At 37.6% G+C, this 72089-nt stretch overlaps 1 protein-coding gene across 2 annotated transcripts; it reads right to left on the bottom strand.

Moving 5' to 3' along the window:
* Positions 1-7725: 7725 nt before the first annotated feature.
* Positions 7726-29437, bottom strand: CXCL12 (C-X-C motif chemokine ligand 12). 2 transcript variants are annotated; one of them, XM_051982349.1, is made up of 4 exons: positions 29232-29437; positions 21258-21375; positions 18305-18391; positions 7726-11471 (listed from the first exon to the last, which is right to left on the bottom strand). In XM_051982349.1, the coding sequence occupies exons 1-4, from the start codon at positions 29290-29292 to the stop codon at positions 11456-11458; spliced, it is 282 nt and encodes a 93-aa protein (XP_051838309.1). In that variant the 5' UTR covers positions 29293-29437; the 3' UTR covers positions 7726-11455. The 2 variants fall into 2 exon arrangements, with proteins under 2 accessions (XP_051838309.1, XP_051838308.1); XM_051982348.1 differs by lacking the exon at positions 7726-11471 and adding an exon at positions 13920-15124 and having other exon boundaries at positions 29232-29407.
* Between the last annotated feature and the right edge of the window lie 42652 nt (positions 29438-72089).

Below are 72089 nucleotides of genomic sequence, written 5' to 3' on the forward strand. Positions count from 1 at the left end.
CATCAATTTGATCCATATGCCACCCATGTCTTCTGCCAAATCATTAAGACTTTCCTTCAAGTTAATATCAATCCTTATACATCATTCAAACTTTTATGAATCTATTTAACTGGAGTCCCATTCAAATCACATTTCCTCATTTTGTCTCTTTCAAAACTCTGTTAAATGTGTTGTTTCAATGCAAAATCATTATGCCCAAGACATTTCCTAGTCTAGAAATTCAGTGATTCCCCTCGCCATTAATACATTTTCTCACAAAATTATATTGTATTTATTTTGTATGTATTCATGTATACTTATTAAGTTTTTTATTTTCCTTTCTGATAGAAGGTATGCTCCATGAGGAAGAGGTTTATTTCATTTTTAATCTTTGTATAACCAGAACAAACACTGGCACATAATAGATGTTTATGAATGCTTTTTGGTTTATTAATTGATTTATTGAAAAAAGGAAAATGAATTTAATCTGACATCATTTATTCTTAGTTAACTGTGGTAGTGCCTAGTGAACAGTACTCTCATAAGTTCTGATAAACCATCCACTTCACAACTAATTGTATAATTTTTATTTTCCTCTCATTCTATTTAATAAGAAAGCATGTATATAACCTCCAAACGCAATAGATTCAGTTTTTCATTTGAGCAAGAAACTAGCTTCAAATAAACTTTTCTTTGTGTTTCCTATTACAACTGCTCTATTACACACCTAATAAAAGGCTAGTGCTGCTGTTACCCAAGAAATTGAATTCCCTGTTGTACAGTAGATCATGGAAAATCTACCTTAATTGTGGCTTGGTTATCTTCCCCACCTTGTTCTGAGGAACTATCTTAAAGATAGTCTCATTATAAATGAAGGATTACACTAATTGACTTTTAAGTAGCTGTAGTATAAAACCAGTTTATATTAACTTATGAGAACAAAGTGTTAAATTTTCAGTGTGAGCATTTATACTTCAGAAATTGAAAAATGCTATAGGTCAGGAATTGATTGGTTATTTTATTATTTTTTCAGACTTAGAGTGGTGGAGAAAATGTTGGTTAATAATGATTAAATTTAAAACTGTTTCAAGTATATTTCTTTTTTTTTTAACCTGGAGAGCTCATTGTTAAACATTTATCAGCACATCCCTGCTGCTAAAGTTGCTTCTAAATGAAGTGAGCCTATGACGGGATAGCTGTGATGAAAAGTCACATGAGCCTAAGGTGAGAATGTTTTTCATGGGTTGGAATTTCTTCTCTTCTGTTGAGTTATGATATTTTCTTTCCAGTGGAAATTGATTGTCACATGTGTGTATAATCCTGAGAAGCTAAAGAATCTCCCAAGAAGTCAGAATACAGGCATCAATCCACCTGGTACTGAATCATCAGTCATAGAGCCCATGAACATATGTTCTATCTGAGAGATGGAATCCCCTTTTACATCCAGCTCCTCTGACCATGAGACAATTGTACTTCTTGCCCTATGCTTCTTTAATTCGCAGGAAAGGGCCATCTCTTTGTTTTCTCTTTTGCAACAGTTATCTAATGGGTTTAGAAGTGAGATTATTTTAGACACCTCATTATATTGAGTGCAATGCAGGTCAGTGGTGATAGGTAAGTCTTTAAGGGGAAAAAATTGGGTGACTAAAAAATCATGTGTAACTGTTAGGCCCTGAAGTGGAAATAAAATAGATGAATGAACCTGTGATTTTTTCTTTAGTGTCCATTTATCTAAATATCCAGGCAAGCATAGTCTGTGTATACATTTATAAATATACACTTTATGTAGCATATATCTTCCAGCCCTAATGGGTCTTAATGGTTATCCATTACTCTTTGTTAGGCAGCAAGAGTAAAATTCAACGTAGATGATTTTAAAATATCTTATAAACATAGTCCATGTGCAAGTGTTTTAAACTAAAGGAATTCATGGTAAACATGATGATTCATTTATTTTCTCCAAAGTGCTGCTCTCTTTTGTAGGGTCCTCCAGATCTCTAACATCTATCATCCTGGATAAAATTAAGCATATAGGGATATTGCATGGTTGATTAGATTACGAGCTCCTTAAAGGCAATGACAGAGTTGACTTTCATTGCAATCACAGTGCTTAGATAGTGCCTGGTACATAGTAGGCTCTTGATAAATACTTACTAACTGATATTTGACCTCATTCAGTCCATTTAAGGCAATAGAAATGGCATGGTACAATAAAAATAGCAAATAATTACACTTCTTTGGTCCTCAATTGCTAGATCTGTAAAGTAAGAGATATCAGAATTGTCTGTCCTTTTAAAATTTACTCTAATATAGTTTTTTTTTTTAACGATTTGGATGAAGACAAAGACATCAATTTATGGAGTAGATGAAAAAAAAAGTGGGGAAATAAAGTGAATGCTTTTGATGGCAATATTCCCTACTTCTCCAGTTGTTCATAACCAGGCTGATTACCCCTTATGTACTTAGTGTTCCCTGATTAGAACATCTTTCCTGTTGAATAGATCTCCCTGCTGCTCCCTGGTCAGAATATCCCATTTCCTGCTCCAGTGCCTTTGAACAAGCATTTCTGATGCTTGGGAAGTTCTTCTTCCCCACTTGAGGTCCTTAGCAACTTTGAAGGCTCAACTGCTATCTTCCTTATTCCAGTTATTAGACATTAGTAGCATCTCTGCCCTGTTAAATGAAGAAGTGCTGGGAAAGTCCACATCCCCTTAGTTTGTTATTCTCAGTACCCTGACTCCACCCCTGTCTCAGTCTCAGAGGGTAGAACCCTCTGCTCTGAGCCACTTTTATATATGTCATTGAGAACTCTGTTTGCTGCATTCTTGGAGACAATAGTCTCATTCAGCCCTAGAACCAAACCATGGATCCAATGGTTCCAGTATATCTCTCCATTTAATAAATTATTAAATACTCTCTAATCTCTATCTTGCTCAGTTTCTCCAGCAATACAAGTTACCCTGCGGTGATGACCGCGTTTGCATCCTGGATAACTTAGAATCAGCCGGAGTCAGGGTAAGCAAAAGTCTTTGATCTTTATTCTTTGTCTTTAGAAGTAGGATTGAATTGGATGGAAGCAGAATCTCCGTGACCTTCCTTCTTCATCTCCTGCCCAGACGTGACTCTGGCTAGTCTTCCTCCACCCCCTAGTCCCTTCTACAATTGTCTGTATACACCAATTATTATGTCAGCACAGAATAGTGAGAAGGGCCATTTTCCAAGCAAATGCTTATAGAATATTGTCCAATCGGTGGTTAGCCTTAAGTGCTTGGTTGTCCAACCTCAGTGTATAAACTCAAGAGTTTCAGCCCTTTACACCCTGCCAAGTAAGGCCTGTAATAAAGTCCAAAAGCCCCTATTCTCATTTTAGGAGTTTAGATATCAACTAGTCACAATCCCCAACATTTTTCAACTCTTCACCCCAATCAGCATAAAACAGCACCAATTCTCCAATCTTGATCTGCACATCAGGTTTAGGATCCTGTTTGCCTTCTTTTCCCCATGACTCCTCCTTCTTGATTCCAGGCAAGTATAGTCTGTGTATACATTTATAAATAAACACTTATATATAGCATATATCTTCCAGCCCTAATGGGTCTTACTAGTTATCCATTACTCTTTGTCAGGCAGGGAGAGTAAAATTAGTTTAGAACTATCTATCTCTCTTTAAAAGATATATGTATATATAACATATAAATATTATTGTGTATGTCTGTTGTTATTGTTCAGTCATTTTCTGTCATATTTGATTGTCTGTTATTACATTTGGGGTTTTCTTGGCAAAGAGACTGAAGTGGTTTGCCATTTCCTTCACTGGCCCATTTTATTTTTAAATACATGTTTATTTATTATTTTTCAAATTTTTATTTAGTTTTAATACATATTGCTTTATGAATCTTGTTGGGAGAGAAAAATCAGAGTAAAAGGGAAAAGCCCTGGGAGAGAAAAAAACAACAGAAAAAGGAAGTGAACATAACATGTGTTGATTTACATTAAATCTCCATAGTTCTTTTTCCAGGTGTCATTTTCTGTTCACATTCTACTGGCATTGCTCTGGATCACTGAACCACTGAAAAGAACCAAGTCTTTCATAGTTGATCATCTCACACACCTGCTGTTATTGTGTACAAGGTATTCCTGGTTCTGCTTGTTTTGCTCAGCACCAGTTCTTATAAATCTTTCCAGGCATTTCCAAAATCATCTTGTTCATAATTTTTTTAATGAAAAAATAATATTCCATTATCTTCATATACCACAAGTTATTCATCCATTCTCCAATTGATGGGCATCTACTCATTTTCCAATTCTTTGTTGCCACAAAAAGAACCAATATGAACATTTTTGCACATTTATTCATACACATATATACACACAAAATTAAATCTACACACATACATAGGGCAGCTAAGTGGTACAATAGACATAGGGCTCATTTTCTTGAGTTCAAATCTGGCCCCAAACCCTTGCTAGCTATGTGATCTGGGGCCAGATTTGAACTCAAGAAGATGAATAAATATGAATACATATGTGAATATGTATATTTTAATGTAATATGTGTATGTTGTATATATGAATAGCCATATAAACATAGATATACATGTATATAAATGGGTGCATAACATTAAATTCCAGTGTGTATACATGTATACACAATTTATACACACAAATTATATATACATATAATAAATTATATATACATAGCCATTGGAATTTACTAGTTTCAATGCCCAGTTCTTTCATATTAGTGGATCTGACTTGTCCCCAAAAGTCCTTTTTATCATGAATATTTCTTCTCATAATACAGGCTTGCTTTACTTTCACTCTGCTGACTTTTTTTGAGCTGTCATTGTTGTACTTCCTAATTCTGCTCTTTGGCATTATGAACCTCACTGGATCTGTATTAAGACATCTTGAATTTGTACTAAAATAATAAAACAAATATACAAAAAACTCAACCCAAAACCTCACAACATTCACCAACCTCACTTTTTAAACCTCACCTAGATGATTTCACCCTTTTTCCTTACTCTTGTCTGCTTCCTACAATTTCTCCTTTGCACAGCCAACATTCCATTTATTCAAACCAAATATTCAAAAATCTCCATTGCCTAGGGGCAGGCATCTTCAATCTATCCTCTCCAGCCTCCTTCTCTTTAGACTTCAAACATTTCAGGGCTCCTTTATTCTGCAAAAATCTAGTCTTTCTCCTGCTAGTTCTTCAAGCCAAACTATTAGAAAGGGTTGTCTACACTTATTGCCTTTACATTTAATCACCACCCACTCACCCCTTTGTAAAAACTATTTTCTGCTCTCAAGTCTTCAGATGAATCAGCTCCCTTCAAAGTCATGAACGACCCATTCATCACTATTTTCAATTGAGCATTTTTGCATCTTCATCTTCTATGGCTTCTCTAGAGCATTTGACCTCTGACCACCCCTTCTTTTGCCTTGGCTTCTGTGGAAATGTTGTCTCATGGTTCTCTTGGCTTTCTCTGATTGCTCCTCTTCTTCATTTTCCTATTTTTGTTATCGCCTTCTGACATATACATTGTATATACACCTTAAAATTCTGTGCTAAGAACTCATCTTCTCTAGCTCTAATCTCTTTCTAGATGCTTTTGCCTGCTTCCAGAGCTCTGTAATTACCATTTTTTGTCCTATACAGATGATTATTTTATATAGATCTAGATTTTAATTGAATGTCCAATTTAATCCAGAATATATTAAATACCTACTATATGCTAGGCATTTTAATAAGTCCTAGTGATAATAAAAATACTGTCCCTTTATTTAAGGATCTTACTATGTAATGAAGAGAAAGAATACATAAAAGGAGACCAGAGGCAGAGGGGAGATCAAGGGGCATCTTTGTTCCATGGAGATGAAACTAGCAGGACAGGAGATATGCCAGTTCCTGTCCCCTGTAAAGGGAGACTTTGGGTGGAGTTTGGTACTCAGTTCTCTAAGCTTCTAATCAGAGGGGAGAGGAAACTGAGGGATGAGGTGTTGATAAAGACTTGAGTTAGCAGCATGGTGATAAGATTAGAGATGATAAGTTTAACTTTCTCAAGGATCATCTTGTTCCATTAGAGTAGAAACCAGGCTGAGTGGATATAGGATACTGAATACACAAACTCCTTAGCGTAATTTTGAGGGCTTCTCCATATTTGAGTGTGGGGATATGGATAATGTTGGATCAGAATAGAGGAAATTAAATCAATTTCTCTAAAAATTGCCATATAGGTTCAAAAGTAGGTCTTTAAAAAAAAAAACCTTTAAAAAGTTTGGGAAGATGTTTCATGTTTCACAAAATATGAGTGATAAAAGAATGAAGAAAAATCAGTAAATTAACAATCCTTACAATCCTTTTGATAAATTGGTTAGCAATTGATTACAAATTAAAAAGGGGAAATATCATGGACATCATATATCTCTAAAGAAACCCCTTTTTGCATCAGATAGAATAGATGTGTCAAACAGCCCATAGATCACATATGGCCTGTAACACTCCCCAAGGCAGATTAAAATGTAACTGCAACTATTTAACAAAATAAATAAAAATATAATGAAACAGATAATATTACATTTTAAAACTAAGTCAATAGTTTGGGACTCACTGGGATTTTTATGTATGAATTAGTGATCCCCCATTGATACCACTGATATAAACTAAAAGGGTTTCAAAGGATGTAGTTTGAGAATTCCTTAGGTGAATTATTGTGGAATTACTGCATTAGAAGGGACCTAGAGGTATTTAGATACTTACTAGCTCTGTGACCCTGGGCATGTTATTTAACCCTGTTTGTCTCAATTTCTCATCTATAAAATGAACTGGAGAAGGAACTGGCAAACCACTCCAGTACTCTTACTAAGAAAACCCAAAATTAGGTCACAGTCAGACATGACTGAAAAATGTCTAAGTAGCACATCCAAATTATAAATCCTTTGTAGGTCATCTCTAATCATCCAGCTTCCACTTGATGATCTAATGATCATTGTTCCCAATATGTCCCTCTAAATGGCCATCTAGATTCACTTGAAGAACTCTAGTGATAGGGACTTCATTACCTCTAAAGGAAAATTACTCCATTGTAAGATAGCAATACTTATTAGAAAATTTCCCACACATTGATCTGTAATCTACTTTCTTTTAACTCTGACCCATTGATTCTAACTGTGTCCTCTGGGACAAACAAAACAAATTTAATCTTTCTTTTATTTGATAATCTTTTGAATATTTAAAGAAGAACATCAGAAAAACTCTAAAGAAACAATCCTACTAATTATACAATCTAACTCCTAACTGAAAAGGCATGTATCCATGATTTCCTCAATGAATGTCTCTACTTATACTCCAGGGAGAAGTCACTTTTCCTTCTAAATCATGTTCCCCTTAGACTGATGTAAATGAAAGAAAACAGCTACATAGTACAGTGCCTGCAACATAGTAGACAATTAATAATATGGTAACTGAGAACTAAAATAATCTTTCAGAATGGACTCAACTCAAACCAAGCCTTCATTTCTGTTGAGAATTTTTCAGTATGTGAAGGTCATAATGCATTAAATATTCTCATATATATGCATATAGGCATATTTATGTTTATAATTAATTAACCAATTTCCACCCCCAAATACTAGCTCTATAATGCTAATATGTGTTGGGTTTGAGTAGGAAAAAGAAAGGAAATCTATAGCATCAAAAGAAATCAAGTTTGAAGAATACCAATTTCAGACCAATGAACATTATGTTTGAATACAGATCTTTATTAGGAAAATGATAAGTGCATATACATCCATCAAAGACATGAATTTGATGAAAAACAGGTTTTTCTTTCTCAAAAGGAGTTTTTTTTTAAGAAGAAGCAAGATGTATACACTACAGCTGCCTTCTAGAGGAATTTTTTTTCACATTATATGGGAGATTTGCTTTTTTTTTAAAAAATAGAAAATACAGTATCTATCACATTTCAACAACAACTACAATAACACAACAATACTGTTATCATTGACTGGGAATTGAGCTTTTATGAAAATTATTTCTAGGGAAAATAGTTCCTTCTGGGCCCTTGAGAGTGCCAATGGATTGGTCATGTCTAGAACCTATAAATTTCTAACCAGAAAAATAAATATAGCTATCATTTTGGGAAGAAGCATTTCTTAGGTCGTGTTTTCCCATTCCAATATGTCTCTGTGAAGGATTTCAAAGGGAGCAAGGGCCAGAGTTCCCAAAAAAGTGAAGATACTGACTCTTGGTTGATTAGAGAAATCAACTTATATTAAGAGGGCTTGAGTAGTGGCAATATAGTGTAAGGGTGTACGCATATACAAAAACCCCAGGAAACCAGTTAGTTCCACCTCCAAGTATAACCTCAGATTCAAATGCCATCATCTCCTACTTAGAGGATCATCACAATTGAAAAAAAAAAAAAAAGAATTCAACATCCTGAATTTGGAATTGAAGCTGTGAAAACATACTGTTGGCCAAGGTCACAACTCCAGATATGATTCACTCTCCTGGCTCACATTCCCTCCGTGCTAGAGAGTGTGTGTGGTTTTTTCTTATTTTTAAATAATAGATAAGGGTGACATTTACTGAAAATATGCTTCTTATTCTGTCTGCATACTTTGGATCCTTCCTTGCTTACAAATGCTTTGATAGCCATGCAGACCCTTACCCAAAATGATTCATTTCCCTAATTCATCTTTGGAGAAGTTTCAGAAGGAAACTCCTTTCTACTCAGTCTTAACATCTGATTGGATATCTCTAATTGATTCACCTGAAGTTGGGATATTCAAACAACAATGGGATATAATTCAAACAACAAAATACAGAAGCCCAGTCATCTTTTTTTTTAAAACACAAATAAACTGGGTTACAACATTATTTTCCTCATTTAACATTTTTGATGCAAAGGATGTGAGTGGGGAGAAAGGACTTCAATGGAAAAGATTCAGTATCAAGACAAATGCCCTTTTATCATTCCATGAAGTTGAATGGCCTCGTGGTCTACAAAACACAGATCTCTAAAATCAAGGAGCACTTAGTGAATATTCATTTGCAAATGGGTTGTTTCAATGAATGCCCATCAACTTGGGGGTGGGGAGATTTGTTTCTTACACAATAGTATTTTTCTTCCTGTCTCTTCTTCCATCCTCTAAGTGACAAAGATGTGAAACATTTCCTAGAAAACTGTAGTCGTTTGAAATTTAAAAAATTAAAAACAAAACCCACTTGTAGCATTCTTCTCACTTTATATGGCTTAGGGGTTTTGGTGTCTATACCATTCAAGATTTCAAATATCTAAGAAATCAGGATGGAAAATCTAAGTCTTTTCCAACCTTAGATCCCCTGTTAAAAAAACAAAAACAAAACCAAAAAAAAAATGTTTCCACCAAAATGTTGTTTTATAAGTGATTCAGAAGCTAAGTAAAGGATATGACAAGTTAAAATGCAAGTCAAGATCCTACTAAGATAAGTTTTGGAATTCACTGTGGGTTGCAGTTTTTTTTTTTTTTTTAAATAAAGTGGGGAGTGATTCTGGATGTTTAAATTAGAATAAGGAAATCATTTCAGCTGACTGATTCAATTTCTTTCACTGATTAGATTCAGTTTAAAGAAATCATGGTGTGGTTCAACAAAGAAATGTTAAAACTTTTAACAAATTCTATTCATAGTCCCTTAGATCATTAAATCAAAAAAATATATATAAATTCCAATTTTCCTTTCACTATGGATACACATAATTTATGTGCTGCCTGTTATTTAACTTGATCTATCAACTGGTCTTCCTCTTTTCTTGTTAGATTGATAGAAATTTTAAAAGGAGGCAAAGGAAATATCAGTGGGCTAGCTTATAGTAGGGATTTTGTCAAATTAATAAATATGACATTTTGTTCACTTACATCAAGAGAAATAAAAGACAGGGAAGGAACAGGCTGAAGCAACATGGAATCAAATTGAAAGTGGATGTGTGCCTGATATATTTCAAGATTAAGCCAAATAAATTCCTTTCCAAAAAAAAAATTATGGGAAAATGATAAAAAAAAGTCCTTTGTAAGGACAGAGAGGGGGGTGTGCTTTTTAGATTAATGTAGGTATGGAACCAAGTCAGATTCTTTTTTAGGAGATATTTTCATTCTACAGTCCTTCAAAAAAAATTTTTTTTAATGTCTGCTAATCACAACATAGGAGGAGAAGTCTTTCCAGAACATTCTGATTTCTAAAGTTTCCTAGTCCTAGTTATAGCAGGTTTTCCCCTCACAATATTCAAAATGTTTGGTCCCCATGACAAGGTACCCAGTCTGCAGTCGAGTGAGTGCCCAGAAAGCTAACATAATAACTGAATCACCCTGTGCTCTTCTGGGGAAAGGGAATATTGTTTATCTCTGGTCACTTAGGCAATTAAAACAATCCCAAAACAAAACATTTTTATAAACACATAGACATTGACAAATTGGCAGTGGAACCAAAAGACAACAAAGGACACATATTCAATTCCACCTTTTGGATTCCAACAGAGAATAACAGTATTTTACATTGGTCATACTGTTTGCTACACAAAAACACAGCATTTGACATTTTGACAATATTCCACACAAGACACATAGGGGACATACTTCATTGGCAGCATACCTTTGAGACATAACATATTTCCATTTATTTTTCAATGTGTGGTTTAAATCAAAAGTTTGGTCTTGAGAAATTTCTTTTTCTGTGCCATGGACAGAGACAGTCTCAGATACATATGATGATGGATGGAGAAAAAAAATGAAAATGAGGAGAAAATGATGGGATGCAGTTGACAACATGGATGGTATAGCCCTGTTCTGCCCTCACTTTTTTGAAAATGGCCAGTAATGGACCAACCTTTTGAGCATCTATAATCCGCCCAGATAACTTCCTCTTGATCTGAAAAGATGATTTTTGTTCTCACATGAAGAGAGGTAATTAACTCAACAGGAACATACTGATTTACAAAAATATAATCAGGGCCAACATTGGTAGCTGTTATTCTGGGTCCATATTCCTACAAATGGTCATATCCTTCATGTCAATAAGTCATACTCTTCAGCTAAAAAAATCTTGGCACATATTGCAACTCATGTCCTGCCATATATTTATACATAAAATCTAATAACTCTTGGTGTGCCCCCAATACTGAGTGCAAGATAAACTAGGGCTCACCCAGAAAAAATGATAACATAAGTAAAAATAAGGAACTTAAGTCTAATGAGTTCATATTTGTCACCAGTGACATTCAATAGAACAAACTTAATAAAAATAAACACCATATATCTTGCTACATAATAATACAGTGAAAGCAAGCCAGGATTTGTGCAAAACAGAGGCTTTAAATGCATTAGCCATCCCTAGAGCTGCCTGGTGACAGCATTCCTTCCCTAATACTTGTTATCTGCTTTCTGGTCCTACAGTAAGAAATCCTTCAGGCTTCAGTCTTACAATGCGTGCCTTTTACATCTTGAACCTCCTGTTAATGAAGAACAGAGTGAAATACCATTAAGGCAAATTCAGACTAGTGACTTAGTCATCATTGGACCCTATTCAAAGACAGGTGGTCATTTCTCAAAGTTCAATCAAGGTTCAAACACCAGTGCCTGCTTGGAATGCCCTTGATGCTGGCATTTCAAGAATTACTTCAAAATCTCATGTGATGTTCTTCCTTTTGGAAAAGACCCTGGAAACAAAGGGTCCCACATCACTATGACTGGAGAGTGAAGGCAGTTCAGAGTTAGTACTATGGTCAGTATTAAAGAAATGAAGAGGAAGGTGGAATACACGGCAAAGACTAAAGACATAGACAAATTGACAAGGAAACAGGACAAGTTTGGGTCAAACAGAAGAAACCAGAAATTGGTCTTTGGCATAACGTCATTTTAAAGAATCAGTGCAGTATGAATGAAGAACAAATGCATTCATTGACCTGAGAACATGAGCAGGATGCACAGGAAATCATACTTACACAAACAGGTTCCCAGAAGGGGTACAATTGGTCAGGTGATGAGAAAGCTGTTCATGGACTTCAGAGCACATGTGGTGATTGACACACATCTTACTCTTTGGGTCTCCAAGGACATGGATTTTTTCTTAACTCTCTTGCATCCAAGATCACCATAACATACCACATGAACAGGCTGTTCTACTGTGCAAAGACCATCACCTTTTATTGCCACCCAACCAGGCTACCTAGAAGTCAGCAATCCTGCATTTAAATGAAGTTCTATTTTGCTAAATATCTAGTTCCCTCTAGCTAGTACATCTATATCATTTTCATCTAACAAGGCAATGAAGATACAGGTGAGACAAGACATGAATAAATAGCTTCAAGAAAGGAGTCTCAGAAGGCATCCTTAATTGATGCTATGATCCTTAACACATGCAATGCCTTTATTCTGTATCTCATTGTCTTAAGTTAGATATAAAGGGAACAAAGCTCTTGAGGAAGAGTTCAGTAGATTGTGCTAAAGATTTAAAATTCTAAAAGGCAGTGAAAATATTTGCTCTTTCCTGGTTGAGCTTGGATCAGTTACTTCTCTGTTGTCTCAAGTAAATCAGGATCAATACTGCTGGTGAATATTTTTACATTTAGCAAGACAAAATGCTGTAGCGATGGGTAGCAATTAGGACCAGGCAAAAGACCATGATAATTAAGATCCAAGCTATTTCATCACCACTTTGACTTTGGCATGTTTCCAAGCATAACTATAGAACCCACTGGCACCTTCTTAGAAAGGCAAAGGGAGAATATTGAAGTCAGAAATCCACAGGAGACTCCACAGTGGCAGAACCAAGGAGCTGTTTTCCCAGTTGCAATATGGAAAGCATAATTTTCCATCATCACACAATAAGCTTGGTTAACATTTTTCACCCCTGACCTGTTGGTTCCAAGAAGCTAAATTGTTTTCCATCAAGCTCTGGGGCCTGAGCCAACCTCATCTTTTATACTCAAGCAGCTAAGCATTGTTCAAGCACTTTGATGGATTAATGAAAACCATTTTATCAGGAGCAAAAGTTTGGTTATGTAGTAGGGGCTTCCAGCATATCATGTGGCCATCTCAACCACCTCTTTTCCTGAACAGAATTCCAATGGTTCTCCAAGAATGTGACCATTCTGCCTGGTATTTCACCACTAGTTGTGTCAGCAAACAGCCAGGTGTCTTTAGAGCTTAAGAGGAGAATAGTGATCATAAACCCAGCTCCTTGCAGTCCTGTCTTCAATAATATAGCTCTTTTCAAGCAAAATATTCCTCCACACCCAAAGGTTTATTAAATTCCTATAATCAGAACTTTCCTCTCATCAATTGTGCAGAAGAAGTCTAACTGTTATTTCAGATCAAATGGTGAGCAACCGAGAAACAAATGTTCTTTTGTGGCATTTTAGCTGGGTTTTCCAGACCCTTTTTTTCAATGAGGAAAATGAACAATTTAAATTTGCTGAAAAATACAACAGAGGCATTCAAAGTGCTGAAAGGAGCTTGACACCACTTTGATCAGCATGAATTTGGCATTCCTTTATGTCAGGGTGTTATTTTGTCTCATCTTTCCTTCCTCTTTTTTTCCTATATCCCCCAACTCTATCCATCTGTCTTTCTGGAATTTATTATGATTATAATCTGAGGGGGAAGGGGAAAAGATGAAGGAAAAGACTGGAGGAAGAGAATCAAGGAGTAATTCCTTCATTCTAAAATCTCCAAGATCAAAGAGGTCTTTTATAAACCAATGGGCACTCCCATGCTTTCCCCTGAGCATTTTATTTCACCTAAATAGAAGGCTTGACTACTTGGGTCATGGATCCCTTGGGTTCTATTTTTAAAATTAGAAGCATCCTCACTCAGTTCTGAAAAAGAATGGAGACTGGGGCAAAGGGCTTATCTACCATGCCAAGGAACCCTCATAAAGGGAATGTGCAAATATCAAATGAAGTTTCTTGACCCAGATTATGGGTCTTTCCCACAGGATGGAAGTGGCTCACAGTGTCCCTCTTTCAGGCAGTATACACAATGGATTCCCCAGAAAAGACATGGTTCCAATAGTCAACTGAATAATAGGTGGAATCACCCCAGTACACTTTGAACACAGATGTTCTTCCAGGGCCCCTGCTTCTTAACAAGGGGCAAGAAACTCTAAATGAAACCATCATCACCTCCACCCCAAGCCCTGAGGTAACAAAGGAAAGGCTGGTAGGCTTGGGCACAGAAGAAGAGCATCAGGCACAATGGTTGAAAAAACAGTTATCAATAGTGTGTTCAGTGCAAATGAAAACGAGGAGCCAGGAGGACAGGGTGCTATTATTGACTGCAAGCAAGATGGAGTGAGTCCTGCCCCAGGCACTGGGGCCAAGTTGCATTTGCTCAGTGCTTGGCATCCTCCCTTAAAAACTTAGCTAAAGAAAACAAGAGAGCACCTTTTCTAGCACCTAGTCTCATTTTGTTGTTTTGTTGTTTATTTATTTGTTTTTGCTTTTGCTTTTCCTCATGGCTGTTGCTCTGATGTTCCAAGCATAGAACCTTTTCATATGGGAGAGCTGGGACTTTGTAGCTCCCCCCTTTCAAGTCAGCAGGCATGCAAAGCAAAGCAAACTTGTATGGGTGCTTGATCAGCCTCCTTAACTGGGCCATTTTGCGAATGGGAGATTGCAGAGCCTATGAAAGTGCTCTGGACAAAAAACTTCAGAGATGCAAGTTTTACATGGAGTCCTCAGTCAATTTTAGGGGGGAAAAGTCTCGGGAAAAGCTGGCTGGGTCTTACAGATCATGACCCCATTTCTGAAAGACAACTACTTTCTTCATAAGTTAACTGGGCCAAGAAAGGCCTCAGACAGAGCACGCATACCATCAGAACTCCAAAAGTTGCTCAGTCACTGGAAGGCAGATACAAGGTCAACAGTAAGTGCCAGTTGGGCTGTTTCTTTCTTTACCAGAGGCAGCCTTGTGTGGGAGGTTAGAGAAAGCTTACAAAAACGCCGAGGATAAATAGCAGAGCATATTGTGGGGGGAAGGGGTCCATTTCTCCAGGGCAGCAATGGGCAACTAGTTTTTCTTTTTTTGAGCGGCCTTTCTTTTCTTCTCTCTCTTCTTTTTTCCTATCTTTTCTTTTTTCCCCACTCTTGTTTGTCTGCGCCCCCTTAGATAAAATCAGTAGAACCATTAATAATGTTGAAATGAACAGTTGTTTGACTTAAATCTGTGCAAATTTAGCATTGCCTTATAAATCAGTTCATTCCCTTTTTCACATTCTCAGGTCTGTAGGTTCCCTCCCCCCAATTTTCTTCTTTTAAAAATGCATCTAAGCATTTACTATATTATGACTTCACATAATAAAGCATATCCTTAAATAAATTTCAAGTGAACTTCTATAAGTTCCCGAAATTGTAATCAATAAGATATAGCCATATTTTGCAATTTGCACAAGTTCATTGACCCTCAGATCCTAAGGGTCTTAGCAAGCCACCTATTGACTACTATTAAAAATCCATGCCAAAATTATGCCCTCCTAAAGAGAAGGCCAAACATAGATTGCTATCCCTTTTTGTTTCTTCCCAAAATCTCCAATTATCTTATTCAAAAGTCACAGAAGGACTTTGCTTATCTAAAGGAAATCTAAACATTGGAGATAGTGATGAATGAACTACAATCTAAAACTAAGATCTCCAATTAGCCAGTGACTCTTCAATATTATCTCAGTGGCATTCCTTCCAATGTTTATAGATTAAAACCCACTTAGACCTATCCATTCTGTTAGACTTTTCCACATGTTCACCTGACAACCCAAGGGAACCAAGCAGACCACATAAGCTGCTCATCCTTCATTGTAGAGATTTAATGACCCAAGTCTTTTTTTAGTTATTCACCATCCTTTTCTAGTTGCTGATTTAAATTTTGTTTATAACTCACAAAGCAAAGTTTTGACCAACACCCAGAAGAGGACAAGGATTCCATTTTTTCCCTCTCTTCCTTACTTGCTGCTTGAATTCTTTTTGGTTATGACTGGGACTGTTCTGGACAACAAGTTAGGGGGTTAGGAAGATTTAGAAGAGTGACTGGTCAAGGAACTATAAAATTAAAATGATATGAGTTTAATGGTATTTAATGATTTATATAGGGAATGACTTCCCTGAATAGTTCAATATTATGTCAATATCAGATCATCGGATATTACATGGGGATGTTATGGATACTAAGGAAGAGAAGTTAAGATAAGCAAAATTAGTGAGCTAGATAAAATCTCATTGGTTTCACTATTAAGAAGAAAAGGGGGGAAATTCCATTAAAAAATCCTGCCCTCTTTCTTGTGATCCAATTAAAAATAGAACTAGTCTGAACTAGTAAGACCATTTGAGGGAAGGCTTTTTAAGGCACTTGAGCAATAAGTTGAAGCAATTTACAAGAGCCCCATCTATATCTATATATGTATATATATATACATATATATATATATAAACTCATGAATTTTATTCCATATAAACAAATTCCCACATACAGGAGGTTTTTGTGTACCATAAAACAATTAGCCATTTTATTGCTAGTGCATATAATGTCACATTTGATACAATTTCAATACAAGTGAAAAAATATAGTATGGCTGATTGAGATTGATAAGCTACATTAACATCATATATATAATATATATATTTTTACAAATTTTGTCAGTAGTTGGATGTGATATAGAAGCTTAAACTACTGACATTTATATGGCTCCAATTCAAATATATGAATTGTTCAATGAACTATAAATATATTCTGAAATACATTTGTTTTCTGAAGAAAAGTGGAAAAAACCCCAAAAAACAAAAAAATATAACCGTGCACAAAAATATATTGAAATCATGTCTTGCCAAAAGCTATAGCCACCGCCTGTACCGTATGCATATAGCGTTCATCCATGGAAATTTCATTGCTCTCAACATTTTTGATTGGAACACAGACCCCACGTTGAGGCTGTTTAATGATCTAGGGTATTAGTAAATGCTCTGGTTTCAGAAATCTCAGAGGTTGTATGGCCCTGTATGGGCAAGCTGGCCTTTGCATAGAGCCAATTTCAGCATCAAATACCTAAAAACTGCTGAACTTAAAAACTCTATTAAATTTGGCCAACATTCTTTTCGGTTTCCAGGAAAATAAGGATATGGATCTGGTAGCTCTGAAGCATGGGCTAACTCCATTGTCCTGAAATGGAGTACATGGAGTGTTTTTAAACATTATAAAACACAATAAGCCTAGGTTGAGCTGAGAACCTGGAAGGGGAGGGTTCCTGGAGAGGATTGGCAGTAGCCAAACGAAGGCGAGTTTATACCTCTCCACTACCACAGCTCTTAGGGTCAGATCTCCAGTACAGAAAAGACAAGTAGAAGCAAAATTAAAGCATGGCTTTTGGACCAGGGATGGGGGAGGGATAGAAGATGCTGGGTACACAGCTGCTGGTGAAGGAATGGCTAGTGCTGAGGGCACAGCAGTTTGTATCACTAAATTGAAGAATAAAGGGAGCATTTCCAATTCTGTTTGTTTCTCTCCAGGGAAACTGGAGATTACTCTTGGTTTTGAAGAGATCTACTATCTGAATTTCACCTCGGACTCATTTTCAGCATCTCAGATTAGTAGGAAAGTCACTCAGAAATCCAAGGTAAGGAAAATATGACAAAATCACTGATTTTGTACAACATTTAACAGGGTGTCCCAATGACCCAATCAGAGCAATACAAACTACCCTGTTTTACACTGATGGGATTCCAAATTGTCCAACAAATTAGAGAATCCCCTTCTCCCCCCTCCTTTTGGGGGTAGAGAATGGAGTTTGGTTCAACTATCAGCTTCCATTTGATAGGTTTTTTTTCTTTTTCTTTTCTTTTTTAAAATATTGATCCTATTTGACCACTATTAAGCTGACTGTGCACCCAGGCTCACAAAAGAAGAAAAGAAAGCTTTAGAGTGAGTTGGATAATAGATTTTGAAGTAATCATGGATTAAAAAAAAGTAAAAATAAAGAAAGCATGGCTGGTAAGAAATGCTATTTTGTAAAGATGATGAATCTAGAAAAACCCCAGTTATAGAGATCTGACTTGCAAGAGCAGAGTCAGATCTGTCTATTATTCTCTGTTACAATAATGTACTGGTATAGTATGGACTGCTTAATTGTGTACATATTTGATAAACTCCCAAGCTTTCCACAGCTTTATGCCTTATCCCATATAAACATTTCAGTCCTTCTAACTGCCCCACCCAAATCGTTACCCTTTACATTGGTAAACTGTGTTTGCACTTCCCAGCTTCGCTTAGCTGAAAGTCCTTTTGTGACTGTCTTGCTTACTTGTTGAAAGCTTTCTCCAGGTATTCTTGAATCCATTTTAATTTGGGATCAATGCATACTTGTCTGCTGCTACTCTTCAGTCTTGCCCTGCCAAAAGATAAAACCCACCAGAGAGAAAATAGATTTTTGTCAATTAAAAACATTTAAAAGGATAAAGATAAAAAAGACAAATGATGACATTGAAGAGAGAGCTATTTCTTCAGAGTAAGCATTTCAGAGTCATTTTAAAAGTACAGACATTAACTTTAAAAGCCATTTTTTTTAATGAACCCAATTCACATATTCTCCTGTCTACTCGGTGATAGCATCCTCCTTCAATGATAAAGAGACATCTCTGGGGCACTGGAGTAGCCAGCACAGTACAGCAGAAAAATCCCTGACACTGGACCAAAAACATTCAAAAGACGGGGTTGGTCAGACCTATACAGACCAAATCAAAATTTTTGGGAATAATCTGACTTAAGGATTGTACTTGAGAAAACTGTCCAGCAGGACCATAGACTTTATCTCAACTAGAGATGATCTGATTCCAAATCTTGCATCCCTCTGTCTTTCTCTAGGTGTGTGATTCTTATAAATATTGAAATTAACTATAAAGGACATATGAAGAAAGATGCTCTCTCAAGCTAGAGAAAGAATTGAAAGACAAAAGTATATTAAAAAAACAATTTTATATATGGATACCTATTTGTGTCTAATGGTAGCCATCTTTAGGGTGAGAAGAAAAAGCAAGGGAAAAACAAATATACATGATAATTTTGTTGTATATTTGAAAGGATTAGCAAGTTGTTGCATAATAAATTTGCAATTTTGTGTGCAATCATCTTTTTTATTGTATTATGTTATGAAAATGTTCGTTTTATTCTGTAAATTAAGATAATTAGAAAAAAGTTATTTGTCTTGGTTTTAAATTTCTGTCATCTATAAAATGGATTTGAGAGAAATTGCTTCTAAATTCTCTTCTACCTCCAAATGCACAGTTCTATTTTCCCAGCCCCCACCTAGAAGTTATTGATTCTAGGATTTTATGGCAGCATTCCCAGTTAAACACTGAAAGGCCAGGAACCCCACTGACTATCTGGGGAAAGAGTAAGAGGACTTGATGAGCACATATACCAATAAACTCCAAAGTACAGGACAGCTAGTTCTCTACCAGATCTGTGCCATCTTGTTGTGCTATCTGATTGCCATAAGCAAAGAGGACTCTTCAAGGATTTTATTTTGCAAATGACTCATCTTGGTACCTGTTTATTATAACAGAAGATCAGTTCAATGCATCCTACAAAGGCCAGTACAACCTAGGAGAAAAGCCCTGAAAGAATTAGAGGAATAAAAGAGTTTTTCCCAAAGCTTTGGGATCTCATTCCCAAGAGTATTGGATAAATCAAGATTTTTGGATAATTTTTAACTAAAGTTCCAAAAAGAAAGAAAAAAAAAAAACTAGATGAATTGAATGTAGAAGAAAAAATAAAAGTGATCTTCTCATAAAATCCTTATAAAATAAGCAGATTGTTTTCTTTTTAAACCACACTCTATTTTAAACAGAAGATAAGCAAACTAGAGAATGAAAACTGCATCAATTACAATCTTCTCCAAATCTGAAGCTTTGGAAAAAACATATGATATTTTAAAATAACAAAATATATTTTATATGGCTCTTCATCAGCAAGGAAATTGACTAGATGATGGCTTCAGGAATTATCTTTTGGGACAATATGCTTTTTCCCCCAAACAAAACTCAGAATTTGGGGGGGGGGGTTGCCTACTGCAAACTGAACTTCAGAAAGAATTTAGCTTTTAACAAACACAAACAAAAATCCCTCACAAGAAAATAGACCAACTGTATTTAGATTGTCTCTGGGTTCAGGGAAAATTATCTTAAATGACATGCTTTGGGATTTGGGAGGAAAAGTTAGGTTTTGAAAAGCATCTCTTTTCAGGTTTTTAAAAGAATTCATCTCTTTTCAAGAGAAGATTTTGATTAAAATGGAACAAAGGATGACAAGGGCTAACTCCATAAATACGGTCAAAAAAACGAGAATGAAAGCATAGAAAATAGATTGGAAATAGTAGACAATTGATTTCTGGATTTTCTTTCACAAACCAGAACCCCAAATGTTGAGGATAAAGAATGCCTTTCTGGCCACAGAGATTTTCTGCAATACTCTGTTGCCATATTTACTACAGCTTCAGATTCTTTTTCTTCCTATGATGTCTTATTTTCTGGAATATATTAGTTTTTTAAAATTGGACTAAGAGAGAGGAAAAGAAAAAGAGAGATTGTTTTCTGCAATGGTGAACATGAATGTTTACCAGTCATGTGCTATCTTCATCTCCCCTTAACAGAACAAAATAATCTGCTACTATGAATTTAAGATGCTCATTATCATTATTATATTTTAGGGAAATATAAGCAACAGATAAAGAGTTTATTAGTTGATTTTATTTGTTTTCATTGACCAAGGTTTTCATAATGATCTATTTGGGGAGGCTTTGAATTTAGATTGTGTTCTTTCTTCTAATCTACCAACTCCCGATTGTGTTTTATGGTGTACAATTAGTTTTATGTAGGTTTTGACTGGCTCTTGGGTCACAATTCGTTTAAAAGTAAAACCAACCAAAATAATTATAAGTAAAGTTCATAGATTTATATTGAATTGTAGTTTGACTGCATAAGGAAATGGGAAAAAGGGAGAAAACATCCCTTAGACACTTACTATGTGCCAAGTGTTGTGCTAAGTGCTTTTTTTCTTTTGATCTTGTATTTTTTGGGTGGGGAGAGCACATGTTGATCATACTAGTAATCACTGTATATCAGGGGACCCTCCCAAAGGTGCAGAAGCTCAGAGACAAGAGCAGTGTCTTGTTTATCAAAATAACAAAAAGCCATCGACTAGCATCTGGTATTCCTTCCCAGGCTACAAAGTGAAAAACAATTCCCCAGGGAACTTACACGATCTGGAGAGCACAGTTGGGTGTGTTGAGGATTTTGAGATGCTTGATGTTGGCTTTGGCTACGTTGCTCTCAGTGAATCTGCAGGGACATCTGTAACTCAGACTGACCGGTTTTCCTAGAAAGAGCAGTGAGAAAGAGGTTTTGAATTATGCTCTTAGTCCCCATTAGAAGCAGGCAGGGTCTAAAGCTGGCATAAGAGGTAAAGGACCAGAGGAGAGGAAAAAAAGTTGTAGCTTATAACTAGCACAAAAAGAGAAGGACACAAACTTCTTATTTCCAGGTGAATGTCTAAGGGTCTTAAGTTCAGCCTTTTCAATTTAAGGAGACAAAAGAACAGGTGGGAATTTGGAACCTAAGAAGGGAGAAGAGATTTAAAATAAGGAGGCACCCAATTGTCTGCCCCCTAGTGCTATTAGCAATTAGATAAGATAAAGACTACCATCAGGGGTACTTTTCTCCTATCTGCCTTTGTAAAATTATTTTCCCCTTAGGGAAAATGAGAAAGGAGATGGAGAGAGAAAGCAAGAGAGATTAATTCAGAACTTGCAAAAGAAAATAAATCTCTCTTTCAGGTTTCAAACTGGCATTTTCTGATTTCAACCAGAGCACCCCGTGCATCTCAAATTTTAGGATTCTAGATCTAGAATTGGAAGGGACTTCAAGGTCATTCATTTTACAAATGAGGAAATTGAGTCACAAGGAGGGTAAATAACTTCCTTAGTTAAAAAATAGTACAAAAATAGTAAGACACAAAAATGGGATTTGTCCTCAGGTTCATGAAAGTATTAATTTCAAAGAGGAAAGAGTTTACACATGAATTATTTTCAATTCTTTGAATTCCAATAAAAGCCAACTGCTTTGGTGTTTTCTTGAGCATCATCTCTTAGGTTCTAGGACCTCTGGCCCAAAACCAGATTTGATACTCTTGCTTCAGGAGAAACCCAAATAACTCACTAACCTCCTGAGTTCTCTTATTATGTCCATTTGACAATTTACCAATCTACAAAATACTATAATTGACACTCATTAGTGCAAATTAGCAAGGGGCTTCTGTGATAACCACCACTCATCCCCAGTGTCTATAAGTGGAAAGCCCTGGAGGAACTAGAAATTTGTGGGTTTCCCTCCTCCCTTCAAATTTTCATCCAAATGTTCCTTAGTACTCCAGGGTTTTTATGTTCTTGGATTCTTTCATCAGGGATTAAACCAGCATCTGAAATTATTTACTTTGCAAGTCCAAAAAAAAGTTTGCATGCTTAAAGAATTGCAAGAGGCTCAGAGAGAATATTTCAAATCCAGCATCTTCAGAAGGAGTGGGTTAGGGTCAAAGTTGCAGTTAGCATCTGCAGCCTTTAGGGATGGGGTGCTGCATATTTGTTCCATTCTTTCCAAAGCTTAATGCTGTTCATTTTGATTGATTATCTAATTTGGGGAGAGTAGGTTATTTCATTTTCAACCTTTGCAATAAATAGAACGTGCTGTTCTTCAAGGTCAGACAAGCTCTGACTAATAACCAAGAAAAGGAAAACTTGTTTTTAGGCTTGGGCCATTCTATTTTCAGTTGAGATCAGAGTAGTATGCAAGGGATAGTTCCTTTGAATGCATTTGTTCTGAAAGTTATTTCCAGTCTTGCAGTTTCCAGGGCCCCTCCTAGGTCATATGCAAAATGGGAAATCCAGGGGAAAAAAAGGTAATTTTTTATAAAATCACACAACAGATTTAGAAGTGGAAGGGACCTATAGGATCCTTGAGTCCACCTCTTATTTTATAGATTAGGAAACTGGGTGAAGTGACTTATTCAGCGTCACAAAAATAAGTAATTCAGCTCTAGATTCAATGCTTTATTCTCTTTACATAGTTGCTTCTCAGAAAATATTTCTACTTGCTTTCTAAACTACTCCTTTTCAAAGTCCATCTTTGCTACTTCTTAGTAAGGAAGGCTATCAACTCTTTCTTTCCTCAATGGAATAAAATGATTGATAGATAAATTGGCAAATAAGATAGAGACAGGTAGATATGTAGATAGATCAGTAGATAGAAAAACAGATAAGACGAATAAATAGATAGATAAGACAGATCAGTAGATTGACAGGTAGGTAGATAAATAAGATAGAAAGAAAGAAAGAAAGAAACAGTAAAACACATCAAATTTTAATTAGTGGTAGGCAAAAGTTGCTACCAGTGAGAAAATGAAATCTTTATCTAAAGGAAAGTAGCTCAGCTATTTCCAACTTGGTCTAGTAATTCTTGCAGCAAAAAAAAAGAAGAAAGATTTAGTTCAGACCATCTAGTGACAAGGTCACAAATACAAATTGTTTTCTCTTTTTAGTGAGAAGTCTCTTTATCCATCCTACTAGGAGTTCAAATAGTTAAGTTTTCTCCATCCTAGAAATAGCACTTGAATTTGGAGTTTTGAAGTTTCGAATTCAAATTCTTTCTTGCACTTTACTAGCTGTGTGACAATGGCCATGTTTTTTAATCTCTCTGCTAATTATTTTCCTCATTTGAAAAAATTAAAGGACCGGAAAAGTTAACTTCAGAAGGCTCTTCTCTCTCTAAAACTATGATCCTTTTAGTTCTATACTCAGGGAATTTGGGTATCTCATGGTAAGGTTATACAGACTATTAAGCTCCTGTTTCACTTCTTTTTCTCGCAGAAATATTAAGCCTCTTGCCAAGAGAGAGACTTTGTAGAAAAGGAAATTTTGAATCCAGCTGGTGGCAGTATTGTTTAGTGTATACTGAAATCAGGACAACCTGGGTTCAAATCTCACCTCACATGTTTACTAGCTGTATGGCTAGTTTAACACCCCTCAATCTCAATTTTCTCACCTGTAAAATGAAACTAATAACACCAATCTCACAGGGTTCAGGTTCAAATTCGATAATGAATAAAAAGTGCATTGCAAATGTTAATATACTATATAAAATTCCATTGTTTTTCTATTAAAAATACAAACAACTTTTCACCTAAATACTTACGAAACTGAGTTTTATTTTCAGTTTAGCATTGGATAAATGGTGCATTTAATGTAGTTTAACTAACAATAAACTTTAGAAAATTCTCATCTCAACTGTTTCATCTCAAAATATATACTATCTAAATGTCTAGGATACTTGGGGCATTAATCCTCCCCAGAACATCAGTTTCCATAAAGGAAATGGCAGGTTGTCAGACTTCAGCTCCAGTGCAAAGAACCCCACCTCACAAGTAGGAGGCAATGGGTCAAACCCCCTGGTCCCAACTGCAGCTGCATGCTCTAGGTAACCCCAAGACCTAGGTGACCACCAAATTCAACCTCTGTAAGTCAAAGGTGTCTAAGGCCACAGATGTACATTCTGTGCAATGAATACTTCAGATCAGTTCAGGAAGCCCAGGTGATCTCTGCCCTGCAGCTGTCTGGGATCATTTTTGCCCCTGACAGAAATATTACTATGGGTTTCACCCAACAATACTAAGGGTGAGTCTGGATTTGTCTTTCCCCATCCCCATTCTCTTCTTTCCTAAATAGGGTCAGAGACTATTAAACTCAGAAATTGTCTGGTCTGCCCTGAGCCCCATTTTACTGACAAGGAAACAGAGGCCCAGGGAAATTATGTTACTTCTTCAAAAATATACAATTAGTTAGGTGTGAAGAAAAGGTAAGAATCCACCTAGCATGGAAATCATTCTAGTCATTACCAGAATAATCGTTGTCATGAGTTAAACTAATAAGAGGAGAATGGGAATAGAAAAAAATCATGATTTTAATTTTATATCCAGCAAACCAACTCATATACATGCATATATGTGCACATATTTGTACTATTTAATTTTTTATCATGGTTATGTTGTTACATATGTTGCCATTATTTTAAATTAAGTTCTTAAAGCAGTAAGTAGTCAGAAAGTGAAGACTATAAAGATACAATTCGAATTTACTTCTCTTATGTTTAAAAAAAAATCAATAAATCCATCCTTCACTAAAACTGCTCTGAAGCCAATATTCTTCATCTACTCCTAACACTCACCAACACTTTACCAACATTTCAATATAACAACTCTGTTGGTACTTCAGGTACGATTAATCTTTTATTACAGAGAGGGAATGTGAAGTTCAGGGAAGTTAAAACACTTAACTCGTACCCACACAGTTAACAAGTGACAGAGAGGGTATTCAAACTCAAGTCTCTTCAGATTCAGTTTTGTTCCATTACACTATTTAGAGGGGAGGGGCCCCCAGGGGTCAGGGTGGAGATAGATGTCTAGATCTCTTATGTCTCCATCAGTTTAACACTAAATCCAAATCTTAATCGAACATCTGTCTTACAATAGGGTGTGAAGAGAGAGGGCAGGAGACAAAGAAATGCGTGTGTTGAAACATTTGATAGAGTATTTTATTTTAAGGCTTGCAAAACTCGTCCCTAAGAAGTACCTTATGAACCCAGGTCTCCAGACCCCAGCATTCTTGGACTGGGATAATCTAGGCATGGATGACATAATTCTCTGACCCATAAGAAATAGGTCACCGCCCTACACCCACGGGAGAGACGTTCTTGAACCGCAGATAGATAGAGCTTTAGTCAAATGAACGAGAGTTGGTGACTACGTTCCGAAAATTTTAGCCCAGCTGCACAAAATAGAAGCATTTGTAGGAGTGTGAGCAACTCCAAACGGAACAATTTGCGTGCAAAAGGAAAAAGGATAGTTGACATGAAAAAAAGTAACTTGTTGCAGAATTATCATTCTTATGGATGGCCGAGGTCGTTTGTCTACTAAATTTTTAATAACCTAAACTATACAGAAGCAATCATTTGTGATCTCAAATCCTAAAGTAAGTTACTTAAGTGTCAGTTTCTCACTTTGCTTTTGTATCTCTTTCCCTAACACAGTGCCTCGCACATAATAGGCGTATAATAAATTCCTGTTGATCGATCAACTTTTGAAGGAGTTTGAATAGGGAGAGGGGTGATTTTCAACACATTTGTGACAGTTTTTCAATCAATATTTTTCTTCATTTAAAAATAAAACTGGTACCCAGCAGCCCGTCGAGTCCTATGTTTCTGGATTCAACAAATAGACCTAATAAATATTTATGGATCTTGACTTTTGTGCACAAAACTAAAAATTCGTGCTCCCTACTCCGACCTCACTCCGTTCTCTTGGGAAGTGAGGAGAAAGGATAACGGAATGAAGATTTAATTTGGACATTTCTTCTTACGTGTGGTCACTATGCATTAGATAAGTACCTAGTCCTAGTAGTTTGAACTTGTCAGTTACGTGATCTAGTCAATTTCGCCTACTCTTGTCTCTTTCAGCAGCAGCAGTTTGCTGAGACCCTATAGTGGCGCTTGTGGTGGGGTGTGTGTGTGTGTGGGGGGGAACAAATAAAAACCAAAACACTCAGAGTCCCCGCCCTATTTTGTGCTTTCGAATCTAGGGGTACTGCGCTGACTTAAGAAGACTAAACAGTGATACGTATTTTCCTAAATCCTGAGTTTGTTTTTATTTTTGTTTTCCCCTAGAGAAATGACAAGCCGCGCGCTGAACATTTAGGGTACTTTCGTTGGTTCAATTGAATTTCCCCTGAATTCGATCTTGAAAAAGGCAATCCAATCTCCCGCCTCTCGGTCTCCTCTTTGCCCTGCTTTCTTTTTCCCTTTACACACTATGAAACCGGACACCCAGGTTTTCAATTGCAGAGTGGCTCGGAGATTAAATTTTCAAGTGACACCCATTAAAAATAGCCGGAGAGCCTTTGCCTCCATTACAAAAGAGGTTGTATCCGCAGGTGTGTTTTTGTGGGAGGATGGGGGCGGAGGGGAGGGAAGAGGTGATAAGGAGTGGGGAGGGAGAGCTCTCCGACTTTGTAGAGCCCAGGCTCTGGCTGGTTCGCCTTCGGCGGCCCTGGCGGGTTGCTAGAGTAGTAGTAGGTGCTTACGCTTTTCCCAGGCTCCTACTTCAGGGCGCGCGCACTCGCTCGAGCGTTTTCCTCGGCAGCTCATCACTGCGCTACTCCAAGCGTACAGACGCGAAGCCCGGAACGCCAAAGGAAGGAAATCATCCTTCAGTGAAAGCTGGCGCTTCCACCGCGTGGCGCAGTTTAGAGAGTTTCGCTGAGTACCACATTGGGAACTGGAAGCGCCATTCAAGGGCATCCGCGTCAATCCCCCTCGTTTCACAAATGGGACAACTGAGACTTAGAGATGAAGTACCTTAGCCAAAGTCACGCAGATAGTAAAGAACAAAGTCCTCTGAATCCAAATCTATCCTTTGCTTTGGTCCCAAGTCCGACTCTGCTACTTGGGAGAGTTCTGGGACTTTGGGCAAGCCATCCAATCTCTCGGAGCCTCAGTTTCCCTATTTGTAAAAATTCATTTGTATTTTCCAAATTTATGTCAATATCTTTTGAAATAACACAATTCAGTCTCGAGGTTTAGGAAGAATGCAAATTTAGCGAGGAAAAGCTAGCTGGGCATGTTTTGCTCCCTCCAGCTCAAAGGTTGTGCAATCCCAACAGCTGTGCAGCCCGGGCTTTCGCTTCCATTGTTTCCCTAGGGTCATGGAAGGGGAAGGGGGAGGCAGGAGAGAAGAGAAAGCGAGACCTGGAGCGCTTCGTTTGAGTTAAATCACCCCAGCACCCAGCAGGTTCTTATATCGAGATAGCTTTAGCTCGTTTTTGGCAGGTTTCCCTAGCTGGGGAGAGCGTGCTAGGGAACCCACAGCAAAAAGCACTTCTGGACAGCCTAGCCCAGGTGCTTTGGGACCTCGCCAGTCCCTAGGAGCCCTAACCACCGCCAGAGTTATTTTTAACCCCGCTCCCCTTTCAGCCCTAAATCTCTGTGGATCACTCGCTCACGCTCGGTGTCCCGGGGCTCCCAGAGAGAAACCCGGACAAGAAATGTCGGTGAAACAACGTCCTAGATAGAGGGAACCCCTGGACGGAGCTGGGGTCTCGGCACATAGACCCTCTGTGCTCAGCTGAGGTCCGCACGGAGAGAACTCTTGGGCGAAGTAGAACCTAATGGAGAGAATCGCTGGGCACGACTCTACGGGGCAAAGACACTGGGACTGAGAGCAGAGCCCACAGCTGGAACCTCAGGCAGCAGCTGGGCAAAGCCCGCACATGTGCAGCCTGATGTTATTCTAAACTAGAAAGTGAAAAAAAAAAATCCCTGCGGTCGGAGGAGGGGGGTAAGGGAGGAGGAGAGGATGGAAGGTCACTGTTTTTAATTACAATATACTTAGTTTTGTTCTCTTTTTTCTTTGGAGAAAATCAAACTAGAAGCTAGGTTCCGCAGTTTCTTTTTCTTTAGCCAATTCAAGGATTCTTCCCTCCGCCCCCCCCCCCCCATTTCTGGGTTTACATAGCAAAGTGAACACATTAGCCCATCATCAAGAAACGACATTGAAGGAACTTGGTCTCCAGCTAGAGGGGAAGACAATTTCCCTCTTGTCTGCTGGCGGGTCTCATCAGCAAAGCGGAGCGACTCTCGCTTTAAGTTGCTTGCCTTCCCAAGCCTAATTTGAGGCGCCGGCAAACCAATAGCCGAGTTGAAAAAAAAAGGCAGATGTCGGCTCCCCAGTTTTTGCCGATCTGGGTGCTCAGTCTGCAAAACTAGGTTGGGAGAGAGAGGCAGCAGCAGGCGGGAAGAGGAGGAGAGCAGCCCCTAAGCTTGCCTGGAAAATTGAACAATTCTCCCCGGTTTTCTCCCTCTACCTACTCAGGCTTACGTCCTGCAGCTCCCCCAAGAGCGAGGCGCGCAGAAAAATCACCACTCGGCGGGGATCGACTCTCCGCAAAGGTGTAGCCGAGCGCTAGGGCTCCCCTGGGTTTGGAGGCAAGAGCTCTACCTTAACTGGACCATTGTCAGTAACCAGAGGGAAAGAGGGCACCTACTTCCAGTAGGAGCTCAGGGCGTCTATCCCCCAAGGCGGGGCTGCGCCTCTGAATGCCCCCGGAGAAGGCTGGGCGCGAGGCTCACACTTACCCTCGGAGAGCGCAAGAGTTGCCACCAGCAAGGTCACCAGGGCGACCACTTTCACGTCCATGGTCCTGGCTTGGGAGGCCGAAGGCGAGGCTGCGAGGTGTTCAGGGGGTAGCAGGCGACAGAAGAGTGAAAGTCCAGCAGCAGTGTGCGCCTCTCCACACGCTCCCTCCTCTCCTCTATAGAGGGGGCGAGCTGGGGGCTGGGAGAGGGGAGGGGAAGGGAGGGAGGCGGGGGGAAGGGTGGTTGGGGAGGGCCCAGAGGAGGGGGAGGGGAGTAGCTAACGATGATTTATTGCCCGTGGCATGTTATTACATCCTTCCTCTATTAACATTGTTGGACCGTGCCCAGAAGACCAAAACTCTCTCCGCCGCAGCCGGCCCAAAGATTGGCGAGTTTAGCCAACTTTCGACGGAGGAAAAGGAGAGTAAATAAATACTCCAAACCAAGCTGCGGAGGACGCGAAGTGGCCCGAGCTGCTCGGGGATCCCCCGGGACCTGAGCGGGACTGGGGGCCGGTTTCGGAGCCTGGGGCACTTCAGTCCGTGGGGGATGGGGCAGGATGGGGAGCAGGGAGGAGGGGGCGTAGTTGGCCGGGTCCACACATTGTATGTTTAAATGGCGTTTGCTTTTGAGGGGGAGAGAGTCTAGGGGTGGGGGAGAGCGAATGATCCATGTGACCACTCCTATCACTTCACAAACTCCCTAAATGTAGCGTTTGGGGGGGATCTTGGGGATCCTCACTTTCTCTTGACGAGTTCTCCCCTTAGAAAAAGGGTTCTTATTTTTTTTTTTTAATATATCATGGATCCCTTTGACAGTGTGGAGAAGCCAAGCACGCTTTTCTCCGAATAACGTTTTTAAATGTAGGAAAAGTGTAGGAAAACAAAACAAAGAAACCAATGATATTGCAATGCCGTTTCTAGAGAAACCCCATCATGATCAATGTGTGTGTATATATATATGTATACATACACATACATGTTGTAAATGCATATAGTTCACCAATCTCTGCTCCAGCATTCTATTCTAGCCAGATTCAGAAGGATCCCATTCTTTCCCAGGGCTACATGCTCTATGCTGGAGTGTTCCTAAGACTGATTTTTCTATATACCTGAGCGACAGGAGGCTGGGTTGTTCAGTCTCTGCCATCTAAATCTCAACCATCTGTAATATGGGCCAGCTCTGATCGAATGATTTCTAGGAAACCCTCAGTTCTGACAGTTGGGGATCCTCTTGACATCTATCAGGCAGCACCTTGTGGATTGCAAAGAACGTGCTTCAGTACTGCAGGGATTTTTTTTTTTTTTGGGGGGGGGAAGATAAGGGGAAAATAAAAAGCACCCTCACTCAGATCGGATATTGGAACAAGGGTAGAAATGAGAAAATGGGTTTCCAATACTTGGGTGGGCCTTCCTCTGGCCAATCTGGAGGCCAGCAAATAGTAAAATTTTATTTTGAGCAATGGAGGAAGAAGAGAGCCTGGTCTTCTTTTTGGATGTGGACTTCATGCTGCCTCGGGACCCACTTATCCGCACCTCTCTTTAATTATAATCAATCTTTTCCTCTCCATTTCTATTCAGAGAGGCTTGTGAAAAGAGTCCAAAGAGAATATTCAAAAGTTGTAATTGGGGCTAGGGGATGAAGAGTAAGGAGAGAGAGAAGAGCAGGAAGCTTGCAATGCATCAGGGAAGGAAAGGCAATGTGGGGCAATAGAAAAGACTGTAGTTTAGCGCCAAGATATAGCTTTTGTCTTAGTAGATTCTGCCAATCTGGGGCATTGGGGAAGACTTAAAGGACTGGAGTCAGTACTTGGAGTCAGAGGAATCCCCTTATTTCTGTGTGGTCTCAGGAAAATCACTCCACCTTCCTGGGATTTATACATCAACATATTGATGAAGGGAAAAGTCAGAATAGATGATCTCTGAGGCCTCTACATCTCCCAGAGTTTCATGATTCTGTCACTTCCCTTTTCTGGGCTTCATTCAGTTTTTCCATCTGTAATAAGAGTATTGGCATTTGGGGATCTCTAAAGTCCTTCTGCTCAATGAATGGTAGAACTACAAAGAATCTTGGCTATCAATCTAGTCCAACCCTTCATTTTATGGATGAGGAGACTAAATCCCCGACAAGGGAAGTGATTTACCCAAGATTACAAGACTGAAAAAATAGAAAGGTCAGAACTTTCCAACTTTAGAGTCCTCGAACTAGAGATGCTTCCCTGCCTTTGAAGGGAACTTAACTCATTCCAGGGAGCTGTCCCTATCCTAGTAGTCAAAAGAGCCCAAAGAAGCCAACAAGCTCACTAGACCAGTGATCTCCATGTTCCCTCCTCACCCTCACTCCTCAATCTTTTAGAAACTAGTTGCAAGAGCTCCAGAGAGAGGGCTGCTTTGTTCTTAGATCTGCAGGTTCTAAGAAGCAGTGCCCACGCAAAGTGAAATCCATTCTCCTATTTTTTTGTTTGTTTTGTTTTTGCAGTTGCTTTATTAGTCAAACCAAGATTAGTGAGCACTCCCCCATTCCTTTCTCTCTTTCTATGCTTTTACTCTATCAAGGTCAGCAGCCCAGGGACCCAGGCATTGTGAGGGGAATCTCTCACCCTTCTCCAATCAGACACAGAAACACCCAAGTAGACAGCTGAAATCACTCCTTCTCCTCAAATTATATTTCCAAGGATCCAAGATTGTGAAACTTAATCTTCCAATCCTGCTCCCTTTCTCTCTTTCCCCCTTCCACCCCCCCTCCCAATTAGAAGAGATACTATGGAAAGAACACTGGATCTAGAGAATTCAGTTTCCTCTAGAGTTTATTACCTTGTACAAATCAGGCCTTCCTGAGTCACAGATTCTCAATGTTAAAATGAGGAGAGTTGGGTGGGCTTTATAGTTACTGTGGCCCTTCTTAATGAATATTTCCGTGGTTTAATTAGAAGCCAATTTGATTCATAGATCTTTGAACTACAGATTTGGGGCTTTAACCAAAAGTTTAGCACCATCATCATCCCACCCTCACCCCCATCCTCACCCCCTCATATACTTTTCAATCAGCATTCAGATTTAAATGGAAATTTTCCTCTAATCTCCCAGAAGCCCAGAGCCAATGCATGCTCTAGCACCCTCTAGCGATCAATATGCAGAGAAGCAGTTCTGAGCACATCCTGCAATTTCTTTCTAGCCCCTACCCCCTACCCTCATATTTTCCATTTTTCCCCTCTTTCTCGTCAAGAAGCATGTGCCCACATGTGTTATATAATGATTTACTATTGCAGAAGGGTAATTCGACCCAGTTTCCCAATTAACAAGGAAGCATCATAAAACTGTAGTGAACAGAGTTATAAATCAGGAACAGGGAGGGCTGCACTCCCACCTCCACACTCTCCTCTCCCCCTGAATTTTCCTGGATCCAACCTCTCTATTGCTGCTAGATTGGAGTCAGGGTTAGTGGCAGAGATTTCCTGTGGGCAGCAGCATTAGGGAAACAGGTTTGTAGAGAGCCAAAACTTATCAGGGTCTTTCAGCAAAAATTGGAAAGCATTTTTTTTTTTTTTGCAATATAATAGGTTGAGCCGGAGAAGATAAATCAAGGTTTTGCCAAAATGAGAAAATCATCAAAGGGTACTATTCTGGTAAAAGAGAGAAAATTCAGAGAACATTTCAAAAAGAGAAGAAAAGAATTCCCTCAGGTGCTATCTACTCCTCCATCCTGTATCTATCTTGTAGCATTTTTTTTTTTTTGAAAACTTCAACTTCATCTATAAAATGGATGTAACAATACCTATAGCACTTACCTTACAGATTCAAATGAAAATCTATGTAAGACTATTTTGCAAAGGTTAATGATGAAAACTATCTTTGCATGTATTTGGGGAAAAAAACATTCTATTAAAATTTAAAAAGGGATCTAAGATGCTTTGTCACCTTAAAGTACTATATCAATGTCATATATATATATGCATACATATAATACATATGTGTGTGCATGTGTGTATATAACTTTTGAAAGTATCATAGAGTTAAACTGGAAAGAAATTCAATGGTCTAGTCCAACTTATTTATTTACTACAGAGAATACTGAAGTTCAGGGTACCTAAGATACCTGTCCAAAATTGGGACAGAGTATGAACATTAAAAGGTACTTGTTCTCAGGGAGTTTTTCACTTTAACAGAGAAAGGAAGAAGAGATCCCCTTTGGCTGTGGGAGATTAGGGATTGTTTTGCTGAATGAAGAACTGGGGGCACAGTTAGGTAGGTGGTGGTGATTTTTTAGCTTGGTGATAAGGAAGTACTGAGCTTGAGGAGTGCTCTGTGAGATTGTAGAAGGAGGCTAAAAAGATGGAAAATTAAAAATCCACAAGCAAAGGACATGATTATTTCTGAATGGGGGTTGAGGAAATGGAAGAAGAGGGGAAATTGAAAATGGCCTTCAGGTGAGCTTTGGTGGTAGAGGGAGAGTTGACAGAAATCCAGAAAAAAGAAAGAAAAAGCAGGCTCTCACAAATGTTTGATTTATCCTACCTAAATAGACTGGGGAGGTGTCCATTGAGAATTGCTCATTTTGGGGGTCTGTCCAGTATATTTAATTTTTCTGAAGAAAATGAAGAGACAGAAAGAGAGACTTAAAAGGTTGTGTCTAGAACAAGACCAGGGCTTTCTTCACTAAATCTTGCTGATCTCATCTTGGGACATTTTAAAAATAAGCGAGATCCCCAAATGCTATAACACATGGAAGGAAGAACAAGCTTGCCTTGTTGTCTACATGAGGAGCAAAAGAATGTTTACTACTTTTTCAAGCAGAACAATCACCTTTAGAACAATAATAATAGAAGGATGTTGAACAGTACAGATATAAACTGAGTGGCACCTCCTTGCTTATGATAAGTCCTTTTCCTCCCATCTTACCACTCACATGCCCCTTTCCTTGATCAATATCCCCTTTCTCCAATTTCAACTTGGGGCTCAAACGGACTCTAAATAAGAATAATATTTCATATTTATCAGTTACTTTAGAGTTTACAAAGTATTCTCATCCTAACAAAGCTTGCAAATAGTCAGGCAGTTAGGTGGTACAATATATAGAACACTGAACTTAGAGTCAAGAAGACATAAACACAAATCCAGTCTTGATCCTATTAGCTGTGTGACACTAGGCAAATGACTTAAACTCTGTTTGCCTCAGCTTCCTTAACTATTTGTTGCTGAGTCATTTTTCAGTCAAGTTCAACTCTTCATGACCCCTTTTGGGATTTCCTTGGCAAAGATATTGTAGTGGTTTTCCATTTCCTTCTCCATCTCATTTTTCTGGATGAGAAAACTGAGGCAAATGGGTTAAGTAACATGTCCAGGGTCACACAACTAATAAGTGTTTTTTTTTTTAACTTTTTATTGACAGAACCCATGCCAGGGTAATTTTTTTACATTATCCCTTGCACTCACTTTTGTTCCGATTTTTCCCCTCCCTGCCTCCATCCTCTCCCCTAGATGGCAAACAGTCCTATATATGTTAAATATGTCTCAATATATCCTAGATACAATATATGTATGCAAAACCAAACAGTTCTCTTATTGCACAGGGAGAATTGGATTCAGAAGGTATAAATAACCCGGGAAAAAAAACAAAAATGCAAATAGTTTACATTCATTTCCCAGTGTTCTTTTTTTGAGTGTAGCTGCTTCTGTCCATCATTGATCAATTGAAACTGAGTTAGGTCTTTTTGTCAAAGAAATCCACTTCCATCAGAATACATCCTCATATAGTATCGTTGTTGAAGTATATAATGATCTACTGGTTCTGTTCATTTCACACTAATAAGTATTTGAAGCCAGGCTTGAATACAGGAAAAGGAACTATCCTAATCTAGGCCCAGAATATTTTCTACTGAGCCACTTAGTTGCCCTCCCCAACTATAAAGTGAGGATATTAATAATACATAAATGTTAATAGGTAATAATCTACCTTATACTGTTGCTACAAGAATCATAAAAAGTAATATCTATAAAATTCTTGGCACAAAGTAGATACTATATAAGCAAAGGGAAGTCCCCTTCCCTTTCTCTAGTGTTAGCATTAAAAATCTAAACCTGAAATAGACCTTAGATGGAATTTAACCTTTTTTTTCCTTGTAGTACTGGGGACAACCCTCAACTTGTACTGTGTGTTCCTACATACTGTACAACTACCACAAGTTCAAGGTATTTTATAGGATTGAGTCCATTTAAAAACCATAGCTCATGAGCCCCCATTAATGTGACTACCATGACTAGTTATCCAGAGTATATAATTAATTCAAAACAAAGTCATGATAAATATGTGTAGTAAAACAAGTAATACATTCTCCCTTATAAATTTGATCCATATCTTACTGACAAACATTTGAAGATATGATAGGTCCTTAATAAATGCTTGTTGATTGCTTGATTAAATGGAATATGTATACCATTAATGAGAAGAGAAAAAAGGGGACTTCCGGTTAAGATGGCGGAGAGGAGGCTCACAGTTGCATAAGCTCCGCGCTTTCTCTCACTATCCACTTCATTACAAGCCTCTGAATCAATGCTTGACTGAAAAAAACCCACAAAGAGTTACCAAGAGAAGCCATCCTTGAGATCCGCCAAGAAAGGTCTGTCTTTACTGGAGGGCTGGGGCGGTTTTAGATCGGGCGCAGGCGGCGGGCAGCGGCAGTGAGAGCACGGGAGCAGACTGGAGAGGGGGTGGGGAGTGATCGCAGCTGTCTCTGCGGGGAGAGCTTCGCTACAGGTTTGGAACCTGCAGCAAGTCAACAGCCCAGCAGAGAAGCTAAAAACACCGGGGCTGAAGAACACAACCGCAAACAGCTGGAGTCTCTCAGGACCTGGCCGCCCCCCCCTTCCCCCCCCTCAGTGACTCAGCACGCTTTGGGATCTCAGAGCGCAGGCGCAGCACAGTCCTGCTAGTGCCTCACTGCTGCCACCTGCAGTCTGTAGAGGAAGCTCGATAACACACCCAGCCCCCCCCAAAGAAAGACTCCAGTTTTTTCTGTTTTTCTTTGGTAGTTTGTCTCTGATTAATAGACAGAATGAGCAAGAAGCTGAAGAGGACTTTAACCCTAGACAGCTTCTACACAGATAGAGAGCAGACTCTAAATCCTGAGGAGACTAAAAACAGGCAGTCCCCAGGTGATTCCCCAAAGGAGGAGATCGTCTGTTCCTCAGCACAGATGAACCTCATAGAAGTGATTAAAAAGGCTCTCACAAGGGAGCTAGAAGAAAAATGGGGAAAGCAGAGTGAGGCTTGGCAAAAGGAGAAGGAAGCTTGGGAAAAGGAGAGGGAGGCTTGGCAAAAGAGCCTGGAGAAGTCAGTTAAAGAGAGAGTGGATAAAGAAGTAAAATCCTTGAAAAATAGGATTAGTGAACTGGAAAACAAAATTGGCGAAATGGAAAAAAATTCCACAGAACAAAAGAACTCAATTGGACAATTAGAGAAAGATTTTAAAAAAGTGAGTGAAGAGAATACTTCACTGAAAATCAGAATTGAACAAGTGGAATTGAATGACTCGAGGAGACAAGAAGAATCAGTCAAGCAAATCCAAAAAAATCAAACAATGGAGAAAAATGTGAAATACCTTCTGGGAAAGACAACAGACCTGGAAAACAGATCCAGGAGAGACAATCTGAGAATCATTGGACTCCCAGAAAAACACGATGAAAAAAAGAGCCTGGACACTGTCTTCCAGGAAATTATCAAAGAGAACTGCCCAGAAGTCATAGGAACAGAGGAAAAAATAAACATTGAAAGGATTCATCGATCACCCACTGAAAGGGATCCTAAAATCAAAACACCAAGGAATATAGTGGCCAAATGCCAGAACCCTCAGATGAAAGAAAAAATATTGCAAGCGGCTAGAAAAACCCAATTCAAGTATCAAGGAGCCACAATAAGGATCACCCAGGATCTGGCAGCATCCACATTAAAAGATCGAAGGGCCTGGAATATGATATTCCGAAAGGCTAAGGAACTTGGTATGCAACCAAAAATAACTTACCCAGCGAGAATGAGCATCTTTTTCCAGGGAAGAAGATGGACATTCAACGAAGTAAGCGAATTTCATCTATTTCTGATGAAAAAACCAGAACTTAACAAAAAGTTTGATCTACAAATATAGAACTCAAGAGAAATCTAAAAAGGTAAAGATTAATCTTGGGAACTATATTTTGACTATATAGATGCATAAAGAATACATGTATACCTTGTTCTAGAAATTGATGTGGAAAGGACATTGTACCAGAAAAAGGGTAAAGTGGGGGTAGTACATCTCATGAAGAGGCATAGGAAACCTATTATATCTGAGAGAAAGAATGGAGGGGGATGAATATAGTGGGTATCTTACTGCCTTCAGAATTGGCTTTAAGTGAAAAATCTTAAGACATATTCAATCTATGGTGAAACTTCTCCCATCTCATTGAAAAGTGAGAAGGGAAAAGTGGAAAGGGAAGGAATAAGCTAAGCGGAAGGGAATACGGGAACTGGGAGGGAAAGGGGTAAGATAGGGGGAGGAACTCTAAGGCGGGGGGAGGGACACTAAAAAGGGAGGGCTGTGAGAAACAAGGGGTGCTCACAAGCTTAATACTTGGAAGGGGGGAAAGGGGAAAGAAGGGAGGAAAGCATAAACCGGGGTTAACAAGATGGCAAGTAATACAGAATTGGTCATTCTAACCATAAATGTGAACGGGGTAAACTCCCCCATAAAGAGGAAGCGGTTAGCAGAATGGATTAAAAGCCAGAATCCTACAATATGTTGTTTACAGGAAACACACCTGAAGCGGGGAGATACATGCAGGTTAAAGGTAAAAGGTTGGAGCAAAATCTACTATGCTTCAGGTGAAGTCAAAAAAGCAGGGGTAGCCATCCTGATCTCAGATCAAGCTAAAGCAAAAATTGACCTAATTAAAAGAGATAAGGAAGGACACTATATCTTGCTAAAGGGTAGCATGGATAATGAAGCACTATCTATATTAAACATATATGCACCAAGTGGGGTAGCATCTAAATTCTTAAAAGAGAAACTAAGAGAGCTGCAAGAAGAAATAGACAGTAAAACTATAATAGTGGGAGATCTTAACCTTGCACTCTCAGAATTAGATAAATCAAACCAGAAAATAAATAAGAAAGAAGTCAAAGAGGTAAACAGAATACTAGAAAAGCTAGATATGATAGATCTCTGGAGAAAATGTAATGGAGACAGAAAGGAATACACTTTCTTTTCAGCAGTTCATGGAACCTATACAAAAATTGACCATATATTAGGACATAAAAACCTCAAACTCAAATGTAGTAAGGCAGAAATAGTAAATGCATCCTTTTCAGACCACGATGCAATGAAAATTACATTCAACAAAAAAGCAGGGGGAAGTAGACCAAAAAATAATTGGAAACTAAATAATCTCATACTAAAGAATGATTGGGTAAAACAGCAAATCATAGACATAATTAATAACTTCACCCAAGAAAACGATAATAATGAGACATCATACCAAAATGTATGGGATGCAGCCAAAGCGGTAATAAGGGGAAAATTCATATCTCTAGAGGCCTATTTGTATAAAATAGAGAAAGAGAAGGTCAATGAATTGGGTTTGCAATTAAAAATGCTAGAAAAGGAACAAATTAAAAACCCCCAGTCAAACACTAAACTTGAAATTCTAAAAGTAAAAGGTGAGATCAATAAAATTGAAAGTAAAAAAACTATTGAATTGATTAATAAAACTAAGAGTTGGTTCTATGAAAAAACCAACAAAATAGACAAACCCTTAGTAAATCTGATTAAAAAAAGGAAAGAGGAAAATCAAATTGTTAGTCTTAAAAATGAAAAGGGAGAACTCACCACTAACGAAGAGGAAATTAGAGCAATAATTAGGAGTTACTTTGCCCAACTTTATGCCAATAAATTCGACAACTTAAATGAAATAGAAAAATACCTCCAAAAATACAGCTTGCCCAAACTAACAGAGGAAGAAGTAAATATCCTAAACAGTCCCATCTCAGAAAAAGAAATAGAACAAACTATCAATCAACTCCCTAAGAAAAAATCCCCAGGACCAGATGGATTTACATGTGAATTCTACCAAACATTTAAAGAACAATTAACTCCAATGTTATATAAACTATTTGAAAAAATAGGGATTGAAGGAGTCCTACCAAACTCCTTTTATGACACAGATATGGTACTGATACCTAAACCAGGTAGGCTGAAAACAGAGAAAGAAAATTATAGACCAATCTCCCTAATGAATATTGATGCTAAAATCTTAAATAAAATATTAGCAAAAAGATTACAGAAAATTGTCACCAGGATAATACACTATGACCAAGTAGGATTTATACCAGGAATGCAGGGCTGGTTCAATATTAGGAAAACTATTAGCATAATTGACTATATCAATAACCAAACAAACAAAAACCACATGATCATCTCAATAGATGCAGAAAAAGCATTTGATAAAATCCAACATCCATTCCTAATAAAAACACTTGAGAGCATAGGAATAAATGGACTTTTCCTTAAAATAGTCAGGAGCATATATTTAAAACCATCAGTAAGCATCATATGCAATGGGGAAAAACTGGAACCTTTCCCAGTAAGATCTGGAGTGAAGCAAGGTTGCCCACTATCACCATTATTATTTAATATCGTATTAGAAACACTAGCCTCGGCAATAAGAGTCGAGAAAGATATAAAAGGAATTAGAGTAGGCAATGAGGAAACCAAACTATCACTCTTTGCAGATGATATGATGGTATACCTAGAGAACCCCAGAGATTCTACCAAAAAGCTATTGGAAATAATTCATAATTTTAGCAAAGTAGCTGGCTACAAAATAAATCCCCATAAATCCTCAGCATTTTTATACATCACCAACAAAACCCAACAGCAAGAGATACAAAGAGAAATTCCATTCAGAATAACTGTTGATACCATAAAATATTTGGGAATCTATCTACCAAAGGAAAGTCAGGAATTATATGAGCAAAATTATGAAAAAGTCTCCACACAAATAAAGTCAGACTTAAATAATTGGAAAAATATTAAGTGCTCTTGGATTGGCCGAGCGAACATAATAAAGATGACAATACTCCCTAAACTAATCTATTTATTTAGTGCTATACCAATCAGACTTCCAAGAAAATATTTTATTGATCTAGAAAAAATAACAACAAAATTCATATGGAACAATAAAAAGTCGAGAATCTCAAGGGAACTAATGAAAAAAAAATCAAATGAAGGTGGCCTAGCTGTACCTGATCTAAAATTATATTATAAAGCAGCAGTCACCAAAACCATTTGGTATTGGCTAAGAAATAGATTAGTGGATCAGTGGAAAAGGCTAGGCTCACAAGACAGAATAGTCAATTATAGCAATCTAGTGTTTGACAAACCCAAAGCCCCTAACTTCTGGGAAAAGAATTCAATATTTGATAAAAACTGCTGGGATAATTGGAAATTAGTATGGCAGAAATTAGGCATGGACCCACACTTAACACCATATACCAAGATAAGATCAAAATGGGTCTATGACCTAGGCATAAAGAACGAGACTATAAATAAATTAGAGGAACATAGAATAGTTTATCTCTCAGACTTGTGGAGGAGAAAGAAATTTGTGACCAAAGATGAACTAGAGACCATTACTGATCACAGAATAGAAAATTTCGATTACATCAAATTAAAAAGCCTTTGTACAAATAAAACTAATGCAAACAAGATTAGAAGGGAAGCAACAAACTGGGAAAACATTTTCACAGTTAAAGGTTCTGATAAAGGCCTCACTTCCAAAATATATAGAGAACTGACTCAAATTTATAAGAAATCAAGCCATTCTCCAATTGATAAATGGTCAAAGGATATGAACAGACAATTTTCAGAGGATGAGATTGAAACTATTACCACTCATATGAAAGAGTGTTCCAAATCATTATTGATCAGAGAAATGCAAATTAAGACAACTCTGAGATACCACTACACACCTGTCAGATTGGCTAAGATGACAGGAAAAAACAATGATGAATGTTGGAGGGGATGCGGGAAAACTGGGACACTAATGCATTGTTGGTGGAGTTGTGAACGAATCCAACCATTCTGGAGAGCAATCTGGAATTATGCCCAAAAAATTATCAAAATGTGCATATCCTTTGATCCAGCAGTGTTTCTATTGGGCTTATATCCCAAAGAAATACTAAAGAAGGGAAAGGGACCTGTATGTGCCAAAATGTTTGTAGCAGCCCTGTTTGTAGTGGCTAGAAACTGGAAAATGAATGGATGCCCATCAATTGGAGAATGGCTGGGTAAATTGTGGTATATGAATGTTATGGAATATTATTGTTCTGTAAGAAATGACCAGCAGGATGAATACAGAGAGGCTTGGAGAGACCTTCATGAACTGATGCTAAGTGAAATGAGCAGAACCAGGAGATCATTATACACTTCGACAACGATATTGTATGAGGACATATTTTGATGGAAGTGGATTTCTTTGACAAAGAGACCTGAGTTTCAATTGATAAATGACGGACAAAAGCAGCTACACCCAAAGAAAGAACACTGGGAAACGAATGTGAACTATCTGCATTTTTGTTTTTCTTCCCAGATTATTATTTATACCTTCTGAATCCAATTCTCCCTACGCAACAAGAGAACTGTTCGGTTCTGCAAACATATATTGTATCTAGGATATACTGCAACATATCCAACATATAAAGGACTGCTTGCCATCTAGGGGAGGGGGTGGAGGGAGGGAGGGGAAAAAAATCGGAACAGAAATGAGTGTCAATATAATGTAATTATTAAATAAAAAAACTTAAAAAAAAAAAAAAAAAAGAGAAGAGAAAAAAGACAACATGCCTTTGGGGACAGAGAAATAGTGAATATTTACATCCAAAGTTCATACATGGAAAAGTAAATTATGGTTTTGATGATTCCAGGCAACTGAGGTGCTTCCTCTTTTTTACAAGAGGAAAGTAATATCTATTACTTTTGTTGTTTAAAGTGCAGAGGATTGTAGTAATTTTGTATTATAGCTCAACTTAAAACAGAACTGACTTTCTTTCCCTCCTCAAACCTTCCTCTCTTCCTAACTTTTTTATTTCTATTGATGCTGCTACTATCCTTCTATTCACCCAGAATCACAGTCTGGAACTTATACCTAATAGTTGCCAAAGCTTACTGATTCTACTTCCACAATATATTTTTGCATAATCCCCTTGTCTCCTCTCAAAAGGACACCCCTCTGGTTTGGGCCCTCCCTACCTCTTGTCTGAACTATTGCAACAGTCTCCTAATTGATTTTAAGGTCTCCATTCTCTCCTCTCCAGTTCATCTTACACATAGCTTTCATCTCTGTATTTTCCTTTCTTGTATATTTGAGATAGAAAGAAAGAGAATAAGAGAAAGAGACACAGAGAGAAAGACAATAAGAAAGAGAGAAACAGAGAGAAATAGAGATGAGAGAGAGAGAGAGAGAGAGAGAGAGAGAGAGAGAGAGAGAGAGAGAGAGAAAAGGAGAATTCAACTAAAATTTTCTGCTCTTCTATCTAGCACAGGTTCTCATCACCATATAAAGGAATAAATTCATAAAAAGCATTTTTAAATACTTACTTTTATGTCAAAAACCACACTAAGTACTGAGAATACAATTAGAATAAAATAGAGGGATCCTACTCTCAAGGGGCTTATTCAAATTTATGCATTGAAACAATGCATAAAGGAAGATGGAAAATCTCTGACATTATCAATCCCCATTTTCATCTCTTCCACACAATTGTCAGACTCATTTTTCCTATTTGTTACCTTTTGTTTTCCTATTCAAAACCTTAATATCTTTTTCCTTTTTTTTTCTTCTGAGACATCTGGGGTTAAGTGACTTGCTCAGGGTCACACTGCTAGAAAGGTGCTGCTCTATGCACTGAACCACCTAGCTGCTCCTTCTCTATTTCTTAATATATAAATTTCATACTCCTTAACCTGACATTCAAAGTTCCCCCAAATCTACTGTTATTCTACTTCTCTAGCTTTATTTTCTCTTACTCCCCACCACAGTGCTATGCCCAAAGAGATCTAATTCAGCAATATTCCTGGAATATGCCTATATTTCCCCATCTATGTGTCTTTGCACAATTAGTACCCTACGCCTAGACCATCTTCCCTCTTTTTCTTCATATGATGACTTCTTCAAGGTCCAAGTGACCCACCTCCTTCACGAAAGCTTCCTGATTCTTTAGAAGTCAGTAACTACCACAACCCATTCTCCTCTTTGTTCTCCATTTCTCTAACACACTTACCATGCAATTTGCATTTCACAGCTATCTGTAGAAGTCGCATATTCATCTTGGGAGATCAGGAGTCTAACAGAATGTTTTATGGACATTAGATATCAACTAACATCCTGATGAAAATCTCAGACTATTCACTGATGCTGAACTTATGATCTCCAGTCTGTGTGCACCTAAGTTTTCCCTGTCCCCACATCATGCCTGTCCTCCTTTACCTCTGCCTTCAGAAGCCTCCTCTGGAAAGCTTGATTTAGGGGACACACACTCCTTGAAATCTCCCCTGGTACCCTTTCACCTGAACATGTTCTCTGCCTCCCTTAGGAATGCTTAGAAGAATATGTCCCTAACAAGTCACTTTTTCTACCCCTCAAGAGAAGTAAGTGGTATTGCAGGATGCATCTGGCCATCCTTCTATGCACAGTTAGGCTGTCACCCCTGGGACACTTTGTCCAGATCTCTCCTTTGCTCCCATCATTCAATTGTCTATGCTAGGTACTTATCAGAGTAAATATTTAACTCTCTCTCCTTATTTCTTATATTCCTACCTGCCCTCTTTCTGTATTTCCTCCCCTCCACTTAAAATTTGTCTAAGGCAGATGTATTTTTAAATTGTGATATCTCCCAATTCTAACTTAATGTCTTGTACTGAGTAAGGGGTTTAATAATTTTTTTTGAATAGAATAAAAAATGAATCAACAGATAGAGAGAAGTAAACATTATTTTACTTAGTTTGCTCTTATTGCTTAATTTCTTTAAAGCTTATTAGGCTGACTAGAATGACATATTTTCAATGATTATTCATTGATATGCTTTTATTCAAATAAAGGTTTTTTTTTTTTTTTTTTTTTTTGGTTTTCTAGGTGCAATGTCACTAGAAGGCAGCTCATTAAAAATGGCAAGTGAAGACCAGCTTTTGACTTGCTAAATTCTTTCCAAACCACACACATTTTTTAAAACGACAGAGTGCCCAATGGACTCTGAAAAATGACCTAAGAATATTCTCTTAGTTTGGTAGTACGGTCTAGGGAGCACAAAATGCTGACAGATTTGATGAGACCAGTCAATAGTGGAAGTCCTTCCAAAATGAAATAGACAAAAGTTTCCTTTGGTCCTTGACAATCAATCTCCCAATTCTAATTATTTTCATTTGTTTTCCCTCCTGCATATTTACACCCTAGCTTCTTGCAAGATTCAGCTGAATTTCTATTCTCTGTAAGCCTTTCCCAATCTTTCTTAATTTGAGCACCTTCTCTCTGAGATCATCTCCAATTTTTTTGTTCAGTCATGTCCAACTCTTTGAGACTCTATTTGAGGTTTTCTTGGCAAAGATAGTGGAGCAGTTTGTCATTTCCTTCTTCAGTTCATTTTACAGGTGAGAAACTGAGCCAAACAGAGTTAGACTGATTAGTTCAGGGTCACACAGCTACTAAGTGTAGAAGCTCTGATTTGAACTCATGAAGATGAGTCTTGCTGATTTCAAGCCCAGTGCACTGCACCACTACATGTCCCTCTTTCCAATTTATCCCAATTATAACTTTTCACATTGTTTCCCCCTTTAGATTGTGAGCTCCTTGAGAATAGAACTATTTTTTATTCTTTTGGCTTTTTTTTTTTTTTTTGTATCTCAGTACTCAGCACCTTGGCACTTATAGTAGAAGCTTAATTGATAGGCTGACTTACAAAGTATATGTACACTAATCATATATATATATATGCATATATATGTGTATATATATATACATATATATGCATATATGAATATATATGTAAAAATGAACTGATGTGTAGAAATTCATCAGTCCTAGACTGCTGAAAATTCCCCTTTCAAAGATAATACATTATGAATATGCAAATGTAAATTATTCGTGTATGTAGATTTATTTTTATTTGTAAAGGTAGATTCACATGTGTGTATTATATGTGTGCTATGCATGCAATCCAATTTGTCTATAGATATGTATATGCTAGCATATTTAGCCTGTGGTCCTGAATCATAGCTCAGAGTTTATGTAGTACAAGTTCAAACTCCGGGCATCCCTTAAAGTCTCACTCTTTGGCTCACATTCCCACCTAGGATGTCTCCTGGGAACATCAAAGTATTGCTTATTTCTAGGTCTCTACAAATGAGGTAAAAGTTTTCCTGTGTTTCCCTTGTAAGCAGTCAGATTAATGATATCTATTAAATATAGGCAGTCTTTATTTCATTCGACAGAAAATGTAAAGTCTAAAGAACTTATGTTGAAATTCATAAGAGGACTCCTTTCTTTTTTCTTCAGTGAGTTTCTGCTAGCCCAGGGACCCAGTTAATCCTGTAGATCCCTAGAACCCTGTAGTTGAGGGTCCCACAGGAAAAAGGGAAAGCACAGAGGGCCTCATGCAGTTGGTTCACCCATTCTCTTGGATGAATCACATCCCCTTCCTTAACTCCAAGCAATTCCTTAATCTAAACAAATTCTCACAGTTTTAGCATTTCCATTTCTTTATACCTGGATTCACCACATAACTCAATGGGTATGGTGGCAGGCAAAAACTAGGCTTAACTACACCTTAGCTCTAGCTCCAGTGTGGCCCTGGAAATTATCCTTGATCTTGTGCCAATTAATACTGATGATGGGATGAAGGAAAGAAAAGAAGGAAGCAAGCATTTATTAATCATCTCTTATGTTCCTGGCATTTTCCCAGATGGATTATAAATATTATCTCCTTTAATCCTCACAACAACTCTGGGAAGTAGATGATATTATTCTTATTTTACAGTTGAAGAAACCAAGGTTGATAGATATTAAATGACTGGCCCACTGTCACCCAGCCAGATTTGAATTTAGTTCTCTTTAATTTCAGGCCCAATGCACTATCCACTTTGCTACTTAGCTGACATGTATATCTCATTAGCAGGTGATACAAAAATTGTCAGGGACAGGTAATGCTGTGGATCACAGCATTAGGATTTAACAAAAAAAAAAAAAAAAAAGGTCTTTACAGGAAAGGTCTAGTGAAAATAATCCTGGATTGCAAATTAGAATTTAGGGAATCACATCCCAGTTTTGCTATATAGTATTTATATAGCTTTGGGCATACATCTCTCTGGGTCCTTTAGACAAAATGAAGGGATTAAATTACATAGGTAATCTCAGATTCCATGATTCTATTTTCTTAGAACAATGGATCTAGTTTAGAAAGTTAAATCTTATTAGAGATAAATATTAAAAATATAAATAGTATTTAAAACAAACAAAAACAAAATTTCACAAAGCAATATGTGTTGGATGTGTAGCAGAACTATACTGGAGCCATCTCATAAAAGCTCACATTGATTGTTAAATTTTCAGCTTGGGCACTTAAGCCTCAGAAACACCAAATACTATAAATTAATGATTTGATATATTGTTCTGCTGATTGTCTAGACATAAAGTAACAGAGAGAATGTTAATTAACACAGATTAAATCAAGATGTGTGTCTGCCTGGAGAATAAGTCGTTAAAATTTTATAACCCTTACAAACCTTGGAGGTGTGACTAGATAATTTTTATGTGAAAAAGATCTGGGAGTTTTGATGGTATAGAAGTTCTTTACTTTGAGTAATATAATGTAAGCTGGATAAAGTAAAAAAAGACATGCATTCAGATTCTACTTCTGACATTCTATAAGGAAGTCTTTTAACCTCTCTTCAATTTTCTCATCTGTAAAATGGGAGCAATGTTATATTATATATGTACTTACAAACACACATAGGTATATATACATTAGCATTTATCTCATAAAGTTATTGTGAATTTTAAATGTGATAATGTAATCACAAGGGACAGTGGATAGAGCTAGATCTTGGAGTCATATTCAAATCGTATCTTAAATATTTACTATCTATGTTTCTTAATATCTTTGCCTCAGTTTCCTTATTTGTAACAAAAGGGTAGCACGTACCTTACAATTTTGTTGTGAGAATTAAATGAGATAATGTGCAAATGAATGTTAGCTGTAATTAGTATAATGCATTTAAAACTCTCTGCAAACATTAAAATGCCATAAAAATGTCAGATATTATTTGATGTTAGTGAATACTATAATAGGGCAGACTATTGAAATTTAGGAATGAGTCCCTAAAATTAGGCCTAGGATCCCAAGAAAGGAAGATAGTAGTAGCTAAGTCCTGGAATATTATTTTCAGTTCTGGCCTTTCACAGCTGGAACCTTTGGAATGATGATTCCTATTCAGGTGACAACTAAGTTCCTCTTGAGTTCCCTTAAGACTGAGAGATTTTGTGATTTTGGGCAGATAAAATGTGCAGTAGAGAGAGTGCTGGGCCTAGAGTCAGAAAAACTTGAATTCAAATCTGGTTTCAGACATTTACTAACCGTGTGACCCCAGCAAGTCACTTAACTTTTTTTGCCTCAGTTTCTTCATCTATAAAATGGTGGTAATAATAGCACCTACCTCCCAGAGTTGTTGTCAGGACTGAATGAGATAATATTTGTAAAACATATGGCACAGTGCCAGGCTCATAGTAGGTGCTGTGTAAATGTTGCCTATGGTTATGATTAGTGTGTGTGTGTGTGTGTGTGTGTGTGCTAGAGAGGATGGAATCAGAAGGAAGCTGATGTTTTCACTAGAAAATGAAAGCTGACTTTTGTCACAGCAGCTTGGAAATATTCCATTCCAGGTAAGATAAGAGGGCCTTTTAAGGTCAATTAGAATGGACAGAGTCCTGCATTGAAATGGACATATTCCTTGATGGAGGAACAGAGCCCCCTGCTGGAATGTTTTGGAAGTCTCAAGAATGAATTTCTAGTTATGGATGGCTACTCCCACACAGAAGGGCTTTGTTGGCAGACAGCCATGTTTTGGGGGATGAACAAAAAAGAAGATTGACATTTTTAAAGGGATTGAAAGAAAAATACTAAAGTTCATTAGCCAGGTATTGTGTCTCTATGACTCTGTTGGACCTTATTAGTATGCTTGTTGAAGCTAGATGAACAAACCTATAGAGGGAAAAAAAATAGGCTGGGTACTCCAAGGGCTTTATGGGAAGGCTGATGAATTGCCACCTAAATAATTGCAACATCTCATCTCTAAGATTACTGGTGCCACAATAATAGAAGTCTTTGTACATAGGGACCATTCAGAGATTTCTATCTGTCCCCAGGGTTGGGGAATACCATAACTGACATAGTCATAACCATAGACAATTCGTGTCTACTCTATGCAAAGTGCCAAGGATAGAAATCTATAAAGAGAAATAACCTCTCCCCTCAAGGAATTTACAATCTAATGGGAGATGACAAAACAAAACAAAAAAGAAGCTAAAAAGGAGAGTAGGTATGCCCTGACATGATGGAAAATTCAGGCAGAGAAACAATGTAGCCAAGTACTCTCTCCTTAAACAGATAGGCTGTTCTTTACCCTGAATTCTTATTGGAGAGTCAGATCACAGGGATGTGATAGGTTGCAAGAGGTGCTTTCACGAAGATTCCTATGCTACATAGTATCCATAAAATACTGGAGTTGAGACAACAGAAACAAAGAGGCAAAATAGGAAGAATTGGAATAGTTTGGGTTTTTTTGTCAGCTTAATGAACACTCTCCATTAACCATTTTCTCTCTCTACCTGCTGTACTTTAATTTCTAGCCATGGATAACTTGTAGATAGGGTGGTTATATGGTTCTGAGTTGGGGATCCCAAGGATCAAAATACACTGTTTGATTTGGGAAACTAAATCTCTGTCCTTTATCTTGGCTTTTAATGTGTTACTACTAGTGGCAGCTAAGTGGCACAGTGGATAGAATAGTGGACCTGGCATCAGAAACATTCAAGTAAAATCCAGCCTTAGATATTTATTAGCTGTCTAACTCTGGGCATGTCATTTAGCCCCTCTCTTTCACCACCTGTAAAATAAGGATAATGACAATATCTACCTTCCGGGGTTTGATCAAATGAGATACTATTTGTAAAGCATGTGGCACAGTGCTAGGCTGTGTAGGTGATATATAAATGCTATCTATGGTTATGATAATTATTACTTATGTGTATGTGTGTTGACATATAGTGGGTACTATTTAACTGCTTATTCTCTTCCCTTTATGATAATAATTGACATTCATATAATTTTAATGTTTACAAAGTGTTTTAAATGTTATCTCTTCTGATCTTAAAAACAACCCGGTGAAGTAGGTGGGATTATTGCTGCCATTTTTAAGATGAGAAAAACTGAGGCAAACAGGGCTTAAATAAAAGCATCATACAACTATTACATCTAAAGTCACATGGCTATTATTTCTGATGTTAGATTTTGTACCCAGGTATTCCCCAGTCCAAGTTTAATACTCTAAAAACTACACAACCTAAATGTCCCAGAAGTCTCATAATTTTTAGTTACAATTAATAGCAAGCTGCTAGTGGGTAATTCTGAGCATGTAATGAATGATATGATGTTTCTCTGTTGTCAAATGAGAAAATGCTCAGAACAACTTTGTTTTGGGATTATTGATATTGTACCTGGCCCTAGGTTCTGCTGTGGCTGAATGAGCTATGAAAACACCACTCAATTTTGCAAGGATTAGAATTTGTAAAGACAGCAAATAGCCAGAAGGGTGATTATAGTATATATTGGATGATCTCTGTCAAATGCTCTGGTGAACTAGGAACTTCTTAATAAAGAGAAAATCGGTCATGGTTGCCATGTTGATTACATGAGATTTCCATTGTTAGTTATTGAACATTTTAAAGAGGAGAGGTGAAACCCAGTGATTATTAAAAGAGTTTTGTTATTAAGTATTACATTTTGTTATTCGATAATAAAGTATCATTCAATAAAACCTTGTTCAACTGTACAACTATCTCATTATGCTCTTTAATTAGGTGAGAGAATGGTTCTATTCTGAAAAGAGGAGTAAGTATCACTGGTGAGTATTACACACACTTTTTGGTTATACCCATGCCCAAAACCTATTTGGATGACTAGTGGGGAGAACCACTAAAATAGTTATTTCTCTTTGTTTGCCTTCTCTTTACCGTTTTCCCAACTTCAAGCCTACTCAGATGCATCCAGAATGGCTGACTGAGAAGGGCAAGATAGCTACTTACATTATGTGAATGCTGTAAGAATTGCCAATGTTGGTCCTGTTGGTCAAATTATACTTCCAAACCTCCAAGAACTGCATCTCTTCCCTTTCATGAATCCTCAAGATTTGTGTACTCTCTACCCACTCAATAGCTGAACTCTTTATATATGCCGTCTCCTCCTAAATTAGAATGTGAATTCTTTAAGAGTCTATTATATTTTTCTATTTGTATATCCAATCCTTAGTATGATACTTGGTACCTACTAAGTACTCAATAAACTTTTTATTAATTAATTGGTTAATTAATGTATTCTACTGAGGAAGAAGACATTTTTTAAGGTTTTAAGAGAATCATTGACAAGGTTTTAGAATCATTATCCAGGTATGGACAGACATGTAGATTTATCCAATAAGACCCACATTTAGCTCTCATTCTTCTAATAAACCCTTCTTCCTTTTAGAGTTTGCTTTGTTTTATTGCACCTTAGTCACATGGCTCTTGCAAAATCAACAGAAACAGACAGACATGCTTAGCTACTTTGTGCAGAATTTATTGAACATGGGAGCAATAAAAGCAATGGAAAATACTTAATGATGATAAAAAACATGCACAGTAAAATTTATATATTACTAAAACATCTAAGTGCCCTAAGAAATGAACAGAAAACCACTGAAACCCCAAAGTTCTTGGAAATATGTGTTATGAGTCTCCCTGGTTTTCTATGTCCACCTCCAAGGGAGTGAATGTGCCCACTAATTTTCCTCTCTCATTTCCATTCTGGGTAAAGACAAAGAAATTTCCAAGCTCAATATTTCTCCTCAGCCTTTGGGCATGAAACTTGTGATCTAGTACAAACTGAGACTTACATGAATTGGAATTTTCCCCTTTCTCTACAGCCCGTCACCATCAAGAATCTCTAATTGTTTCTGACCTCTGATGGCCTATAGTATTGTACATAAGGGGAGTGTGTAAATTCAATAGTCAGTCCAGCAAATTGTGATGCTACTGTCTCATCATACCTGTCATTTTTTCCTATAGAGATAAAAGAAAATGATTTGTCTCTTTATTTCTAGACATAACCTCTTGAGTGCCTCCCTAACCCATAATATGAGTCTCACTTCTCCATGAGGCTTAGAGATGGGGGAAATGGTGCCATGAAGAGATGGATTGAGAGGGGCACGATACTGGCCCATTTAGTGAAAGAACAAGAGATTGAGATACTCCATAAGTTGTACCCATGTCCTGTAACTTTTGGTAAATGAACAACTCAAGCTCTGAGTTTGCTTCTTATGAAGTAGACATGTTTCAAGTTTCAATGATGATTGCATCTGCATGACCTCCAAAGGCTTCTGATGGCCAATGGCCCTGGAATTATTGGCTAAAAGCAGTTTGTTTTTGAAGTCAGACATTTTCAGATTCATCACAGGGCAGGACTATAGGTGCCAGTGATATGATTAAATAGCTAAGCTTATTATAAGTACAATCTAGAGACAGCATGGTGTATTGGATAGGGGCACTATACTTTAAATCAGAACCCAGATTCTGAATTCATATTCTGCCTCAGATACTTACTTGATTCTTGACAAGTCCTACTTTAATTTCTCTGTGCCTCAGTTAACTCATCTGTAAAATGAGAGGGCTGGATTTAATGTCCTTTAAGGTCATTTATACTTTTCAAAAAAATTAAATCTATACTTTTCCTTGGGAAATGAGTTACAATATGCATGTTTGTGGAGGTAAACCAAAAGGTAGGCTGAGTCAAAAATCATTGTTTCTTTGTGGTGCTGAAGTTTAAATGGCTAGAATAGAAGCAAGCATGGAATGGAGAGTCCAGTCAGTGAAAGTCAATGCCAGCTGAGGAGGCTAAATACAAGAAGTATCAGTAAGATAGCTCTTTGTATGACTCAACTCTGCCTCTCCACAACTTCAACCTTTTATGGTGGTAGCTTTTGTTTTCCACCTCCATCCTGGCTTGAGATGTTTCATGGCCTTGAACCAAATTTTCTGTGTCCTTTATGACTCAGCTATTTTTATAGAGTTCTGAGCTTTGGATACCTTTGTGCAAATAATTACAGTGTGGATGTGGGGCCAGGTGAGATGAACTTTTTTTTTTTTTTATTTTTTTTTATTTTTTTTTATGGTTTTTTTTTTAAATTTTTTATTTAATAATTACATTATATTGACACTCATTTCTGTTCCGATTTTTTTTCCCCTCCCTCCCTCCACTCCCTCCCCTAGATGGCAAGCAGTCCTTTATATGTTGGATATGTTGCAGTATATCCTAGATACAATATATGTTTGCAGAACCGAACAGTTCTCTTGTTGCGTAGGGAGAATTGGATTCAGAAGGTATAAATAATCCGGGAAGAAAAACAAAAATGCAGATAGTTCACATTCGTTTCCCAGTGTTCTTTCTTTGGGTGTAGCTGCTTTTGTCCGTCATTTATCAATTGAAACTCAGGTCTCTTTGTCAAAGAAATCCACTTCCATCAGAATACATCCTCATACAATATCGTTGTCGAAGTGTATAATGATCTCCTGGTTCTGCTCATTTCACTTAGCATCAGTTCATGTAGGTCTCTCCAAGCCTCTCTGTATTCATCCTGCTGGTCATTTCTTACAGAACAATAATATTCCATAACATTCATATACCACAATTTACCCAGCCATTCTCCAATTGATGGGCATCCATTCATTTTCCAGTTTCTAGCCACTACAAACAGGGCTGCTACAAACATTTTGGCACATACAGGTCCCTTTCCCTTCTTTAGTATTTCTTTGGGATATAAGCCCAATAGAAACACTGCTGGATCAAAGGATATGCACATTTTGATAATTTTTTGGGCATAATTCCAGATTGCTCTCCAGAATGGTTGGATTCGTTCACAACTCCACCAACAATGCATTAGTGTCCCAGTTTTCCCGCATCCCCTCCAACATTCATCATTATTTTTTCCTGTCATCTTAGCCAATCTGACAGGTGTGTAGTGGTATCTCAGAGTTGTCTTAATTTGCATTTCTCTGATCAATAATGATTTGGAACACTCTTTCATATGAGTGGTAATAGTTTCAATCTCATCCTCTGAAAATTGTCTGTTCATATCCTTTGACCATTTATCAATTGGAGAATGGCTTGATTTCTTATAAATTTGAGTCAGTTCTCTATATATTTTGGAAATGAGGCCTTTATCAGAACCTTTAACTGTGAAAATGTTTTCCCAGTTTGTTGCTTCCCTTCTAATCTTGTTTGCATTAGTTTTATTTGTACAAAGGCTTTTTAATTTGATGTAATCGAAATTTTCTATTCTGTGATCAGTAATGGTCTCTAGTTCATCTTTGGTCACAAATTTCTTTCTCCTCCACAAGTCTGAGAGATAAACTATTCTATGTTCCTCTAATTTATTTATAATCTCGTTCTTTATGCCTAGGTCATAGACCCATTTTGATCTTATCTTGGTATATGGTGTTAAGTGTGGGTCCATGCCTAATTTCTGCCATACTAATTTCCAATTATCCCAGCAGTTTTTATCAAATAATGAATTCTTTTCCCAGAAGTTAGGGGCTTTGGGTTTGTCAAACACTAGATTGCTATAATTGACTATTCTGTCTTGTGAGCCTAGCCTTTTCCACTGATCCACTAATCTATTTCTTAGCCAATACCAAATGGTTTTGGTGACTGCTGCTTTATAATATAATTTTAGATCAGGTACAGCTAGGCCACCTTCATTTGATTTTTTTTTCATTAATTCCCTTGAGATTCTCGACTTTTTATTGTTCCATATGAATTTTGTTGTTATTTTTTCTAGATCAATAAAATATTTTCTTGGAAGTCTGATTGGTATAGCACTAAATAAATAGATTAGTTTAGGGAGTATTGTCATCTTTATTATGTTCGCTCGGCCAATCCAAGAGCACTTAATATTTTTCCAATTATTTAAGTCTGACTTTATTTGTGTGGAGACTTTTTTATAATTTTGCTCATATAATTCCTGACTTTCCTTTGGTAGATAGATTCCCAAATATTTTATGGTATCAACAGTTATTCTGAATGGAATTTCTCTTTGTATCTCTTGCTGTTGGGTTTTGTTGGTGATGTATAAAAATGCTGAGGATTTATGGGGATTTATTTTGTAGCCAGCTACTTTGCTAAAATTATGAATTATTTCCAATAGCTTTTTGGTAGAATCTCTGGGGTTCTCTAGGTATACCATTATATCATCTGCAAAGAGTGATAGTTTGGTTTCCTCATTGCCTACTCTAATTCCTTTTATATCTTTCTCGACTCTTATTGCCGAGGCTAGTGTTTCTAATACGATATTAAATAATAATGGTGATAGTGGGCAACCTTGCTTCACTCCAGATCTTACTGGGAAAGGTTCCAGTTTTTCCCCATTGCATATGATGCTTACTGATGGTTTTAAATATATGCTCCTGACTATTTTAAGGAAAAGTCCATTTATTCCTATGCTCTCAAGTGTTTTTATTAGGAATGGATGTTGGATTTTATCAAATGCTTTTTCTGCATCTATTGAGATGATCATGTGGTTTTTGTTTGTTTGGTTATTGATATAGTCAATTATGCTAATAGTTTTCCTAATATTGAACCAGCCCTGCATTCCTGGTATAAATCCTACTTGGTCATAGTGTATTATCCTGGTGACAATTTTCTGTAATCTTTTTGCTAATATTTTATTTAAGATTTTAGCATCAATATTCATTAGGGAGATTGGTCTATAATTTTCTTTCTCTGTTTTCAGCCTACCTGGTTTAGGTATCAGTACCATATCTGTGTCATAAAAGGAGTTTGGTAGGACTCCTTCAATCCCTATTTTTTCAAATAGTTTATATAACATTGGAGTTCATTGTTCTTTAAATGTTTGGTAGAATTCACATGTAAATCCATCTGGTCCTGGGGATTTTTTCTTAGGGAGTTGATTGATAGTTTGTTCTATTTCTTTTTCTGAGATGGGACTGTTTAGGATATTTACTTCTTCCTCTGTTAGTTTGGGCAAGCTGTATTTTTGGAGGTATTTTTCTATTTCATTTAAGTTGTCGAATTTATTGGCATAAAGTTGGGCAAAGTAACTCCTAATTATTGCTCTAATTTCCTCTTCGTTAGTGGTGAGTTCTCCCTTTTCATTTTTAAGACTAACAATTTGATTTTCCTCTTTCCTTTTTTTAATCAGATTTACTAAGGGTTTGTCTATTTTGTTGGTTTTTTCATAGAACCAACTCTTAGTTTTATTAATCAATTCAATAGTTTTTTTACTTTCAATTTTATTGATCTCACCTTTTACTTTTAGAATTTCAAGTTTAGTGTTTGACTGGGGGTTTTTAATTTGTTCCTTTTCTAGCATTTTTAATTGCAAACCCAATTCATTGACCTTCTCTTTCTCTATTTTATACAAATAGGCCTCTAGAGATATGAAATTTCCCCTTATTACCGCTTTGGCTGCATGCCATACATTTTGGTATGATGTCTCATTATTATCGTTTTCTTGGGTGAAGTTATTAATTATGTCTATGATTTGCTGTTTTACCCAATCATTCTTTAGTATGAGATTATTTAGTTTCCAATTATTTTTTGGTCTACTTCCCCCTGCTTTTTTGTTGAATGTAATTTTCATTGCATCGTGGTCTGAAAAGGATGCATTTACTATTTCTGCCTTACTACATTTGAGTTTGAGGTTTTTATGTCCTAATATATGGTCAATTTTTGTATAGGTTCCATGAACTGCTGAAAAGAAAGTGTATTCCTTTCTGTCTCCATTACATTTTCTCCAGAGATCTATCATATCTAGCTTTTCTAGTATTCTGTTTACCTCTTTGACTTCTTTCTTATTTATTTTCTGGTTTGATTTATCTAATTCTGAGAGTGCAAGGTTAAGATCTCCCACTATTATAGTTTTACTGTCTATTTCTTCTTGCAGCTCTCTTAGTTTCTCTTTTAAGAATTTAGATGCTACCCCACTTGGTGCATATATGTTTAATATAGATAGTGCTTCATTATCCATGCTACCCTTTAGCAAGATATAGTGTCCTTCCTTATCTCTTTTAATTAGGTCAATTTTTGCTTTAGCTTGATCTGAGATCAGGATGGCTACCCCTGCTTTTTTGACTTCACCTGAAGCATAGTAGATTTTGCTCCAACCTTTTACCTTTAACCTGCATGTATCTCCCCGCTTCAGGTGTGTTTCCTGTAAACAACATATTGTAGGATTCTGGCTTTTAATCCATTCTGCTAACCGCTTCCTCTTTATGGGGAGTTTACCCCGTTCACATTTATGGTTAGAATGACCAATTCTGTATTACTTGCCATCTTGTTAACCCCGGTTTATGCTTTCCTCCCTTCTTTCCCCTTTCCCCCCCTTCCAAGTATTAAGCTTGTGAGCACCCCTTGCTTCTCACAGCCCTCCCTTTTTAGTGTCCCTCCCCCGCCTTAGAGTTCCTCCCCCTATCTTACCCCTTTCCCTCCCAGTTCCCGTATTCCCTTCCGCTTAGCTTATTCCTTCCCTTTCCACTTTTCCCTTCTCACTTTTCAATGAGATGGGAGAAGTTTCACCATAGATTGAATATGTCTTAAGATTTTTCACTTAAAGCCAATTCTGAAGGCAGTAAGATACCCACTATATTCATCCCCCTCCATTCTTTCTCTCAGATATAATAGGTTTCCTATGCCTCTTCATGAGATGTACTACCCCCACTTTACCCTTTTTCTGGTACAATGTCCTTTCCACATCAATTTCTAGAACAAGGTATACATGTATTCTTTATACATCTATATAGTCAAAATATAGTTCCCAAGATTAATCTTTACCTTTTTAGATTTCTCTTGAGTTCTATATTTGTAGATCAAACTTTTTGTTAAGTTCTGGTTTTTTCATCAGAAATAGATGAAATTCGCTTACTTCGTTGAATGTCCATCTTCTTCCCTGGAAAAAGATGCTCATTCTCGCTGGGTAAGTTATTTTTGGTTGCATACCAAGTTCCTTAGCCTTTCGGAATATCATATTCCAGGCCCTTCGATCTTTTAATGTGGATGCTGCCAGATCCTGGGTGATCCTTATTGTGGCTCCTTGATACTTGAATTGGGTTTTTCTAGCCGCTTGCAATATTTTTTCTTTCATCTGAGGGTTCTGGCATTTGGCCACTATATTCCTTGGTGTTTTGATTTTAGGATCCCTTTCAGTGGGTGATCGATGAATCCTTTCAATGTTTATTTTTTCCTCTGTTCCTATGACTTCTGGGCAGTTCTCTTTGATAATTTCCTGGAAGACAGTGTCCAGGCTCTTTTTTTCATCATGTTTTTCTGGGAGTCCAATGATTCTCAGATTGTCTCTCCTGGATCTGTTTTCCAGGTCTGTTGTCTTCCCCAGAAGGTATTTCACATTTTTCTCCATTGTTTGATTTTTTTGGATTTGCTTGACTGATTCTTCTTGTCTCCTCGAGTCATTCAATTCCACTTGTTCAATTCTGATTTTCAGTGAAGTATTCTCTTCACTCACTTTTTTAAAATCTTTCTCTAATTGTCCAATTGAGTTCTTTTGTTCTGTGGAATTTTTTTCCATTTCGCCAATTTTGTTTTTTAGAGAGCTGTTTTCTGTTTCCAGTTCACTAATCCTATTTTTCAAGGATTTTACTTCTTTATCCACTCTCTCTTTAACTGACTTCTCCAGGCTCTTTTGCCAAGCCTCCCTCTCCTTTTCCCAAGCTTCCTTCTCCTTTTGCCAAGCCTCACTCTGCTTTCCCCATTTTTCTTCTAGCTCCCTTGTGAGAGCCTTTTTAATCACTTCTATGAGGTTCATCTGTGCTGAGGAACAGACGATCTCCTCCTTTGGGGAATCACCTGGGGACTGCCTGTTTTTAGTCTCCTCAGGATTTAGAGTCTGCTCTCTATCTGTGTAGAAGCTGTCAAGGGTTAAAGTCCTCTTCAGCTTCTTGCTCATTCTGTCTATTAATCAGATACAAACTACCAAAGAAAAACAGAAAAAACTGGAGTCTTTCTTTGGGGGGGGGCTGGGTGTGTTATCGAGCTTCCTCTACAGACTGCAGGGGGCAGCAGTGAGGCACTAGCAGGACTGTGCTGCGCCTGCGCTCTGAGATCCCAAAGCGTGCTGAGTCACTGAGGGGGGGGAAGGGGGGCGGCCAGGTCCTGAGAGACTCCAGCTGTTTGCGGTTGTGTTCTTCAGCCCCGGTGTTTTTAGCTTCTCTGCTGGGCTGTTGACTTGCTGCAGGTTCCAAACCTGTAGCGAAGCTCTCCCCGCAGAGACGGCTGCGATCACTCCCCACCCCCTCTCAGCTCTGCTCCCGTGCTCTCGCTGCCGCTGCCCTCAGCCTGCGCCCGATCTAAAACCGCCCCAGCCCTCCAGTAAAGACAGACCTTTCTTGGCGGATCTCAAGGATGGCTTCTCTTGGTAACTATTTGTGGGTTTTTTTCAGTCAAGCATTGATTCAGAGGCTTGTAATGAAATGGATAGTGAGAGAAAGCGTGGAGCTTATGCAGCTGTGAGCCTCCTCTCCGCCATCTTAACCGGAAGTCCGAGATGAACTTCTTAAGTAAGATAGGGATTGTCAGAATAAAGACGCAATTCATGGGCATAAAAAAGAGCCTGTACCAATGTGGGGTCACTTGGGAAGAATTACAAATCCAGGGAGGGAAGATGAACTGCCTCCATATACTTAAGCCCAGCAAGAAACTAACTATACCTTCCTCCAAAACAGGAAGTAGAAAGAGATTTAGTGAATAGAATATCCAAAACTTTTACCTTCTCTTACTATTGTGAATTGATACCAATTCTTTTATCAGAAAGTTCTATAGCAATCTCCTAAGCTTCGGGCAATAAAAATCCTGAAAGCTGAATCCCTTTAGAAGAAAACAGTTTTGCTGAAGAGCGATATATAATGCAAATTAGCAGGCACATTCATTATAGGGGGAATCGTTAACTCAATTGCAAACATGAAGACTCAAGATAAATTGAGAAATGTCACTCTAAGTTAAGGCCAAGCACATGGGCTCTTAGGTGAAATTCCTAGCTTTATACTTTCCATCATCCATCCATCTATCTATCTATCTATCTATCTATCTATCTATCTATCTATTTGTATATCTATTCTATGTATCTACCTATCATCTACCTATCATCAATTTATCTTTCACCTATCTATTATCTATATATCTGTCTATCTATCTATCTAGTCTATCCTGTCTGTCTACTTATCTATCATTTATCTACTAATCTCCAATCTATGTAAAATTAATGCACAGTCTATCTATCATCTGTGTATCTTTATTATTCATTCAATCTTACTCTATTTTTTATCAGTCTATCATGTATATATGTATCTTCAATTTATACATTACCTATCTATGTGTTATCTATCTCTGTTTCTATTATCTATCTTCAATCCCTGTATCATACATATAATAGTCTATTTACCGTCTATGTATCTTCAATCTATGTATCCTATATTCTTCTGTTGTTTATCTATCTTTTATTTACAAATCCTCAATCTATATATGATTAATACATCAGTCTGTCATCTCTGTATATTTATCATCTATCATTTATGTATGATTATATGTATATAATGTATGGATATAATATATATGCTTATATGTGTGCATGCTTATATGTATAAACACATGCATATGTTTCTATGTATGATACATACAAATTTATTTCCTAGATCAGTGATTTCATGAGGACTTCAAGATAAGGAATTTCCTTTTCTAAAGTAGATTGACCCCCTCTCTGTAATTTAGAGTCTTAGCTATCTCTCTATAGGTATTGAGAATAAGTAACTTGCTGAAGCTAACATAGCTTAAATATGTCCAAGGTGGGATCTGAACTCATTTTGTGACTTCAAAATCCACTTTCTATCAACTATATCATGTTGCTCTTCAGATATGCAGATATATAAATGATAAATAATAATGATCATTAAAAATTATTTTCTAATAAATATAGAATTCTTAACAATAACTAGAAAATATAAAATATGCAACTCTTCTTAAAGAGGAGAGCTGAGGAATAGTGATCAATACCTGTCTTATCCCAGAGGAGAATGGGAAAAGTGAGAAGGTTGAGAAAACATTGTGTTCCTCAGTCTACCAAGAAAAGTGGAGGAATAGGACACAAAGTGAATCATCTCTCTGGCCTGCTGAAGGTAAAGGAATCAGAACAGAGAGAACACAGCCAAAAGCTTCTGTTCTCTTGGACACAAAGAGAACAAGAGGCAGACAGTATAAGAATAAAGCCAAGACCTTTCTCTCCTGTTCAACTGGACTTGGAAAAGAGTGAAAGAAAGGAAAAGTCCCTAAAGATTTTATCTTGAAACTCTGTCTATTGCTTCCAGTCAAGTCAGTTCAAATGTTCCTCATCATGTCTCTTCTTGCTAGGCTCCTAGTCTTGCTTCTCAGCTCCTCCCTAGAAGGTGAAGCAACATCTTAATTATCCACATTGCCAAACTCTTATCAATTTTGCAAGTCCAAAGAGGTGGAGTTTTAGATTTCATGGAGAAAGGATAGGAGGGAAATTGATTCATTAATAAATAGGAACTTTCTTTCAAAATTCAGTTCTCACGATTCATTATGGTAAATTTTAATCAACTGAGGCAGTTAGGTGATACAGTGGTTAGAGACAGCATTAGGAAGACCTGAGTTCAAATTCTGCCTCAATCTCCTCCTAATTGTGTGAATCTGGATGAGCCACTCATCATCTCTATGTCTCAGTTTCTTCCTATACAAACTGGGAATAATAGTAGCTTCTACCACATAGGGTTATCAAGAGGATCAAGTGAGGTAATACACACACACACACACACACACACACACACACACACACACATATATATATCTTTGTAAACCTTATAAGTAATACTATTATTATTATTCAATAAGAGCCTGTTTTGTTGATAAGAGAAAACTGGTCCCTTAACTCAAAGCTCATTGGTGACCCACTCCTTTTATGAGAACCCTTGCCTTAGTTGGAACTGGATGAGATATTTATTCTACATGCTTATATCAACTCCAAATAGAAGGTAAGCTGGTATCACTAATAATGCCAAAGATGACATAGTCAAAGATAGCTTAGCAATCAGGCTTGTAAAACTGCTAAGGCTGGTGATGTTATACATGTCACAGGAATTTGGCTATGGACTGCATCATCTCAAGGCTGAATAGCAGCAGTGACTTGAAATCTGGCCCAAGATGATTTTAAACCATGACTTATGTGGGTGTTGGGTTCCATGCCCATTTTCCTTTTATGTGAATCTTTTGGATTCCTATGTATTATTTTCTAGATTGGCAACGTAGGGAGTAAACACTGTCTGTGGAGGTGAATATCTCAAGAAGGGTGGGTTTAAGGAGAGTTGCAGGAGTAGATTGAGCAAAAGCCTAGAGTTAATCGATACCACTGCGGTTCTGTTAGTAATTATAGGACTTTATTCTCCCCTCCCCCCAGAGTGAACTTTATACTGTGTAGCTGATTAGTTCAGACTGAAATGCTCCCATCAGAGCAAGGATATAATAACAGGGAGAAGTATATTTGTTAGCTGAGTTTGAGGATTTAAGAAAACAAAGACCCAGGTACATCTCTCTTAAGCTAAACAAATCATGTGAATATAATAACTCATATGAGAAGGGAACAAAATATGTACCCCACTTCTACTTTCATTCATAGTGATTCTTAGTGCCATATTTGAACTGATTCCGGAAAGGGATTTTGTATAAATGGGCAGCAGAATCTCAGGCAACTAACTAGTTATGGATAATCCTTAGATATTGGAACTCTAAAAGTTTTATTTAAAGAAAGAAAGTGCGAGTTGGATGCTCCAGTATAGGATGAGCAAACCCCAACCACTTCTAGAAAAAGTCTGAAAAGATTCAACAGCATAATGGATGGTAGATCTTCAGAGTTAAGGCTTACATTCATAGGACTTATCAATTCTTTTATCTGTTCTAATATGAATTCAACCTGCTCCCTAACCCCCAAGTGAATACTCCCAAGAAATGGGCTGATTTAACCAACTTATTGTTGTGATTGTTATTATTTAGCTGTTTCAATGGTGTTCAATTATTCATATAACACCATTGCTCTTATATTCATACTGTCTCCATACCTTATTCTTAGAAACAATTATTTTAGTAGTTATCTTTTGAGTAGTCCTTACAATTATGATAATTATCTTCTGAATTTATCAATAGCATATTATCCATGACAAAAATGAGTAGAAGATCAAAGCAAGATCATAAAAGTTAGGGGGTTGCTTACTGTTAAAGTGGGACTAGGGGCATAGCACCATTGACCAAAGGGTGCCTATTTCCCAATGCTAATGTATTATTAGGATGTCAGGACTTCATATACTGCAAAGGGAGGCCATAAATTCTCCATGTTCAATGTGTCCTAGGCCCTTCTCTTTTTGTACTTATACCTTACAATCAACTGAGATATGAACAGAAAGTTTGATCTATGGTTTGTCAATAGTAATTGGATGAGATGGGTTTGGCCAAGGCCCTCTTTCTCACACCAGATTTAGGGGCTTTCCTCTGAATTTTCTCCAACAGACACCTTCTAGCTGGGATGGAGGAATGGTTACCCAATTGTTACCAGGATATCTATCTCCTGAGTACACATCATGATGTTCTCTTGATCACCTCGTCAGGATTTGGAAACAGAAACTATCACTTTGATGATACTAGTATCATCTGTAGTTGATTGTTATGTAGCCTGATTCTTCTTGTAGATGTTGACATTTCAGTGTCAGTCTTGCTTACGAAAGACCGATTTCATACACTTTCCTATTCTTCCCTAACCCCTGGGAACACAGAATAAATAATAGAAAATATAAAAGAAATAAATAAAAGTAATTTTTGAGGGGGGTGGGAGGTTGGGAAGTGCTAATAGTTAGGCTTTTGTACTTTCATGAATTTATAGCTATTTTCATACCACTTGGGGGGAAGCTTTCAGTATCCATTTATTTCCTCAAATAATATTTATTTAATATCTCTGGTATTAAAAGCACTGATCCACATCACTGAGGGAGATGAAGACATGACCACTTCCCTCCTGGCTTACAATATAATAGGAGGGTAAGACATAAACACTAATAAATACTAAGATTTCAAATGAGAAGTGCATTTGAGGTTGGTGGCAAAGTACAGTGTAATATCACAGGACCACATTTAGAGTTGAAAGTGTTTTAGAGAGTCCAAGTCCCTAATTGTAAGAGAAGAAAACAGACTTAGGGTAGCTGACTTGATTAAGGCAAGACATTTTGGAGATATATCTGAAAGGACATTAGAATTCATGGCATCCTAACTCAGAATCCAATATTTTGCTTATTACACTATGATGCCCCTTTGTATGAAGGTAAAGGTCATTACTGGCCGAGGAATCAGGAAAGGAAAAAGGAAGCATTTGTGTTGTACTGAAAAGAAAATGCAGGGACTCAATGGCTAAAGAAAGAGATAAGAGGATGTCCTGTGCACAGTGTGAGGAAAAGGACAGAAGTGGTGGGGTTCTTGGAACATATGAATTGAAGTCATCAATAAGCAATCTATTATGTGCCAGGCATTGTGCTATGCTGTAGGGACAAAAAAAAAAAAAAAAAAAAAGAAACAAGCCATTTAGGATGGAGTATAGAGAGTAGAGAGGGCAGTAATAAGAGGTATGGCTAGAAAAATGTTGTCATGCAAAAACATGAAAGACTTTATATGCAAGACAATTTTATTGGGAAAGTAAGAAGAAAAATGAAATGGGAAATATGTGTATAAGAATGGTAATTCTGGCAGCATTCTCAGAAATAGATTTGAGGGAGAAAGGAATGCAGATGAACAGATTTGCAAAGAGACTGTTGCAATGATTTAGGCAGGTGATAAGAAATGCCTATTCAGGGCAGAGTCAGAGGGAAGGAGTTACAAGAGTTTTTATAGATGGGGAATGAATAGGATTTGCATTGTCTATGAGAAGAGTGGATACAGGATAAATAGTGATATCATAAGCAAAAAATAGCAATATCAGAAGTGGGAATGAAAATGAGCTCATTTCTCAACATTTAGAATTTGCGGTTTTGGCAATACTCACAGTCATGTATGAAAGATAGCTAGAGACACAGGCAGGTTGGGAACTCAAGGATAGAAGTCAGGACTGGATATGTAGAATTTAACTGTAAAGTAATGGTGAGTGGAGAAGGAAATGATGAGGTAATTGCCAAAACTATTCCAAATGGGGTCACAAAGAATCAGATATGATTGAAAACAACTGAACAACAAAAAGCGATAGGGATCAGTGTGAGGTTTTTTGCACTTGAATTAAAAAAAAAAAAAAAAAGGTAGCTTCATAAGAACCCCATAGGGGAGGCATAATGAGGGAATGAGTTATCAAAAAAAGATGAGAGGGTTTTAATGGGGTGGAAGTTAAGTACAAATCAGCAAAAATGATGTTAACAACAGTGTTATTGAGGTGATAAGAAAGTTAAGATTGTCTTGGACTTCATTAGATGTCTAGCATTCTGGGATAAGGGAGAATGTTTCTACCATCTAATCACATATTATATCCACATTTTTACTGAGAATGGATGGAAATGTCATTACTTCTCTTTGGAGATCAATACTATTTATTATATTTAATCTGATAGTAGAGTCCTTTTAAAAAAATATAATGTCATAGTCATATCTATATTATGTTCCTAGCTCTACTTTATTCTATATTAATTCATGTAAGTCCTCCCAAGTTTCTCTGAATTCTACATATTTCTCAGTTCTTAAGCCCTGTATTCTTGTGTCATACTTTGTTTCTAGTAGCAATCCCGTCCAGACACAAAATATGATGCACTTATGCTTCAGCTTAGGAGGTACCTTGTATTCTGTCCTTGGCTTTGAGGATATGCTAAATAGTTAGGCCTATAAGCTGAAGAATATAGACAGTTCGATGCTTTTTACTTCATGATTCAAAGTAGCTTTTCCCCCCTGGAATTGTTAGATTGATTCATAAATATACTCTCTGTGTATGTCCTCTCATGACCTCTTGAGGTTGACTATTGCCATCTTTATTTTTTTTTTCCAATCAGCTCAATACTTATTTTTTAAAAAGTAAACTGTTTTAATAGAGTTTTTTGGTATATTACCTAAATTCCTGAACTATTCCTCTTCTTATCTCATCCTTCAGAGTCTTCCAACAAAGAATAATATAACAAAGAATAATAAAGAGGCCAAAAATAGTTCTAGTGCCTTGTCCATGATCACAGGAGGAATAAGCAACAAAGATGGAATTCATAGGTTATTTGATTCCAGAAAGAGAGTTCTCAGACTCCAAATTCAAGCCATTGTTGTACCAATCTGTAATCCATTCTAAGTGTTTGGAAAAGCCAACAAAAAGTGTTCTCAACTGTGTCCTTAAGAGTCCCTTAGATGGACACATTGAACAAGTTTCTCCTAATTCTATAGCACAGAGCTGCTCATATTAAATTCTATAGGACCAAATGCTAAGGGATGTGGCCAGTATTTTATGCTAGAGATTGCATAGAAAATACTTTATTTGCTGATAGAATCACAGAATCTCAAAGCTAAAAGGGACCTGAGAAGCCATCATGCCTACTAGATGCCTTCCAGAATCCCATCTATTTGACAAGGGATCATCCAGTCTTCATCTGAAGACCCAGAATAGGAGAAATTTGCTCTACTGCTTCCTCTGGTTCTTCCTGGAGCCTTGATAACTTCTTCAAATAGTCAACCACTTTTCATGGTAGTGAATGTACAATTGGGGAGAGAGAATGACACTAAACTCTCTCCTAACCCCATCCTTTCTTTTCTATTAAATAAAATGGGGACTATTTATTTGCAAGATGTTTTTTCATACATTAACTCATTTAGGCTTCATGAGAGCCTATGGTAAGAGATGTACCATGGCTGTTGTTATTCTCATTTTACTATAAGAAAATGGTAACTCAAAGAGATTATAAATCATATATTTAAAGCTGAAAGGGGCCTCAGAAAGCATTTAACCCAACCCTTTTATCTTACAGAAGAGGAAACTGATGTCTAAGGGCATTAAATGACTTGCCAAAGATCACATGGCTAGTAAATGTCTGAAAGATCATTTGAACAGACATCCTTGACTCTGATTTTTAACTTTCTATCTATTGTTCTATGCTGCCTTTCTTTACCAGGTTGTTTAGGCCGATCAGTGACATGTGATGATTCTAAAAACCAAACCCCATGTCCTTTGGTTACCTAGATAACTCCAAATGTTGGAGTGTCTTGCATGGCTATATCTGTGGATTCTACTGGGTCAAGAGCCTAAATCTGGTTGCCCAGATCCTAGCACATCTGTACTTTCATCTGCATCAACTCCTTGAAAATGTTTTCTCTTTTTCACCTTCCCAGATGCTATTAAGAATATGATCTGATCCAGGCATTTTGTCTTATAATGTATTATGTAAAATGTATCATGTGGATATTTTGAATTTCTGTTGGAAAGGGAAGTAATTTCATGGATTTTAGAACTATAGACTCTTGGACAGAAAATAATGTGGCTTCATATTCCATTAGAGGCATTTGGCCAGTTTTCAGCATTCACAAATAGAGGAAAGCAGGAAAGGGTATGGTAGGGGTGAAAAGACTCTGCAATACTGTCATCGCAGAAATAGTATCTGAGCTGTTAGGACTATTCTGGGCTGCAGAACATAGAGGATCAGTTGTCTCAGTTGATCCCTTAAATCATTTACATCAAATATACCAATTAAAAAATCCCATCTTCTTTTTTGTTGGTCTCTGTTGTAATCTCCCCTTTCTACATTAATTTACTAGAATGATCCTGTGCTTCACTTGGGCTGCCCTTAGTGGAGAGAGTGTGAGATTTTCTTTAATATTTGTGTATCTGACTGGCTTCCTCTTTGCAGCTGTCTAGTGCCCTGTCTTATATTCTCCAGGAACTGGAGAATGACCAAATATCCAGAACCTCCCTGTCTTGTGTCTCTCTTTAAGGGACATGGCTTCCTTGGAATACTCCATGAGGGAGACAGTTTGTCTGTTTGTGAAACTCAGATATGATAACCAGTCCCTCCAGTATTGTCATCAAGAATAACTAATAGAGCTGGTCCCCTATGGGAGTCTCTGGACCTGAACCTCCTGGAGTGAGTTGAGGACTTCTTTGTGTCAGGACCCACCCTAACCCAGGTTTCCTTGATTACCACGCTGAAGTGGTGGAACCTGGCCCGTGGCGGGGGAGGCACAGAAAGAATGGGTTCCTCCTTCGGGGAGGGATTGGGGAGGAGTCTCTACCCCGATTGGTGCACGACAGGTGGAGGGAAAAGAACTATAAAAGGAACGGACACGGGACAGTTTGTGGGAGACACCACTGACTTGTAAGATCAATAAACATCATTGCGTTCTATCCACCTCGGCTCTCTGTCTGGTGATTCCCTCCTCCCGTCTCCACGACGAGGGCCGGAGACGTCCGAAGCCCCGTCAGGCTCGGGGAAGCTGGAAGAGGCAGTCTCTGTTAAGGTTCCCTGCGACTAGGTCTTGGCCCCCGACAGTCCCCAATGAATCTCTGGCAGTCTAGGTTTTGAGAGCATTGTTTCCTGAGGCTCTCTCTACCCTAATCAGTTTGGGGAACTGAGACACCATAGATTTATGACTGGAAGGGCTTGGATAGATCCTCAAACCCAATTTCTTCACTTTACAGATTAGAAAATTAGGACTTAAGGAGATTATGGATTTTCCCAGTCAGACAAGTGCAAGTTAAAGGACTGGAGGTTGAATTCAGGGGCTATGACTGCACATTCATTGGCCTTTTTATGACACCACATGGATTGGAAGGCTACTGTTCTGTCATAGGAGCAGAGCTGGAAAGGACCTCCCAGGTCACTGAGTTCTATCTCTCCCTTCCTCTCCTCCCAAGTGGGATTCAAACCCAAATCATTTCCATTATTCCATTTTGTAGTATATAGTAAGAATGTCCCAAAAACCCCAGCAGAATAATGAGTTCTGAATCCCTTCAGTTGACATGCTAAGAAAGCTTCCCTTAATCTCAGGACACAGAGAGGTTCAGATTAGGTTTTGAAAGGACACTCATACTAAGGAATGTGACCAATTCCTCATGCCATAGATTACACAGAAAATGATTTATTTGATGACAGATTGAAAGAATATAAGGCAGAATCGCAATATCTGAGAGCTAAAGGGCCTGAGTGACCTTTATGTCCAATGTGCACCCAGCCAGAAATCTCATCTATGTAAGAAGGGCTCATCCAACTTTCCCTTGAAGACTTACAACAGATGGGGTATGCTCTCCTGCCTTCCTCTGGCTCTCCTTGGAACCTTGATCACTTCTTCAGAGATTCAACTGCCCTTCATGATGGTGAATGTCCAACTGAGGATATAGGGTGACTGTTGGAATCCTTACAAACTGCTAACTAATTAGAGTTGATCTAATCTTACAAGAAGATTTTGCCAGAACCTGAAACAAGGTACTAAGTAGAACTGATTAGTACAATACTTGTGTTTGCACCTTTACTCATTGGAGTTCACAAGTATGCCAGCTTCACAAAGTAAACTTTATAACTTCAAGGGAGTTCACACCTCCCTTGAAGCTCTTTGGGCCAGAGAGCACTATGGGAGAAAACCCATAATCCCTCTCTCTCGTATCCCACAATTCATCCCTCTTGTATAAAAGAAACAGACAGAGGCTCTCGGGGAGATTTCAGCGGAATTACGCCAGAAGCCCTCTCTCGGAGGCGAGGCAAGAGAGAATATATTTTCCACTTGGCTGGCTGGTCGCAGAAGAGAATTCAGCTGGATTGGAGAAGAGCACTCTGGTGCAGACACAGAGCACTTTGGGAGATTTCACCAGAATGACATGAAGAGTGGAGCTGGCTGGAGGCTGAAGAAAGCAGAGGCAGAGGCTGAAGGACAAAACCTTTGGATTTGGCGACATTTGGAGGGAGCTCTTGGAACCAAGCAGAGAGATAGACCTCTAAGTTAACCGGGCTAGAAGAAAAAGATCATCACAGGTGACAGCTGTTCTGACTCCAGCCTTCCATTCTAATTAAAGACCTATTCTATGATTTTTCTGATAGAGAAATAGGGAAGCTAGAGAACAACATCCTTTTCTCTTTTCAGTCCTTTCCATTAACAAGATGTAGTTAATGTGATGGGAGCCGTCTGATGATTTTCACCATGTGAAGAAAAAAATAGACCCCAGAGGGTATAATAAAACAAATATTAACTCGCTAGGGCCATAGCAATAAAAGCAAGGGCTCTGTTATAAACAAAGGGATTCCTTTGGTGATGTATTGCTCCTTCACTTTTACCTCCCAAAAATTTCTTGTGATTTCAGAAGCTATTTCTCCCTTCAGGCGATAGTTCCTTTTCCTGCCTCCTGAGCCAGTCAATATTAGTACAATTCTGTCAACCAGTTAACTCAAATTGAGACTTGGGAGGAAACCTCAGTCCCCTGAGATCTCATAACTCACAAGTTACAGGCTAAGAGAAGGCATTCAAAGCTCTCAGTGGCCCAAGAATAGCACATATATAAACCTTGTTTGTCCTGGAAGAACAGGGGAGAAGTTTGGTTCAGACCTCATGGCCAGCGAAGAAGAAATCCCTACTGTTGTATAACTGTTAAGTGTGCCCCTGATTTTGATTATGTGGCATTGGATCCTTGAAAATGATCAGAAACATAAATAGAAATAAAAATACCTTTTCCCCCCAAAGGGCTACTGTCCCTAGAAGAAAATCAAAATAAATAGGTTATAGAATATTCACAATGAAGAGATATGATGAGAGATAAACATGAGACTGCTTGTAACAAGGTTCAATGCCATGCCTGCTAGGATCTGAATCCTCATCTTCTGACTAAAAGTTACTCTTTCTTCTATGTCATGCTATCTCTTGGAGGAAGCACAAGGATCTCCCAACTGGAGTCTTATTTGTCAACAATAAGGACTTGAAAATAAGTTGCTTTTGATCTCCACTAAATCAAATCTGGGACTTATTTTTCTATGTAACATTTTCTCTATCCCATTCTTGTTCAGGAAGAATGCAGAATTCATATCATGGGAAGACCTGGATTTAGTGGCAGAACACTCATGTTAAAATACCAGCCAATGCACTAATTGAATACATGAACATGGAGAAAAACTTTCTGAGTCTTCTCAGTTTTTTTTTTATCTAAAACATAGGATGTTCTTGCTTTCTCATGGTTGTGAGGATCAAATGAGTTGTAAGGTTGAATATATGGATATAGAGATGACTGTCTCAATGCCAATGGAATAGTGAAGACGATATTGATTATCAAGGGTCTTTGGATATATTTAAAACATTTAAATAAGCACACAACTAAAGAAGTGCTCCATTTTCCTAAGCACAAGGATCAAGCATTGAAAACCTAGGTACCAGTCTAGAAATGCCATGTGTCTCAGGATCTATTGTCAAAATATCTTATAATCCAATCTTGTAATTCAATTCAAGAAACATTTATTAAGTGCCTACTATTCAATAGGCACTAGAGGTATATACCCTATACAAAATTATCTCTACCATCAAAAAATTTATGCTTTACAGTTTAAGAGAAACATAGAAATCACTAAATAAATATAAAATATGTACAAAATAAATACAAAATAATCTTGTTTTGTGGAACCTAAGAGTTACAAGCAGTGATATGCTGGTTTGTTAAATTTTCAGTGTGAGGATTTACACCTAGAGAATCAGCAAATGTTACAAATCAAGCCCTGAGTTATTATTTTGACTATTTAATGTTTTGTCTAGGCCTAAGAAAGTGATGGAGAAAATGGTAATACAGATTAAACTTAAAATGCTCCTTGTGTACTTTTTATTTTTTTTGGGAGGAACTAGTTGTTAAACACTTACTATCACACCAATGGAGATAGAATTGTGGAGAAAGAATATTCTAGCCATATAATATTTCTTCAAAGGAATGGAGATAGGAGATAAAAGGTCATGTATATGGAATATTAAATAAGCCATTTTGTCTGTAATGTAGAATGTATGAGGTGGAGTAATGTATAGTTAGCCTGGATTTGATTTAGAATTATTATGTATGTAAAACCATTCTAAATTCTAAATAATCCTGAATCATTTACAGAATATCTTCTATAACTTGTTGAGTGGGGGGATGACATAGTTATATTCATGCTTAGAGATAGCATTTTGGCAGCCATTGGAGGAAGAATTGCATGTGTAAAAAAAGGGAAACCGATTAGGAGATTAATGCAGTAATGCCAACTATATTAATTCAGGTCCTTTTAAAATGGAATTCCAGAGTAAAAAAATCAATAACTTGGATCTTTGGGGGAAATAAATGGGTAATCAGTGAAAGCTCTTAAGTAGAAATGACTTCTGCTTTTTTTTTTAAACCTATCTTTCTTGGTAGATGGGCCCTGACCCATTTAGCCAGGAATTGTCTGCTTGAGCCCCAAATTGCTACCTTTCTAGCAGCTCACATCAATTACAATAGTCTCAGAAACTCAGAAGATG

The sequence above is a fragment of the Antechinus flavipes genome, chromosome 2 (genome assembly GCF_016432865.1).
Source record: "Antechinus flavipes isolate AdamAnt ecotype Samford, QLD, Australia chromosome 2, AdamAnt_v2, whole genome shotgun sequence".
Classification (NCBI taxonomy): domain Eukaryota; kingdom Metazoa; phylum Chordata; class Mammalia; order Dasyuromorphia; family Dasyuridae; genus Antechinus; species Antechinus flavipes.

Coding starts and splice junctions, on each gene's coding strand:
- CXCL12 (XM_051982348.1), bottom strand. CDS start 29,292: ATGGACGTGAAAGTGGTCGCCCTGGTGACCTTGCTGGTGGCAACTCTT. Junction 18,392..21,257: donor AACTGTGCTCTCCAGATCGT/GTAAGTTCCCTG, acceptor ATCTTTTGGCAG/GGCAAGACTGAAGAGTAGCA. Junction 15,125..18,304: donor CTGGAGAAAGCTTTCAACAA/GTAAGCAAGACA, acceptor ATTTTATCTAAG/GGGGCGCAGACAAACAAGAG.